This window comes from Periplaneta americana, chromosome 8, assembly GCF_040183065.1.
Source record: "Periplaneta americana isolate PAMFEO1 chromosome 8, P.americana_PAMFEO1_priV1, whole genome shotgun sequence".
NCBI classification, from domain to species: Eukaryota; Metazoa; Arthropoda; class Insecta; order Blattodea; family Blattidae; genus Periplaneta; species Periplaneta americana.
This window is the reverse complement of record NC_091124.1, coordinates 62,839,304-62,911,392: the sequence shown is the minus strand read 5'-3', so window position 1 is coordinate 62,911,392 and position 72,089 is coordinate 62,839,304. Positions and strand designations below refer to the sequence as shown.

The 72,089-nt window shown below is 35.4% G+C and overlaps 2 protein-coding genes and 1 non-coding gene across 3 annotated transcripts; 2 read left to right on the top strand and 1 right to left on the bottom strand.

Annotated features, from left to right (window-relative positions):
- The first annotated feature begins 5,178 nt into the window (after positions 1–5,178).
- LOC138704763 (NPC intracellular cholesterol transporter 2-like) lies at positions 5,179–17,547 on the top strand. The gene is made up of 4 exons (XM_069832975.1): positions 5,179–5,352; positions 9,694–9,804; positions 12,407–12,585; positions 17,392–17,547. The coding sequence occupies exons 1-4, from the start codon at positions 5,217–5,219 to the stop codon at positions 17,476–17,478; spliced, it is 513 nt and encodes a 170-aa protein (XP_069689076.1). The 5' UTR covers positions 5,179–5,216; the 3' UTR covers positions 17,479–17,547.
- A 19,522-nt stretch (positions 17,548–37,069) lies between these two features.
- On the bottom strand, positions 37,070–71,421 carry LOC138704762 (legumain-like). Its single transcript, XM_069832974.1, has 12 exons — positions 71,282–71,421; positions 66,262–66,399; positions 59,580–59,677; positions 55,044–55,125; positions 54,878–54,963; positions 51,771–51,909; positions 50,277–50,346; positions 48,366–48,484; positions 45,934–46,119; positions 40,825–40,938; positions 37,929–38,102; positions 37,070–37,783 (listed from the first exon to the last, which is right to left on the bottom strand). Exons 1-12 carry the CDS (start codon positions 71,285–71,287, stop codon positions 37,652–37,654), a joined length of 1,344 nt encoding a protein of 447 aa, XP_069689075.1. The 5' UTR covers positions 71,288–71,421; the 3' UTR covers positions 37,070–37,651.
- Positions 44,460–44,531, top strand: TRNAN-GUU (transfer RNA asparagine (anticodon GUU)). The gene has a single exon. It is a non-coding gene; the product is annotated as a tRNA-Asn (tRNA).
- Positions 71,422–72,089: the final 668 nt, after the last annotated feature.

Below are 72,089 nucleotides of genomic sequence, written 5' to 3'. Positions count from 1 at the left end.
TATCGGCTTTCCTCCTTGCTTCAGTTCTGTAATATGTATTCACTACAAAGAATAACCAAGTATACTATTAAATAACTGTGTAATAACTAAAGCCCAGATGTTTAGGCATTTATTTTGGTTAAAATAGGCAGGCATATAGGCATTAAAATAGTAGAAATAGGCAGGGAAATAGGCATTTATTATTCATGGAAACAGAAAAAATATATACAAATACTTAATAAACTATCCCATACGGTATTCACTTTCCTTGGTTACATGTCACAACGAGATGCATTTTTAAGTTGTCAACTGTCGTAATAAGCCGCCTGTCAGAGAGAACGTTTCTCATGGTGGAAAAAGATCTTTCTACTTCTACTGAAGTGATTGGAGCAAACTTAAAATAACTTATTTCAGAAGAGCTGTCTCTACTTTCTTTCAGAGATCGGAAAAAACCGACTGTGTATTGTCTCAAAAAGAGGGGTATGAGAAGGGATCAGAGATTTCAAAGTACCCGTAACTTGTGCGTGCATGCGACAACAGTAACGGGATCTGGAGACTTGCTTTTAATACTTACCTCATCCCCTTTCTTTCGCTGGTAAACCCCGAAGTGACCTCAGCACTGAGGGTTATACTGTTCAAACATCTTTGTGAAGTGGCATTCAAGATGGAATCGATAGGGGAGAAAAGTTTACGACTTCTTGGAAACATATTATGTATTGCTGGAGAATAAGATTCTCAGCAAATATTTGTGTGAGGTGAATATATATTTTTAATTTGTACAACCGCTCTTTTTTTTATATAATTTATGTGCGGTTCATTTTAAATGCATTAAAAATATATAAAATGTAAAATAACGACGTAAAAAGGCTAAAAAAAAAGGCATTTAACCTTAAAATAGACAACGGGAGCTAAAATAGGCAAAAAAGGCAAAATAAAAATTGGGCCTATAGTCCTCAAATGTGTGGAAACGTGTTTATCTCTAAAGGTCTTTCATACATACATTCAGTTTTAAAAAGGCATTTTGCCTAACATCCGGGCTCCAGTAATAACTATGTGATGTTACATAAAATAGTAACTGTATTTAGTCTAGACAAGTAGACTTTGGGATATTGGTATTACAGCGCCTGAGAAGGAAGGAAGCTTGTTTCCTCTACGATAAGAAAGATGGGAAACGCACTTAAGCACGAGACAAATGTCTTGTTAACTTAACAAAGATTACCCTCAGTCAGAGAGCATATTATCACGAGTAAATATCCCCTTTCATCCCGTGACCATGAGGGGGACGTAATTAATGCACCCTCAAGTCACGTGACCGGAGGGGAGTAAACGCCACACCTAGATAGATCTATTAAAAAGGGCAGACACCCAAAATCCCAGAGATACTCAACATTCTACACTCGTTATATTGTACTCGACACTACGTCACTTTCACTATTCTGTCATCTGTTCTGTCATCCGTTATTGGACTTAGAGAAAATCTGACAATAAAGACTATATACTTGTGTTTGAAAATTAAATGACTTAGCTCATTTACGAACTCAACACTCCAAGAAATCACGCAACCCTTCATCATTTCAACTACATTATCACTTGGTAGTGGTGGTGACATTCATCACGCGGAAGCATTGGTGAATCAGCAACTACCTGGTGGCAGCGAAACTACCTGAAGGAACCAGCAAATCTACATATTACAGTTCTAACAGTTTCTAAAACAAGTTTGTATTCACTCAATGGAGGAAGATTATATGGAAAAGTTTTCATTTGTAACACTTCACTCACAAACTGATTTACAGCATTCTCCATCTGTAAGTCCATCTTCAATGGCTAAATGTATAGTAACGACGGTGTATCGTTTTAGTCCGCCTTAGGCAAAAATATTACTTACGTAAAAGCAATTATTGAAACTAATGTTTCGATATACAGAGTGTAACTGCCAAAATTATATAGAATGTACACAGCAGTCTATACTCTATAAAACAAAATGTCTAGCGTAATTTAATTCTTTCTTATAATTTTATTTTTAATTTGTGAAATACTATATTTTTAAGATTGATGGTCTAATATTTGCTTACATTTCGAATGCATGTGAAGTCCATTGCCAATGACTCTGCGTCCAACACATACCAATACACAGCAGAGTATTTACCCTGCTTTGGGAAGGAGATTATCACAATTCGCTACAGCAATGACCTTCAAATACAAAATGACTTGGCTTGGCTTTTAAGGTTGGTCCACAATAAACCGGGAACGAGAACCAAAACGAAAACGGGAAGCGAAGAACGTGAAGATTTTTTATTCACAATAAACCTAAAACGGAAACGGCCATGCATATCGATGTGCCAATAACGATATGTAAAGTCGATATTACGCATTCTAATATTATTTGTGCATACTTGACCAATGACATTCTCTTAAGAGTACAAGCCAGCCAACATACACACAAGTTAAACAACTTCGAAATCTAAGACACGGAATATTTCTGCAGTGCTTGGGAAAAGTGGCATAAGTCAGTTTCCACGAACATTTTTTATTAATTTATTGACAACTTACGGAACATCTGCTCGCTTGGGAAAGAGACATAAGTATTTCTCCCTTCACAATAATTCATACAGAAGAAAATCAAATCGACATAAACCAGAGTGAATACAATTTTTTTCCTTCTTTTGTAAAATTAACATTTTTGACCTGTGACACTTTTCCCGAGCACTACAGATTTAAGAATTCAATTCGCGTGGCAGTCTGGTCACATATAGGCCTACATGTAGCATACATTTAAAGTGATTCTACTGAATTTCTGCGTTAGTAACAAATATTATGTCACGGCCTCCTTGATACAAAATATAAGACGACCTAATAGCTTTTTGGTGACAACAGAATGAATCTAGTAGGCTGTGATCGTAAACGAGATCGGCAAAGTTAAAACTTGGCTAACTATTCGTTCCCTTTCCCGGGCTCCGGTAAGCTTCTCGTTAATTGTGAATGCTCACATTTAAATATATTTATTGTAACAATTTTTCCGTTATCATTTTCATTGTCGTTTCCGTTCCCGGTTTATTGTGAACCAGCCTTTACTTGGGCTGGACTCGGGACGGGCACGTATACTTAGGCATAGTTTGGTCCATTGTGCGCCTATAGTCTATGCGATGATTGTCCAAGTCCGACAGGTGGCCTGGGTGGTATTCGTGAATCCGTCGCTGACAGGTGGGTCATCCTGCCTCAGCCCTTGCTAGACCCAGGTCTCGCTTCGCGAACGAGTAGTCTGATAAGCCCCAGGAGCCCTGAGTCCCAAGCCCTTCCTGATCAGCCGACGCTGAAAGGAGAGCCATCCCTGATGGAGCCAGGTCCCGTCCGCATGCGATTAGTCTGATGAGTCTTAGGGGCCCGGAACCTCAAGTCCTTTCTATATCAGCATCGGAAACCCGTACTACCCCCAAGACTTCATCCCAGCCTATTTTTACTATTGCGGATGATAGATGAAATGGCGGGGGGAGTGGAGAGAGTTGATAGAATAATAAAGAGAAACGAGAGTATCCACAGAAAACGCCTCTATAAGGTTTGCTTTGTCCACCATAAGTTTTATCACGACCTGGCCAGGAAACGAACCAGGGTCGCTTGGACGAAAGGCCAGAGCGCTAGCATTGTAGCCACAGACGCGGCATACAAAACTACTTCAACACACGTAGCGGGCGAAGTACATAATGACTATCTTGTATTGTATTATATTGTATTGTATTGTATTGTATTTATTAACATTCCATGGTATTAATACATTGCTTCACAACTAGAATATGGAACAAGTCAAAAAACTTAATACTATTATAAAGTCTTAATTTATAGTCACAGTCTAGATGAAATATATACAGACGAAATTTACAATATAGTCTACTAGTACAACACAAAGTTTTAGTATCAATTTCATGAAGCGTTATTGAATGTCATGAATTCACCTACAGAATAGAAGGCGTGAGAAATTAGGTACTTCTTTAATTTGGCCCTAAATAACCTTATGTTTTGAGTTTCATTTTTTATATCGATAGGGAGGTTATTAAAAATTGTTACTGCCATATAACGCACTCATTTTTGATAGCACGATAGACTTTCCGATGGAGAATGAACGTCATTTTTTGACGTGTATTTATGCTATGAACTGTTGAATTAGTTACAAAGTTTTCACGATTACATACGAGGAAGATTATTAATGAAAAAATATACTGACAAGCCATGGGCATTATTTATAGTTTTTTGAAAATAGTCCTACACGATTCCCTAGACTTGGCACCTACTATTATTCTAATACTCTTTTTTGTAATAGGAATATACTGTTACTATCTGTGGAATTTCCCCAGAATATTATTCCAAAACTCATTGCCGAGTGGAAGTATGCGAAGTATATTGTTTTTAAGGTATTGATATTTACTATCTTTTGCATAGCTCTAATAACAAAACATGCTGAATTTAGTTTGGGGGTAATTTCTTTAATATGATTTTTCCAATTTAACACATAGGCCTAATCGATTTTTAAGCCAAGAAATTTGGTTGTTGTCGTTTCTAATAGGGATCTATCTGTTGTTTCTGATAGGGATCTGTCTATTCATTTTTTTTTTCAGAGAAAACCTTAACAGTTACAGAAAAACGTTATTTTTTTTCTTCAGTTATTTATTTTCTACCGCAGTATTTTTGGCAGTTTATATCAAATACATCCTATATAAATAGAGCTAGGATTTATGCATACGCATACAATTACCAACCTTAGATGTGTCTTATAAGAAATACGAATCCTTATATGGACACCCTTAAAGGTTTTTTAAACCCTAAAGATAAATTGTCCTCAGACTAGTAGCCTGACAAGCCAAGGGTCCGGAGCCCTAAACCTTCCTATATACGGAAATCCGTACTATCTCCCCTCCCCCAAGACTTCACTCCAGCCTGATTTTAACTAATGCAGATTATAGGCCTATATGAAATAAGGGGAAGATGGAGAGTGTTGATGGAATGATAGAGGGAAAATGGAGTTATCCCGAGGAAAGCTCTCTGCTTCATCCACCACGAATTCCACCAAGACCTCACCGCCTGGATGGAAGACCAGAGCGCTATCGCTTGAGCTACAGACGTGGCTTCACACACAAATCGGTGGATAAAAATACGGTATCATATCCTACAAAAAAATAGGAACAGGTGGCCAGTTGGGATTAGGTTTTTCTATCTGTGTCGGCACTTGACAGATAAGTTTATCAGTAATGATGCTGACTTGGCTGCTCTTGTTTCTTTATAAAGCACCCACTCAGCATTCCAGATGTACTAGCTACAAGATGCTTCGACTCCTGGTCCTCACCGTACTGGCTGCAGCCGCCCTCGCCACGGACTTCGATCAGTGTAAGTATGATATGCAAGAATATTCAACTGTTGGATGGCTTGAGATAGGATAGAACGACTTCCTTGGGGGAGCACATAGGACGATAAAAGCTAATTCATAAATACGTATTCTTATCATGAACCTACGAAAGAGCCCACATGCATAAAAAAGAAAAGTAGGGCCTATATACCTTTTTTGAGGGAGGAGGTTCCCGAAGACTTGCACCATAACCCAAAGCTTATTGTGCTCAGCACTCCTGTTCTGTGAATATTTGCCGCCGAACGGTCGCACTCTTGTACGTATAATAGATACAGCACGCTGCACCGTGAACTTAACCGGGGGCTATGATGATGATGTCAGTGACATTTAAACAAATGATTGCGAAATGAGTCAAAAGTCCAACGTCGAAAGTTACTCAGCAATTCTGCTTCAATTAGTCGAGGAAGTTAAACGCCTAAGTAAGAAAAAAAAGTTATTTTACACCCGTTGCTTCAGTTTCAGATACAGATGTTAAATTTTAAATTTTAGTACTTGCAATTAGTGCTTGGTAGGTTTCCATTGTCGTAATTTTTAATATGTATTGAGGAAACTCAAAATTATGACAACATACACCACGCCGCGCGCCGTCTTGGTGCAACCCTTATGTCAAGACTGTAATAGACTGGTTTGAATGATATCAATTTGACCCCTCCTCTGCATCTCACCAAGGAAGACATAATAGTAATAATGCAAATATGACAATTCTTTGAAGTGGTTTATATCTGATAATATTTTACTGAATAACTTTACTCCTAAAATCACTAGAACTGCTGAAATTTTGTTATTTAAGCAAGTTCACTGTGCACAACTGTAGACTAATAAATGCAAGTTTAATATTTCTTTTGGGCTAAATTCCTCCATAAATGAAATTAAGAGAATCTTGATTTTATGAAAAATGGGGACTTAGTAAAACGACATCTTTCAGTAATTCATAAATTCAGGCAGTATTTTCTGCAGTTCCTTGATTGGAGAAGTAACGAAAGAAACACGCCGTCCTCAAATTAAATTCTCAATTTCTGTATCAAGACTTTGTTCTGTTTTCAGTCCTAGCCATTGCGTTGTTATGCAGTCAATTTCAGAGCACATTAATAGCCTTCTAGTATTGCAAGACAACTATTTTGAAAAGCTCGTGAAGTCACGGCCATCATTGATAGCTTCTTTAATGTTCATATGCAATCTACCTTACAGACGAGTTTTAGAATAAAAAAAAACAATTTCCACTAATAAAAATATTAGGCCTAAAATTCGATTTTCCATTGACCACCGTTCAATAAATTTTAACCACCGATGTAGGGTCAAAAAAACTAGTGGGTAAACCACCGTGTTGGCTATATTGATGAACGGTATTGTATGAAATAAATATAAAAAAAATCTTGCAGGGAGGGTGCAAAACAATTCTATTCTACGATTTTCACTTTTTAACTTTTTCACTTTTATTTATTTATTTATTTATTCATTTATTCATTCATTCATTCATTTATTTATTTACTTATTTATTTATTTACTTATTTATTTATTTATTTATTTATTTATTTATTTATTTATTTATTTATTTATTTATTTATTTATTTATTTATTTATTTATTTATTTATTTATTTATTTATTTATTTATTTATTTATTTATTTATTTATTTATTTATTTATTTATTTATTTATTTATGTATTTATTTATTTATTTATTTATTTATTTATTTATTTATTTATTTATTTATTTATTTATTTATTTATTTATTTATTTATTTATTTATTTCATCAATCTTTCTTCACGTCATGGCGGATTAGATGTGTTTCACTCTCTATATAAATATTACAAAAACTAATACATATTGTACCTATAAGTATCCTCTATTCACCATAATAATATTCTACGATATGCCCAATCTCCGCCCGTGTGAATATGCGAGTAATTAGGTATTAGTAGAAGTAACAGTTTGTGGTATATTTACAGCTACTTAAAAAAATTACACTTCATTTAGATATTCAGTAACATAACCTTTATACCAATACGTGAGTAGTAGTAAATATCAGTTCAGCCGTTAATGTCCAGGGAAGAAAATCCGATATACATTCGTTTGATTAGGAGGTTGAATATTTCCTACAAGCATTCTGAAAGAAAGTCAATGGAGTAAACCCCTTGCTATGGTTCAGACTCGAAACACAGCCTTTGTTCAGACAGGATGGATCACCTCGATTCTTGAGATCATGCATAAATAGCATGACTACATTTATTCATGTGTATGTTTTTACGTAGTAAAGCAATAAAGCTGATAGGAAGAAGCAGTTACTTACTTACTTACTTACTTACTAACTTACTCACAAATGGCTTTTAAGGAACCCGCAGGTTTAATGCCGCCCTTACATAAGCCCGTCATCAATCCCTATCCTGTTCAAGATTAATCCAGTCTTTATCATCATATCCCACCTCCCTCAAATCCATTTTAATATCATCCTCTCATCTACGTCTCGGTCTCCCCAAAGGTCTCCCAACTATATGCATTTCTGGATTCACCCATACGTGATACATTCCCTGTCCATCTCATACGTCTGGATTTAATGTTCCTAATTATGTCAGGTGAAGAATACAATGCGTGCAGTTCTACATTGTGTAACTTTCTCCATTACTCTGTAACTTCATCCCTCTTAGCCCCAAATATTTTCCCAAGAACCTTATTCTCAAACACGCTTAATCCCTGTTCCTCTCTCAAATTGAGAGTCCAAGTTTCACAACAATCATACACAACAACCGGTAATATCATTGTTTTATAAATTCTAACTTTCAGATTTTTTGACAGCAGACTAGATGACAAAAGCTTTTCAACCGAATAATAACATGCATTTCCCATATTTATTCTGCGTTTAATTTCCTCCTGAGTGTCATTTATATTTCTTACCGTTGCTCCAAGATATTTGAATTTTTCTACCTCTTCGAAGGATAAATCTCCAATTTTTATGTTTCATTTCGTAGAATATTCTGGTCACGAGACATAATCATATACTTTGTCTTTTCGGGATTTACTTCCAAACATATCGCTTTACTTGCTTCAAGTAAAATTTCCGTGTTTTCCCTAATCGTTTGTGGATTTTCTCCTAACATATTCACATCATCCGCATAGATGAGAAGCTGATGTAACCCGTTCAATTCCAAACCCTCTCTGTTATCCTGAATTTTCCTAATGGCATATTGTAGAGCGAAGTTCTATATGGACTCTGGTGTTTCACTGAGACACATTTTAATTAATCGAACTAGTTTCTTGGGAGTACCAAATTCAATAAGAATATTATATAAAACTTCTCTCTTAACCGAGTCATATACCTTTTTGAAATCTATGGATAGGCCTAATTGATGTACTGTACACTTACATTCCCATTTTTTCTCCAATATCTGTCGAATACAAAAAATCTGATCAATAGTCGATCTATTACGCCTAAAATCGCACTGTGATCCCCAATAATTTCATCTACGTACTGAGTTAATCTTCTCAAAAGAATATTGGGCAAAATTTTGTACAACGTCAACAAAAGTGATGTTCCTCGAAAGTTACTACAATTAGTCTCGTCCCCCTTCTTAAAAATAGGTACAATTATGGACTCCTTTCATTGTTCTGGTACAATTTCCTTTCCCCAAATAGCAAGTACAAGATTATAAACTTCGCTAGATAATGCACTTCCGCCCTCTTGTATTAATTCTGCTGGAATTTGATCGATACCTGGAGACTTGTACTTTTTCAGATTTTCTATCGCAATTTACACTTCTGAAAGTGTGGGTTCGGATATAAATGGCTCAGCAGTTTGTATTTCAATTTCGTCCAGATCATTTCTATTTGGCCTGTGTACATTTAGTAGTTGCCCAAAATAGTTTTTCCATCTATTCAGGATTGAATGAGAGTCAGTAGTAATATAAATTCATTCATAGTTTTCTGTACAAGGGAAGGTCTTTTACTGCAAACTCAGCATTCTCCATTATTTCCTATTTTCCACCTTCCTCTCAGCCTCCGCATATGATCCAAATTTCTTAATGTTGTCTACTATTTTACATAACTTATTTTTCCGACCCGAACTTTTCTCCCGTTCACCATTCCTGCTAGTGCATCCTTCAGTATTCAGGTCCTTCTCAGTCAATTTCTTTTCCTCTTCCTAATCAGTTTCAACATTATTCTGGAAGAAGTCTGGTAAAAATCTTCACGCCAGTTCTTTTTCACCATAAGACCGGGAATCGAACCCGAGACTTTCCTCCAGCACATAATAGGATCGTCACATCTGTTCAGTCAGTTCACCTGAACACAAACTGCAATTATTCATTGTTCCATTGTATCTCACTTAGGCGACTCTGGTGCACCCGTGCCGGTTGCACTGAGGGTGGTGAACTGCGAGAAGCAGCCGTGCGACTTTCCGCGCGGAGAGGACATCTCGGCCCAGGCAGATTTTCTTGCGGGTGAGTGCTTTCAAAACTGATAGAAACGGTTAGAAAGAAGCCACAAACTTAAAAAAAAATGTACAGTCACTCCTGTTATCAACAACAAATAAGAATATCCGTTAGTGTCTAGTTGAAAGTCCTGCGCCGTGGCGTCGTGGTCTAAGGCATCCTGCCTAGGACTCGCGTTACGGAATGCGCGCTGGTTCCAGTCCTCATGGGGGAAGGAATTTTCTCATGACATTTCGGCCAGTGTATGGGACCGGTGCCCTCCCAGCATCGTGATGCACTTGGGGAGCTGCGATAGGTAGCTAAATCCGGTTACGCAAACCAGCTATAACGGCTGGGGGGGGGGGGCTCATCGTGCTAACCACACGATACCTCCATTCTGGTTGGATGATCGTCCACCTCTGCTTCGGCATGTGGCCGTGAGGCCAGTAGCCGGCTGGTAGGTCTTGGCCCTTCATGGGCTGTAGCGCCACGGATTACTTATTATTATTTATTTCTAGTTGAAAATGAGTCGTAACTGGAGCTCTTGACAGAGATAAAATGGTACCTCGGATGCCCAAGTGTCACTTTACAGTACAAAACTATGTTTACTTTTATGCAGAACTAGTTGAAATGAATTACAAAATAATAAACAAAAGAGCTGACAATTCTGGGGAAAATGAAACCAACCTATCACTACAAAATTATAATTTCTTTGTGATACAACCTTAAAATACAAAATCTCAATTGGCTTATATTGCTCACTATCAAGTGACTTTTGCGGCACCCAGTATTTAATGTATTTATTTCATCTTTCTTTTTTTTTTTTTTAGGGTTGTATTTCATTTACAGACTATGTACCGTATACATTTATCTTTCATTAAAAATGTAATTACATTAATATAAACATTATAATATATTATTTTAATTCATTGTTGACTTCCATTAATTTCTTCTAATTCTACAGCAAATTAATGGCTTTCTTCAGATGTACTTACCAGCACATGAGTACACATTTTCCGATTTGCATAACAAAAAATTTACAAGTCTTGTTCTCTACCTTTTTGAGGAGTGTAGGTGCTACTTCAGTTCCAGCACATACAAAGTGAATAAATTTGCTTTCTGCGCATGCTCTTCTCTCATACTCTTACTCTTGGCTCTCCCCAAAACTTTTTATTTCTCTTCGGAGGAGGGCCCGCAGGTAAGCACCGCAACCTTAGGCTTATTGTGCAACCCCCTTATGTTGGAATGATTGTTGAAGCCCATTTAGGATCGCTCTTCAAGCGCATGATTCACTGCATGGTGCCATCGTATCGATTCAGCCACACCATCCAGTTCTGACTGGGGACCATTCCTCCGCCTGCCTATGATGTTATTCTGCAGCCTCCTCAGATCGATGGCATCTGTTCGCAATTCATGTGCCTGAATCTGTTGCATCCTCAACTGTAAGTCCATGCCGCCGTCGATTCCACGACTCAGCAAGGCGCCATCTATCCGAGGGAGCTACACTTCCCCGGTCACCCACAGTCCGCTTATTAAAGCCCCTGCGGCTTCTCTGGACATGTGCAACTCCAGCAGATAGGTGCCATCTGTAGACGGATTCTGAAATCACGTACGCCATGTCCTCCTGGTCAACCTGTAACTATTAAGATGATTAATGAAATGATACTAATGAAGGCGAAATGAGTCCGAGGTCCAACGTCGAAAGTTACCCAACAATTCTGTTTCGAGTGGTTGATGGAAAACCTCGGAAAAATCCCAACCAGGTAACTTGTCCCGACCAGGATTTGAACACGGACCTGCTCATTTCACGGTTGGGAAGGCTAAACATTTAATGTGCTGTAAGATTTGTAGTCGAGAATAGATGGACTGATATTAGACCCTATACTATGATTTTGTTATGTGGTTACTATACGTCTCTAAGACATAGTTCATTTCCATAGTAGGATCGTCGCCAACATGAAAAAAGTAACTATTAACTGTAAATAATTGTTGCCACTTTCAAAAAACATAGAATCAGATTAACTTAAAAAATGTGCAAAGTACATTTTAATTGTAAGCCTAATATTCTTTATTTTAATCGCCCCTATAACAGAGTAAACTTACCGGTACTGTCCAAATTTCACAAGAGGATCCCTGCGAGGGAAGTATGCCCCTTGGGGTGTAAGATGAGAAGGTAAGCTAGTAACTCAGTGTCTTTGAAGGAGCAGGTGGATGGGGATGGTGTCATTGACCGACTGGGATAAACAAGACCCAGTCAATGGCTGCCTGGTACCAACAAGGCTCAGTTCAGTTATTAGCCGGCTGGTTTCGTCGTGGGGATTGGTTGTAAATAAGAGAGGGGGAGGGGGGAAAATCGCATTCCTTGCTCAGATCTTCTCCTGAAATGCGAACAGTACTTGTGATTATAGCCATATGATTAATGATTGGAACTGATGTTGCTAAAAGTAGTCTATATGTTTACAATAAATTGTTTGTAAGTCGGAAAAATGTAATGATAGCAGTCCGTAAATCATGAGTATGGGGAAATATAATTTACTGTATAAGAGGGGTTAATACCTTCCTAACGATTGACTTCTCGGAAAAGCAAGATGCTACTAAAAAGTAACTGAAGGTGGCAGTATTTGTTGCACAGATCACAATGTCGCTAACATGAAGGCCCAGTCCATAGTAGAGATTTTGGGCGGCGTAGTGGAGTACCCCCTGCCGCAGCCCGACGGGTGCCAATCATTGGTGAACTCTGCTTGCCCTCTGGAAGAAGGGGACGGTGCCACTTACCAGCTCACCCTGCCCGTCCTCAGCGAGTACCCCAAGGTAAGCACATGCGTTGTACAGCGAAGTAACGATTTCACAACAAATAAGTTATCTTTAGTTGAACAATCATCTATGAAGTGATAACAAATACATTATCTCTTGTTGTACATACAAGAATAACAAGACACTGATAACAAATATACCTTTTTACATGTCACAACGATGTAAACAACTTAGTAACAAGCAAATTTAATTATGTACCCCGATAGGTCATCCCTAGACAGGGTCAGGTATTTAGGGCCTCAAGAAGCAGCTGTATTTCGAAGTCCTTGAAATGACGTATTGGTTTACCTCTAGACTGCGATGGATAACCCAGGAGAAAATATGTCACATTTTAAACTAATGTAGGTACGAGCACAATTTCCATCAAGAGTGGGAAGAGGAATATTTTTGTTTACTGATTGGGGAAAATACCGAATGCCTTTTATTACAGAAAGTATTTATGGGGGGTTCATAAAAAAAATTAACATAGACATTCTCAACAAGCTCACAAAGGTCACCGCGAAACTATGGTTTATGAATATGAAACTATCGAATTATTATTATTATTATTATTATTATTATTATTATTATTATTATTATTATTTCAAGTGCTAGGATTTAAATAAAATAAACAAAATAGATAGACAAATTAAATTGACGCACATTCATCCTTCTCTTTAAGTCTTTAGGTCTCAACAGGACAAAACACGCTAACAAGTGCTGAAAAGTAAATTATACTGAAGTGCATCAATAAAAGAGAGTAACAACATGTTTCTTACAATTTATCTTATAGCACAGGAGGTAGCTCGAAGCGAATTTACCAGAATTTTCATTAGGAAGGTTCCTGAAAAAATCTGTCCTGAATTCCCAAAAAAATTTAAACGCTTGAAATACAGACATTGATGATCAGGTATTATTGCAATTCAAAGAGTTTTCGTGGTTTTCCCTTACCATTGGTGGCATAGATGAGAGCGCAGACGTAACTATGTAATATAGCACAACTAGCTCTCTTTACTCGTGGAGTAGACAAAATATTATCAGTTCATAAGTTTCTACTTGATTTGATACCTATGAAAGATTGTGCAATGGAGGATGAAATCTTCTAACATGTATTCAATTCAATAGAAGCCAAGCAGCTAGTGAAAAAACTACAGATGGTGCAAGCATCGGCCATGATAGGCGCAAAAGAGTGATTTTCTGGGAGACTTCGAAACTAGATTTTTTGTCTCTATCTATAATATTGGACGTGTTGCATCGAAAACAGCTTCAGGGTTGCCCTTCGCTACCTTATTATACAGAATTAAAACTGACTCGAGTTCAACAAGAGAAGAAATTTTCTCGCCAGTGTATAGGACTAGTCCCACCCAGCATCGTGATGAATTTGGGGAGCCACAGTGAGTAGCAAAATCCGGTTTTATAAGCCAAATGGCTGAAATGATCATCGTACTGAACATTATCCTCGTTCTGGTTGGATGATCGTTCATCTTTCCTGAGGCATGTCGGCCTTGGTAATTCGTGGTTATTATTATTATTATTATTATTATTATTATTATTATTATTATTATTATTATTATTATTATTACTACTACTACTACTATTACTTGCCTCTCTCAGGAAACCTGTAAAACAATCATATAGTATTGTCACAAATCATTAGTTTTCATGAGTGCAATAACCACAACTGTTGTCTGGAATGAAAGTGTGTAGGCCTATGCTGAAAACGTGCTATTTATAATTACTAATGTCAACATATGAGGGGCTCAGAGCACAAATGGTGTAATTACACTTTTCATGAAAATGGAGCTACATACATACATACATACATACATACATACATACATACATACATACATACATACATACATATATACATACGTGTTCTGCCCATGGGCAGGTCTTTCACTGCAAACCTAGCATTCTGCAATATTTCCTATTTTCTGCCTTTCTCTTAGTCTCCGCATAATATGATCCACATATCTTAATGTCGTCTATCATCTGATATCTCCTTCTGCCCCGAACTCTTCTCCCGTTCACCATTCCTTCCAGTGCATCCTTCAGTAGGTAGTTTCTTCTCAGCTAGTAACCCAACCAATTCCTTTTTCCCTTTCTGATCAGTTTCAGCATCATTCTTTCTTATCCGCTCTTTCCAATACTTCATTTCTTATTCTGTCTTTCCACTCCACATTTCAAATGTTTCTATTCGTTTCTCTTGACTTCGTCGTAATGTCCATGTTTCTGCCCCATACAATGCCACACTCCACACAAAGCACTTCACTAGTCTCTTCCTTAGTTCTTTTTCCAGAGGTCCGCAGAAGACGTTCCTTTTTCTATTAAAAGCTTCCTTTTGCCATTGATATCCTCCTTTTGACTTCCTGGGTGCAGCTCATGTTAGTGCTTATAGTACATCCGAAGTACAGGGACATCATTTTATTTTTACTTCAATTTTTATTGTACCTGAGTATTTGAATGTACTTCACTCCCACCCCTTCTACTAGTAAACTTCCAACCGTTCACGACACAGAGCCGAGGGCGCGTAAGCAGTACTGAGTTAGTGAGTAAAGTACGTTCCAGAAATATGTTCGCGTTTTCTAGTGACGAAAGAGCTTTCAATATTGAATCATATTTTCGTACAGGTGCTGTCGTCCGTTTGCCTACGTCGCATCCCGGTTTCCCCCGCCTGCTTCTGTTCGCCCCTCTGTTAAGTCTAGTAGCTGGGCTATCTTAGCTCTTTTCTGAAAACATTAATTTCTGTTAGGAATTGGACGTCTACGTAATATTATACAAGTGTTTAAAATAAATTAAATAGAAGGGCCTCGTTAAGTAATTAACTGTCACGTGATCCCCCCCTTTCTACGACCCTGCGACAAAACCACTTGAACGGACAGTAGATAGCATTTCTGAGTAATTTTATCTTTTTGGATCGGGCAGAAGGGAAGATTGAATTTACAGTACGTAAGGTACTCTTTTATAGAGTAGGTATAGAATTATTTCAACATGAGTTACTCGCACGAAGGACGAAACTGGTAATTGGAATTAGTATAATAGTCTACAGTGCGATAATATGCACAAAAGAACTGAAGCCTGTATCGAAATGAACGGCCACCATTTTCAAAAATGTGTTTAAATATCCATATTATGATTATTTTTTAATTTAACTTCATTCCCTATATTGTACGCTAATGTGCTGTAACAGTACAATATACACTGCATAATTAATACGACCGAATGGATAGCTCAATTCGTGAGTAAAAACACTATGTGTTAATACAGTACCATATTTTGATTAAACAAAAACCTTATGAAAATTATCAAACTCAAAATTGCGATATTTCCTAGTTTACGTAAATGGATGAACTACTTTTCTTCCCTCCTATATCTAGTAGAGTGATTTGTTTGTGTTTTACGCCAGTATCATCGAACTACAGTAGTGGAAGGGAATAGCAAACTGTGTTTCCGGTTTTCTAAATATATAGACAGGTTAATATTAAAAATGCTGGTAAAAATAAAATGATGTCCCTGTATTTGAAGCTGTTCACTTGCTCTAGTATTATTTATTCACTTTTGTTTCGTTTGGTCTCTTGTTGCTGTGAGAAACGTATTGCCGTGTCTATGATTGTTAAACGTGTAACCAGATATATTCTTCATTTTGTTAACTGTAAATAGCAGTAGACTTATCAAGTAAGTTATTAAATTTCATGGATGCGACTTACCATTAATTCTGTGAAAGTACTTGCTTTAGTGAAATTTAATGTAAGACATTGTCCGGGGTTCGATCCCAGGTGGTGACAGGATTTTGTCTCGTTGCCAAATTTTCAGAACGGCCCCGAGGTTCACTCAGGGGGTAAAAGGCGGTCAGAGCCTGGTGCCGACCACACCACCTCATTCTAATGGCGAGGTCACGGAAAGCATAGGGCTCTATCTCCATGCCCCCCAAGTGCCTTCATGGCATGTTACGGGGATACCTTTACCCTTTTTTTTTACGTATGTTTGACTATTTGTATAGTAACAAGGAATTGTTAAAGAAAATTAGGTCTAGTGATAAATATGCAGAAGCCGCAGTTGACGAAGTTGGTACAAGGAGTTCGTTGGTGAGAGGAGTGTGTAAGCATTTTCAGATTTCAGAATATGGTAAATCTAAATACCGCAAATTTGTTTATTAGAACGGACGTTTTCAGCGCGCACTTCGGAAGACTTGGCAGGCCAACTTTATTCCCTGAAATTTCAGAACACGTTAAAACAAAGGTTTAACAGAAATTTTAATCCTGACGTACAATATGTGACAATTTTCAGTGATTGTGCGTGCGAGTGTGGGGACAAAAAAGCAAATCTTTGTTTTATTTGTTGCTCGCAAGGAACAGGAAAGACGTGCAGATTTTCTCTACAAACAAGTAGTGAGTTATTGTGATTTTTAAAAGTACATTGCAATACTGATCTGTTACATTCTTTCAAATATTTTCTCGTTTTAAGAATGATTTGATTTTGCCTTTTCCTGAGCGAAGAGGTAAGTTCCAAAGATAAGTCAAATTTCAATGTTTTGAGAAAAATGCAAATAACTGTTTGCTTTAAAAACAAGCATACAACACATATGCCTAGTGTTATTTACAGTTGTTATTATATCATTCTATTTAATATCTGAGACCTTTATCAACACCATATTTTTCATAAAAACTACGAGAATTTCTGCACCCTAGCTGAACGGAACAGTTAGTAGATACGGTATAGGCTAGTTCGCATTTTTTTCAAACAGCACATTTATTCAATCGGAAAAAAATTTCAAATAGAAGAGAAAACAGTCATTTAATATTTGGTATGTGCCTGTTGCAGGTTCCATTGACTACAGAGATATCGCTCATTGACACGGATTCTGGCTCTGTCGTGATGTGCTTCAGGATCTCCGGCCAAGTGGTGTAACAAAATACTTACCAACTGAGTATAATGTAAACATTTTCATTAATAAAGTTTTTCGGATTCGTAATTCAATTTTTTAGAGTTTTCCTTTCAACTGACCTATTGTGAACTTTAGATTCCAATTAAGGGAAGCAATTACATGCAGTATATTTCAGTACTTACAAATGGCTTTTAAAAAACCCAGAGGTTCATTGCCGCCCTCACATAAGCCCGCCATTGGTCCCTATCCTGTGCAAGGTTAATCCAGTCTCTACCATCATATCCCATCTCCCTCAAATCCATTTTAATATTATCCTCCTATTTTCGTCACGGCTTCCCCAAAGGTCCTTTTCCCTCCGGCCTCCCAACTAACATTCTATAACCACTTCTGGATTCGCCCATACGTGCTACATGCCCTGACCATCTCATACGTCTAGATTTAATGTTCCTAATTATGTCAGGTGAAGAATACAATGCGTGCAGTTCTGCGTTGTGTAACTTTCTCCATTCTTCTGTAACTTCATCCCTCTTAACCCCAAAATATTTTCCTAAGAACTTTATTCTGAAACACCCTTAATCTCTGTTCCTCTCTCAAAGTGAGAGTCCAAGTTTCACAACCATACAGAACAACTGGTAATATAACTGCTTTATAAATTCTAACTTTCAGATTTTTTGACAGCAAATTAGATGAAAAAAGCTTCTCAACCAAATAATAACAATCATTTCCCATATTTACTCTGCGTTTAATTTCCTCACGAGCATCATTTATATTTGTTACTGTTGCTCCAAGATATTTGAATTTTTCCACCTCTTCGAAGGATAAATCTCCAATTTTTATATTCCATTTCGTACGATATTCTGGTCACGAGACACGATCATATACTTTGTCTTTTCGGGATTTACTTCCAAACCTATCGCTTTACTTGCTTCAAGTAAAATTTCCGTGTTTTCCCTAATCGTTTGTGGATTTTCTCCTAACATATTGACGTCATCCGCATAGAGAAGAAGCTGATGTAACCCATCCAATTCCAAATCCTCCCTGTTGTCCTGAGCTTTCGTAATGGCATATTCTAGAGCGAAGTTAAAAAGTAAAGGTGATAGCGCATCTCCTTGCTTTAGCCCGCAGTGAATTGGAAAAGTATCAGAAACTGCCCTATACGGACTCTGCTGCAAGTTTCACTGAGACACATTTTAATTAATCGAACTAGTTTCTTGGGAGTACCAAATTCAATAAGAATATTATATAAAACTTCTCTCTTAACCGAGTCATATGCGTTTTTTAAATCTATGAATAACTGATGTAGCGTGCCCTCTTTTAAGGAACCTGGAGGTTCATTGCCGCCCTCACACAAGCCTGCCATTGGTCCCTATCCTGAGCAAGATTAATCCATTCTCTATCATCATATCCCACCTCCCTCAAATCCATACTCCCATTTTTTTCTCCAATATCTGTCGAATACAAAAAATCTGATCAATAATCGATCTATTACGCCTAAAACCGCACTGATGATCCCCAATAATTTCATCTACATATGGAGTTAATCTTCTCAAAAGAATATTGGACAATAGTAATATACGTTACAAGAGCGGTATGTTGACGTTTTCATGGTCGAGGAAAAGATTGAAAAAGCGAAACGTAGTTGAGCTTTTTTAATTTCCGAGAACATGAAAACAAAAATACCGCTCGTGTATCGTACATTATTTTGTGCGAAGATCGTTTATTACATACCTGAAAGACGAATTTCTAATTAGTTGCAATGAAATCTCCATGTTGGTTTCTGTTTAATGACGGCAAATTTGCAAAACAAAAATATCTTTCTTCAACATTGTTGCTATAAAATGTTTTCTGTGTTTACTATACTCCAGCAGGCCGTGATATACGTCTGTCTTTTTTTTCCCCCAGTCTATAAATGCGAACTTAAAACAAACGGTAAGGTTATGTAATGATTTATTTTTCATTTTAATATTTTAACAATATTATTTATATAACATATTGCAGTAATAACATCCGCATCTGGAATCTTGTTGATTTTTTCATGGCTTCCTTAATGTTACTTGTATCAGGAATGCAATAAGTTTCGTGGAGTAGTAGACTTCACTTAATTTTTGCAAATATTTAAAAACAATAATTAACATTGTAATTTAGGTGAAATTTCAGTGGTAAGTTTCCAATTTATAATTATTACTATGTTAAACGTCTCTAAAAATAATATGTTAAAAGCCTAAAGCAGTAAAATGAATGTCGCGCTTAAGCGGTAAGAAGAGGGAAATTGTTATGTGTGTTACGTTGGGAATACTGAATGTGGTATTTCGCACTTACCGCGTATTGGTTCTGTGCGGAATACAAGCAAATACGCACGATCTCGCACAAAAAAATTTAGGCTACAATTATGGACTCCTTCCATTGTTCTGGTACAATTTCCTTTTCCCAAATAGCAAGTATAAGTTTATGAAGTTCGCTAGATAATGCGCTTCCACCCTCTTGTATTAATTTTGCTGGAATTTGATCGATATCTGGAGACTCGTACTTTTTCAGATTTTCTATCGCAATTTCGACTTCAGAAAGTGTGGATTCGGTATAAATGGTTCAGCAGTTTGCATTTGAATTTCGTCCTGATCATTTCTATTTGGCCTATGTACAGTTTCCCTGGAAAAGGATGAGACGATTGAATATTCCTAAGTCTCAGATGTAAGACACTGCGCATGATCGGAGACCAGAGCACTGATACACAAGATAACGAATATTGAGTTACTTAAATTCAGGCTATTTGGTTTGTTACTAGCATCGTTCCGAAATTCACTTCAAAAACTGCAAAAAATATGATAATATTACGTAAATAAAAGATAAATATATACATAAATCGTGTAGTTAAATCGACAATGGACCTTCATGACTAGATCGACACACCGCACAGAAAGGAACGCTTTCATGTCGTTTCAATAGCTCAGACGGTAAGACTTCTGCGTGTTGTGTAGAAGAGTGCGAGTTCGATCCTTAGTCTACACAACTATTTTTTTGGTCTAAATAACGTTGAAATAGCTAAGTAACGTTGAAATAGAGTTTTACAAAGTCCTGAGATTAAGTGTTAATGATCGCAAACAATACAAAATTACAAGTTATAATATTATAAACGTTAATCTAATGAATGCATTTATACACACATATACAATGTAAATGCATATATATTAAAAACTAACAATTAAAATGAAATTAAAAATATATGTAATAATGGACAAACTTTTACAAAGGTTTAGAGTTCTTAGGTTAAGTCATTTGTTAAGTAATTATTACAATATTTTATTAACAGCTGTAGCAATGTGGTGTCATAACTTGGGGTTTGTTTACTTAATATAATTAGATTTAATTTGATTAATTTCGCAACAATTGGACTTCCTGTTATATCCTGTTATTTAGATATTTAATTTAGGGTTGATTTATTAACTCTTACTATGCAAGATGCCTGTTATTTCAATAATTCTATATCACGTTAAATAGTCATTGTCTACACTAAAGTATTATCGTCATCCCTCATTTCTCATCGTAATGGCGAACCGACGTGACATGAGACAGCGAGTTATTAGCTCTAGTTGAGGCTGGATATGGGGCTAGATATGCTGGCCGTTTGGTCGGTGTTCCTGGAAGTACAGCCGCGAGGTGGGTTCATCGTTACCAAAATTTAGGGGAGGTCGAAAATCGCCCTATTCCTGGGTGTTCGCGGATATCTTCATTGGAAAAGGATGCTCTCTTATTCGAGACAGTTCGACAGGACCCCTTTCTGACTGCTAACGAAATAAGAGCAGCATCTAACTTTCCCGGCTCTTCACAGACTGTGATCAGCAGGTTGAGGAACCGCGGTATTAGGAGCCGGAGGGCTGCGCAAATGGAAATATTGGGGGAAGCACAAGCTGTCGACCATCTTGCCTTCGCTACCAATCGAGTGGATTTCGATTGGAGAAATGTAATTTTCTCCGACGAAACAACCATCTCGAGTGATTACGAAAGTCCTGTCCGTGTCTATCGTGAGGATGGTCTCCAACATGATCAGCGCTATGTGCACCGACGTGAAAGATCGGGGCGCTTTAGCATATCGTGTTAGGGGTGGATGTCTTACGATGGACCTGGCGTTATAGAACGCATCGATGGCCGGTTTAATGTGGGAACTTACGAGCACATTCTGGAAAATATATTCCTTCCCTCCGCCCGAGAAGTTTTCCCGAAGGAACATTGCTGTTCCAGCAAGATAACCATCCCGTGCACTATGCTGCAAGCATTCAAAGATGGTTTCAAAGGAGACCCGAGATCGAAATCATTAATTGGCCTCCGAAGTCACCTGATTTGAATGTCATCGAAAATTTATGGGCGGAATTGAAAAAGAGAGGGATAGCCACCTATGCCCACCGACGCCCTCGAAATCGAGACGAATTGGGGGATCAAGTTGTTGACACCTGGGAAGATCTCGCCGGGGATCAGAACTTATTCCACAATCTCGTGACATCCATGCCGGATCGACTTAGAGCTGTAATAGAAGCTAATGGCATGTGGACAAGATTTTAAGTTAACATGTCTCTTTTTGTTTCTTATGATTTTTTTGAGGAAGAATACTTTTAACTTCCAAGTAAGATTTATTTATTTTTTGACGAGGTTCAGTCCACTTGTAAGACCCAGAAATTGGGCATAAATTATTCCATATTTTTCGACAAATTAGACAGTCGAGGAACTCTGAACAAATTAATTACACCTCAATAAAAAAAAGTTTTACCCGGGATCGAACACGAGATGTTTCGGTCATACAGTGGAACCGACACGCTACTATATGAGCTAACGAGACAAGACAGTGACAGCAGCAGTCCAGAATGTAGATCCCTTAGCAGGCGTTTGCCATTCGGTACAGTGAAGCAATGATATTTTGTGACTCGAGCTATATTGTGAAATCCTGGCCTTAAATGGCTGTCTACTTCGTGATCCTTATTCTGGTCCTTGTCCTTGTTGTGGTCCTTGTAACAATTCTTGTACTATTTGTCATGTTATGTATCGTGACGTCGAATCGAGTGAACCGCGCTGTAGAACTTTAACTTCCGACGACCAAGAATCGTCTAATTCTTTTTCAGGATAATTGTACATTTAGTAGTTGCCCAAAATAGTTTTTCCATCTGTTTAGGATTGATGAAGTGTCTGCAAGCAAGTCACCATTCTCATCCTTGATCACGTTTACCCTTGGCTGATATCCGTTCTTAAATTCCTTTATACCTTTATATAAATCTCGAATGTTTTTATTCTTACTATTTGTTTCTACCTCATTCAGTTTTTCCTTCAAGTAACCTCTCTTTTTATTCCTAAGTGTACGACTTGCTTCCCGTCTTTCATTGAAATAATTATCTCTCTTCTCCTCAACTGGATCCTGTAAGAATTTCAATTTTGTCTGTTTCCTTCTTTCTACTACCATGCAACAATCTTCATCAAACCACGGTTTCTTTTTCTTAGTTTCATAATAACCTATGCTCTGCTCAGCTGCAATTTTGATACTATCTCTGATATTTTTCTACACGCTATTAACATCTAATTCTTTCTCAACTTCGTCGGAACTTTCTAAAGTGGCAAACCTATTCGAAATTTCGACCTGATAATTTTGCTTAGCTTCCTTGTCCTTTAATTTCAAAATATTGAATGTAGTGATATTAACTTGTTGCTCTACTCGCTTGGCTACTGATAATCTTTCTCTTAATTCTCCAATCACTAAATAATGGTCAGAATTACAGTCTGCACCCCTGAAAGTTCGAATATCTACTATACTAGTACGTCTCCGTTTATATATCAAGATGTGATCTATTTGGTTGTGTGTCAATCCATCTGGAGAAGTCCAAGTATATTTTTGTATATCCTTATGGGGGAATGTTGTACTTTTGACAATTAAATTTTTCGATGTGGCAAAGTTGACTAATCTAACTCTATTGTCACTACTAATTGCGTATAGGCTCTCTTTTCCAATAGTTGGTCTAAAAATATCCTCCCGTCCTACTTTAGCGTTGAAATACCCCAATAAAATTTTCATGTGATATCTAGGGAACTGATCAAAAGTATGTTCCAATTCCTCATAGAAGCTATCCTTTATATGGTGGTCTTTCTCTTCTGTAGGGGCGTGAGCATTTATAACTATGATGTCGCACCATCTACCCTTAAGTACTAAATATGATAACCTGTCACTGATAAATTCGACCTTTTTTACTGCAGATTTTATTCTTTTATGAACAAAGAATCCTGTTCCTAATTGGTGATTATTGTTTCCTTCCCCATAATACAACAAGTAATCTCCTATTTGTGATATGCCATTCCCATCTAACCTAACCTTTTGTACTCCCACGAAGTCTATTCTATATCTAGCTAGTTCTTTCGCTACTAATTTTATCCCTCCTGTTCTATAAAGACTAGTTACGTTCCAAGTGACAAATCTCAAAACCTCATTCCTTTGCTGTGGTCGTGCCAGAGAATCAGTCCTGTTCCGAGGCTTATTGTAGGGATTCGTAACAGGCTGTTTTTTACGGTGATGGGTTGTTAGCCCTTCGCCCAACCCCCAAGCTGGAGGACCACCCCTTATCGGCTGTCCACGACTGCTAATTCAATATATTCGCAGCTACCCTCCATATCTGGAGGCCGTATCCTCTATCCGCAACCTGAGGACGCGCCATGCCGTGGTGATAGGGACCCACAAAACATGGAGTTTATTTCAGTAGTATACTATAAATTCCTATTCAACGCGAAATGTATAAAATTAAGTTAGAAATATTACATCAATGCTTAAAAGTATATGGTCTTATGATTTTTACTTTCTCATACGAATGTGAAAGTATTATGATGCCGCAAAGAACTTATTTACAGATCTTCTCGGAAATAGGTAGGCCTACATGTTTAGCATCCCCAATATCACAAAAAAAAAATGTTTTGAGCATGTCATTTATTTATGTACAGTGATTTTTCATTAAGTTAAATAATGGATTTTGTCCATAACTACTAGTTAATTTATTCCATAATGGTGAACATAAAATAATGTACAATGCTAGTAAAAAATTAACAAGCCTAGGCCTAGATCTTTATGTGGAATAAAAAAGCACACAATGGCTATCCAGTATAAACCAAATCAGACGATTCTTTCGTGATTTTTTGTGACATAGAATGAAGTGACAAAAGAAATGGTATAATTCAAGTCGAAAGAGAAATTAATCATTTGTGCAGAATGAGGAACACGCATAGAGGTAATGTTTGAATGCACGGCACTCATTTATTTGTTGGTTATTGCCTGCTCGTTAGTTATTATTTATACCGACAGACGAGCAACAGGAATATTTATACTTACCGCCAAGCGCGCAAAAAGAATCACTATTGTCAAACGAGTAAATTTGTATTTTTTGGTCCAGGGAAACACTCGTCTCTTACGAAACCACTTTTCTTATTTTTAGAAGAGTATTTTCTTTGAGCCAAAACTACAATATAAATGGAATGAAAATTAATCAACATTTAAATAAATGACAAAATAATTACTTTAAAAAACTTTGCTAATTCAACTCTGGTGGACGCTTCTTGTGTTCCTGGCAGTGAAAAGCATCAAAATGTTCCTTGCGTTCCTGATGGTAGGAATCAATCAATCTTCTTAATGTATCCAGCTGTTTGCTGACAACATAAAGTCCACTATAGTCCACTGTAGTCTATTCAGTTGTTGTTTTTCACGAGAAATGAGGGGTATTTTGAGAAAGAGAAATACTGAAATGCGAAATGAGAATAAAGTACCATGTATTCAAATATTACCAGTATCAATTTTATTTTCCTCTGAAAGTTAGTTCGGCAATTTGGTAGAAAACGTTGGTCGATATATGTCGTTTTTCCACTAACTCAACTGTCTTACGGGATAATAAAACTATACCTACTGTATTTATTGTCTTTTATCTCTCCTTTCTACTTCTCTCCTTTCCTCATTTTATTTCATATATTATGTATCTTGCTTGTATTACTCCTTACTGAGTTTTTGTCTTACATTTAATTCAAGAACATATATTTAATTTTAAATTACCTACCAGGATAAATTAGCACACAGTTCTGGTGATTTTAGAAGGGAAAATCGTGGAATTTGTACGGGATTGTTTGTGGAGATGGAGTTGAATATGGATCCTATGTGCAGTCCCTAGGATTCGATCCTACAACCTTTCCATTTGTAGTTAGACGCCTTACCACTGAGCTACAGTACTGAGTTATGAAGCGATTTAGCAGACTCACTTCAAAATATTTCACTTAATATTAATATTCTTGTTTATACTAGTGTCGTGCAATATTCGAACATGAGAGAGGCAAACAAGACATTAAAAACTTCGTTTTATTTCATATAAAAAGTAATCGCAAGATATGTACTGTACTAAAATTCTTGAGGAGTTAAAACATGAGTAAGGGACAGCGAATATACTTATAACAAGGTGGAACAAACACAACAAACCTTCTTCTGGAAGTTCTGCAGAGCCAACATCGGAGAATATCGAACTTCATCCGACTTCATCATACTCGATAAACTTGAATCGAACATAGCGCCTATACACCAAGAGGACTATAATGTCATCTTGCTATACACGACGCTACTCTACTTTATACATAGTACATATCAATAGATGGCGCCAACAAACCAAATCTAAGCTACAGAGACTGTTTCTATACCTAATTGTATAGACAAGGCAAATACACTAATTTGTAGTAAGATTACACATAATTCGAAATGTAATTTTGTTTGATGGGGAGAGCTCTCCACACTCCCACATCCTCACTTGTAAGCTGCCGCTCCCAAATCTCCACTGATGTATGACAAAATAGCGTCAATACCAATTAAATACACAGACAAATAATGAACTTACTTCCCCTGAGGGTTTAATATTATTACAAATAAATATTTAAGTAAAACTCGTTACCAATCCAATAATCATAATCAATTATTCGAAAAGAAGCTGCTTACCTTGTGGCCTTGGCTTCTCGAATTTAGGCGGACATGAAGCAGTATTTCTCTCGTACAAATTTACTCGTACCGTAGTAGATTATGAGGTAAAATTCAGTTTTCGTAAAAACAAAACACCGTTTTGCACAATTTATGCTAATCATTATAAACTGTAACATACTGTAGGCTTTTTTTCACAGCAATTTTCGACCTCTTAACTATTCCACTTCACTTAATATCGCCAATTAAAATATACTATTCACAATTGTTTCGAAACAAATGCGATCGATTTCCGCTCTTCACATCTATATGCTTTTCGTCATTTGTTTTTTGTTTTAATCAGTATACTAAAGACGAATTAAAACTGCTTTGAGCATTACCATTCCACACTTCATTCCTATTCTTTCTACACGCGTAATAGGTCTTCGTAGGTCATCATTTTTCTACATTTAACAATGATTCTAGACTACTGTTTCATAAAAAAGTATCGGCTGTTTTTTATGTAATAGCATTATTTTATAACTGACTTCGTCTTCCTTTGTAAGGATTTAGGTTGCTACCCCTGAAGCATGTAACAAGAGAACATCAGGCTTTCACTGAGTAACTTAGCAACCATAAGATTATGTTAGGTTAATTTTAAAAATTTGTCAAAACTTCGTAATTTATAAATAACTAAATATGGCCCACTGATTAAGTTATTTCTTCTTTATTTTTATACATAGGTTTCTTATGGCAATGTTAAATCCTATACCCAGAAAAACACGTTATAATGCGTATTTCTTTATTTTTCATAATAAGGTAGCCTACATGCTGTTTTTTTTTTCTTAACGTGACACGGTATTAGACCTATTACGTAGAATTGGGTAGCAAATTAAGTTGCTTTCGGTTGGTTTAGACAATATGGGATAAAGGTTGGCTTGGCTCATCGAGGGCTGAGTCTGCAACAGATCGTTACACTTAGGCATGCTTCGGTCCATTGTGTGCCCTATAATATATGAAGAGCACAGGAAAAGAACGTGCTTTGTCCACTTTATCAAATTTTTCAGGAGAGCAATTTCAAAGTTTGAAACCGAATTCCATGGATACTAACGGAGATATTAATGAACACGTCAGTGAGTATGAAAGAACAGGTTATCTGAATGAATTTGAATTTAAGTTTTCGTTCTTATTTTTGAAAATTGTAGTTTTATTGACATTTACGTAAAGTAATGTCATAAGTTACAGGGAAAAAACGTGCTTCTTATGTACGGAGGAATTAATTTTAGATTAAATATTACAAGTAAAGCTGTTTTCTTCCGGAAACGTGTTTGTATGTCTGTTTGTGCGTATTGTGTGTATAGAAATTTTGAATTAACATTCAGAATTTCAAAATCACGGGATTGACAAACCTTTAAATGATAACATAACTTTAAACATTTTCCCTTTCCTTTTTTAACTTTTTCTGTAATGAAGTGGAGTGGGGCATAATAATAATAATAATAATAATAATAATAATAATAATAATAATCACTTTTGGCTCAAAATACACATGAACTAATAATAATAAAAATCACTTTTGTCCCAAAATGCACAAAGCCTAATAATAATAATAATAATAATAATAATAATAATAATAATAATAATAAAGATCACTTTTGTGCAATTTTGTCCCAAAATGCACGGGACATAATAATAATAATAATAATAATAATAATAATAATAATAATAATGCTAACTTTTGTCTTAAAATGCACAGAGCCTAATAATAATAATAATAATAATAATAATAATAATAATAACAATGATCATTTTTGTTCCAAACTGCACAGGACCTAATAACCATAAAAATCACTTTTGACCCAAAATGTACAGCCCAGTCTAATGTGGAAGGTTTGTGTAAAACACTATCTTCGTGTCCACGAAATTCCTTCAAAATCTGCAGGTCCTAATACTTTTCCTTCGAGATTACCAGAGAAGTTTCTTTGTTAGAAATAATGTTACCGATATTTAAATTATTAGCGGATATAAAATAAATTATTCAAAATAATTTGTATTTTGCCTCTGTAAGCAGGACATGGGTATTCTTCAGATTGCTGCTCTCGAAATCGCAGTGAAGCTCTCACCACCGATGAAATCCTAGTTCCATTACACATATCACGATGTAGAATGAGGTGAGGGTGTTCTTTTGTGATGATTACCCCTCTGATGGGCCTTGTAAGAAATGAATATTTCCTCAAATATTTCTTCTGCAGAAATGACTCCCAACTTCCCATCATATCAGCTCTTGATTGAACACCACAACATCAAAAGGCGTAGGTTTACTTCGAGCTTGTACCATGATCTGCACCCAACCCATTGGAAGTTCTGCTACTGCTTTTGTATTAGTTAGTCCTATATTTTATTACATTCCATGAACGAATGTTTCATTCTGTTCATAAGTTTCAATTCGTTCACAAGATAATTAAGATACTTCAGAACAGTATAATTCTTGCTCTGGCCTGAACATGAATCACAAAAATTTTCAAGATATCCGCTTTGTTGTCCATTATTCCTGTCACAAAGTGATTTAAAAAGGATACGACTTCATTGGCTCCTTTTCTACCATTATCTTCAGTACAACTAAAAAACACTGAAGTTTCATCTGAAATTTGATGAATATTGAAAGAGTAAACAGATAATTGCCTTCTGTAATACTAATACACATCATTGATACTAATGTACGGTAAGCATACATTTTTTCGTAGTCCATGAAAATTGCTTCTGTTTCTTCAAACTTCCGACTTCTTAAACGAGCATTCCTCTTTCTGGTATAAAATATTTCAACTTTGAGTTTATGGACCTTGTTGTTACTGGTGATCTTATTAATTTATTCCAAAACTTGTTTCTTCATCTAAATTATTTTCAGTCAGTCTTGCATTCAGCACTTCCATCTCAGCTGTGTACTTATCATATGCATGTATCACTCCTTGGATATCCAAATGCTATATTGAATTTGGTATTGAACATTATTCTGTATGTTTCATATGAAATTATTAAATTTTGGTATTTTTTCTTGAACATTTCATACATCTTTTTCACTGATAGTTCTTCTGGGAGATGCAATTTATTGGTCCTTCCATTGCTGTAATGACTGATCACTTTCGATAAACTGGAATTATTGTAATGAGCCCAGTCATATGTAATGATTGTTGATTCCAGTTTTCTAAATCATTAAATTGCCTTATAATACTTGATCTTTCTTCAGCACTTACTTACTCGAAACACTTTAACTAACAGTTGCAGTCTTCTCCTACTTGATGTGATTGAACCCTTAATTTCTTCATGACTGCAGTCATTCTCCCTCGTACTTTCTTTTTCTTAACACTGTTAGAAGTCGAAGGTCTCTGAGTTCCATCCTCAGATGAAGTACTCAACATTCAATAATATAATAATATTAAAATTTAAGTGACAAATTTACAACACTTATACTTCTAAACTGAATTTCTCAAACTAAAAAGATTTATACTTGTACATAAAGTTTATGCAGCAAGAACGAATTTTCTCATTATAACAATAATGAAAAACAATGGAATATTATTTTTACTCCAATTCCCTTCTTCCTGCTATAACATGCATGCCAATCCGTAAGGAAACTAAAAATTAAATCACAGAAACAGAGGACAGAGCACATTATTTCCCTGTAGTGAGAGGACTTAGCACGTTCTTTCCCTGTACGCCAAATCTAAAATCTCTTGTAGCACTTCGACTATTCACATTATCACATTGGTCGATTAATAACTTTAAACTACATGGAATCCTGCATCTCATAGCATGCATAACTCATTTTTTAAAAAAAGTGGACAAAGCACGTTCTTTTCCTGTGCTCTTCATATGCGATCATTGTCCAAATCTAACAGGTGATCCCACTTCAGATAGATATAATTCAATCAGAAATAGACCTCCTAGAACAAATCATCAAAAATCAACACAGTAAAGAAAATTTAAAACAATTGGCCCTTGAAACCATTAACATTAGATATCCACCGATGGCTCAAAAACAGACCTTCAAGGAAATGTAGGAGCTGGTATTTTTAGTACCGGTAATCTATTTTGCTTCTACCTCCCAGTTGGTTATAATCTATCTGCCTATGATGGAGAAATTGAAGCTATACATGTTGCCTTAAATCAACTTTTATTCCATATGGATAAATTCACAAACGCCTTCATACTCTCGGACTCAAAAGCAGCCATTTTGTCCATAAATAAAACTGACCACCCCTACACAGAACAAATCAATAATTGTCAAAAAACACTTGCAACTTTAAAAGAAAGTGGCAAAACAGTTGTGTTACAATGGATCCCAGGACATTGTAATCTACATGGGAATGAACAGGCTGACACATTAGCTAAGAAGGGTGCCAATCTCAAAATAAACCCACGGAAACCTTTGTCATTTAGCTCAGTAAAACAATATATCAAGCAACTACAAAAAATTAACCACCAACAAGAATTGGATATAAACATTTCGCAACAACGTAGGAAATTACTGAAGGATATACCTCCTGAACCCAGAAGACTAGCAGTTGCAAGCTTTCACCTTAACACTGAACATGACATCCTGGGTAAACACCTCATTCGTCTTGGCATTCTTCCATCAGCATCCTGCATTTTGTGCCATCAACAGGAAGACATGGATAGACAACATCTTGCAAAATGCCCTGCTCTGAAATCCTCCAAGGAAGTCGACCACTACTGGGAAGCCAGAGCCCGAATGTTTTTAATTACTTAATTACTTGTTCACCACTTTCTTGTTTTTCGCTCAGTCAATGATAGTAAATATCATGTACTAGCCATTACACAAATACATAAATCTAACAGGTGATCTGGGTGGCATTCGTGAATCCGACGCTGATAGGTAGACCATCCTGCTCCAGCCCCTGAAAAGAGCCAGGTCCCATCCAAAGACGAGTGGTCAGACAAGCTCCAAGCTCTTCCTGTATCAGCATTGATAATCTGTACCATCCCCAACATATTTTTACTATTGCAGATAATATAATTAAATGAGACTGAGATGGAAAATGTTGGTGAATGGGTACAGGGAAATGAAAGTAGGCCTACCCTGAGAAAACTCCTCTGCAACGTCATTGTCTGCCACAAATTCCATCACGACCTGACTGGGGAAGGAAGGCCAGCGTTATCATTTGAGCCACAGGTAGAATATGGTTTACAGGACGTCACTTGGTATTTTTTAATGTACGGTAGTGAGAGGTTTTTAATCGGTTATTTAACATTATCAACTTCGCGAATATCTAGTATCAGTGATAGTGAAATGGTATATCGAGAGTTCAATCCAAGGATTTACCATAAGATTGCCTGAGATGCACTTTACAGTTGAGGAGAACTTAGACAAAATTGCCATCAGGTTATTGACTCAAGGCGCATTCGAATACATGCCAGAGTGCTAACTCAGACCATAAATTATGTTTGTTACCTCGATACTGTGCCAGTGACTATAGCATGAGATAGGACATACATTAGTTTAAATAGACGAAGTCTGATACTGGTATATTTGTACACGTAGATGTGTTATTTATTTATTTTTTTTTAGGTTTATTTCGTTAAGTTAAACAGGTTAACTTACATTATACAGCTTATATCAGCTAAGGTGAGGTAGAATAGGGTAGGTTACATAGGTAGGTACCGCTACTGTAGGTTAGGTTTAGGAGGGTAGGTACGTCATGTTGGGTATGTTAGATTAGATAGAATGTTGCTTAAATTAAATTAATAGTATAGTTAAGATAATCTAGTTTTGGTAGTGTCAATCTCCTCCATGGACTTAGTCACTTCCACTTCAAAACTTTGGCAAGACATTTCAAGTAAATTTCTTAATTATAGGCAGGCTACTTCCAACTGCAGACTATATGCTCTCAAGACTATGCATACAGACCCTTTTTCTAACTGTCTTTGGTCCCGTATTTGTTTTTTAGAAGAGTTATATGCCTATTAAGGTTAACACGTCGTGCAATCCTTACCCTAACCATTTCCCTTTACACAATAATATGCACCTGCAGCACCTTTATTTCCGAACATTAAGAACACACTATTCATACTACCATATTGTGACAATCCAATAATACAATGCTTAACGTCAGTGGCTGCTACTGAAAGAGGACTATAGGGTAACGCCCTCCCTGTAAAAATTAGCGAACACATTCTATTTACACTTGCTCAACACCTGTAATATGATAATTTCAGTATCCAAGTTATTTTTCTCCAAGTTCATGACACTAGAGGTAATTAGGCAGTAATGCAGTAATACATAACTCAGGGACTCATTTTTCAACCCGTAACATCATGTTACTATGGCGAGTGCAAGGCTACCCTCTCAACCAATCTGTGTCCACACTAGCAAATACACTCAACTTAAGTGAGTCCGTCATGACGAATATTTTGGTGTGATAGTATAAAATTACAGCTTCTTTCTTTAAGGTTGTTGTTAGAGCATATTTGTTCAAATTCATTTCGATCAGAGAATAAAATATTGAATGTTCTCTACATCTGAAAGAGAGAAAAATTATCCCATTCATTTTATGTAGAATTGGATGAAACCCAGTTCCCATGGTGCATGTTTTCTTGCTTGTATTCTTGCTGGCCAGCAAGCCTGGTGTTGCTCTAGATGCTCTGCTGGCTTCTGTGTTTGTTTTGGTAATGGTTCCTGTTCATAAGCAGCGGGCTGTCTTGCATGCTGGGGGACGTGAAAATTTGTAACCATCAAACGTGGAAATTGTGGTAGAAGCTCTATGAAAGGGACGTTTAGTAGCCTTTTCTGTTCTGCTGGCTTTGGATGCTGAGAAGGATATCACGTTCAGGAAAAAAAAATATGGAGCCGAAAATGGGTTAGAAACACAGGCCTAGATGTCTTTTTCAGTGCTATTGGGTTTCAATGCACATTGCAAAACAAACACATTTCAGTACTGTACCTTCGCACAGATTCGTTTATTATGGTAATTCTGACCCTGAATAGCAATAGGCAAGTTTCTTCTCTTTAAGCCTCAATTGAGTCCTAACTTGACTATTGGCCCATCTGTAACTCATTTTGAATACAAACTCTTCAGCTGCTCTCTTCAGTTAAAATTGTAACATCATCTGCTGTTCATCTGCTCCATCTGTTGCCAACACGCATGATGAATAATAAACTTAAACCATTCGTCAAAAACAACTGAAGTCCTACATTAACATTAGTATTACGTTGTAATAAAGTAACTAAACCAGAAGAATAAAACAACTGAAGTTCTATCTTCAATTACTAAACAGATTTAGTTACGAAACAACTAATTTGGTAACGGTATTCCAACATGCAAGCAAACGCGAAAAATAGCAAGAAACCTTATCTGGAAATCCAGCACAGTAGTTATTAAAGCAGCCAGTGGTGGGCAGGATTGCTAGCAAACAAACATGCTGAACTGCCATCAGTGCTCCCCATATGCGATCTAACGAGCAGTGGCGGCTCGTGCCTTTCTTGGATGGGTGTTCACAAAAAAAAAAATATATTGTTAATGAACACACTGATATATTCTCGTACAGTTGAGTCACACGTCAGAGATAAGAGTTCTAATATGCATGTACCAAATCTACGCATATAAACCAAAATTAAAACCATTAAACAAGAGTAGAGTAAAATTAATTCATAGGACTCACCTTCACTGCTGTTGTTGAAGATCTAGATTTATTTATTACTCCATGCGCCTAGTTTTGAGAGATTCAAACTCATCAATAACTCTAATGTTGTTCACAAGTTTTTTTTTTCCACTGCCAACCTAGCCAATGTACTTAATCGGTCTTCTGTCATTGTGTTATGGAGGAATATTTTAATCCTCTTTTATTTAACACCCCCACAATTTCACACACGTCCGTCTCCAAACTTCAAGTGTTACTCTTTCAACTTTCAATACGCACCAATGCAGCTTGTATTTTGTTTACTTTACTGAACAAAAGACAACAGAATCAGCATATCGGTATTTTGAAAAGAAAGAGTAAAGAGAGAAAACGAGGAAAGAGGGAGAAAGGAACAGGATGTCTGACCCAAGAGAGATGGAACTTCTCTCTTTCTCTGTCATTAGCATGTTAAGACCTGTGCGAGCTACAGCTATTGTAACCATTGTAACAAACCAGAAAATATTCTCGCCTTAGGCTATTCCACCCTGCTAGAGAAAAATTGTGCGAGCTGCTGTCAACCTGTCCAATGGAGATTTAAAGACACATGACACATGACACATGAACGGGACATTCTCTCGAGACGAAAAATATAGGAACGTCATTGCACATTGGAAGGTAATAGATGTAATAATATTAATACAGTAATATGTATGATTATTGTTGGTTTTTAAGGTGTTCACATGCTCCTGTGCTCATATAGAGGAACCGCCGCTGCTAACGAGAAACACGCACTGTGGGAAAAAGGTTTAAATGTAGTTGTTTTTTAGATGTTGACTATCATCTTTACAGAAATAGGGTGCTTTCCTTTTGTCACTTTGTACAACAATGCACTATCACACACTTTGACCCGATTAAATGAGGTGCCAGCTAACAATGTGTAACAGTTGATTACACATAATGCACCAAAATTACATTTTAACCACCATTACATTTTAACCATGGTTTCATAACTACGGTTTTAACTGAGGTTTATGTACACTGCCATTATATTTCTGTTTCGATGATACCACAAGTGACATCAGAGTTTACAGAACAACTTTTCATGTCAAAACATTACAATTTTTCTCCCATTATAGACCGAGTAGAGATCTTTGACATCAAAATTCTGTTGCTCTCTTTATTTTTCTTTTCCTTTAAGTTTCCTCAAACAAAAATAAAAGATATTTCACTCATTTTCAAGCTCCTTTCCATTCACATACTTAATATTTAAACAATTCAAGAGTCAACAACTCAGTGGCGTAGACAGGAGAGGATCACCAGGCTGAAATCCCTTCATTCCCCCCATTTTTTCAAGAAATATTTTAAAATTAAATTAGATTTAAAGTATGAAGAAACAATACAAGTGCGACAATGAAAGAAAATTATTCGAACTATTTCTACCATGAGTGCCCAATTTTTAAAATAACAAATCCTTCATCAGTGATTTTCAAAGGAATTATGAAGCTACCATTCTCAACACAGTAACTAAATAAAGTAATTTATTTAGGGTCGGTATCTGTTGATTTACTCTGAAAAAACGGAGAATGTATTTTGTTTTATAAAACTGTTTAAGGAGTCTAAATTGATTTTAAATTTCATAGAATTAAACAATAATCATTACTGTCTTTTAAACATGTTGCATGTAAGTTATGGGTAAATTTATCAGTTCCCAATTCATTATTTTGTTACTTTTTTGTATGCAGTAACCCAGTTCATATCAATATCCATTTACTATTTTCCATGTTTGGGTTTCTTGAATTATTTTTCTCAATGAGGCAGCATGAAAGCAACATTTATTCAGAAATGACTGCATCAGTTTCTCAAACAAACTCCCTGCCATAATTTCGTTCAACTCTAAATAACTTACTGTTGGCAAATAATAATATACTCTGTAGAATTAAATCACTTAAGTAATGTGCTGTCATGTGAAGGATTTCTAACATTATTATAGTGTGGAGCAAGGAAATATATTGAAATAATTTCAGCCAAACTTTTTTTAAAATAAATGTATTAATAATATCAAATATCAAAGACAAAACAAGGTGCACTATAATACAAAGGCAATACTCAGAATGTTGTTACTGCTAGGAATTGCAAGACTATTCTCAATTTAAGTACTCTTACTAGTATCATGTACAGCAATAACTAGACAGATAATGTACAGCTCGCACGAAAGATCTGAAAGCCCAGCAACCATTTAGATTTAAACGGCAGGTACCAGTTACTAATCAGGTGTAAGTCCACATGCAAAATATTTCTCTCTGTTACGTTCACTCTCTATTAGGTGCTTGTAGTGAATTGCTTACGGAAGTTTTAAAAATATTCAGTAGCATTTATAAGTATGGTATGTGTGTATTTAAATTGTATATATTTGTAGAGTTAGTTTAAGTGTTCATAAATTGCAATTCTTAAGAAAATGGCTCCAGTTATTTCAAAATCAAACGGAAAGAAGCTTCATATTCAAACCAAAGAAATTATAAACAATGTATTGGTGTTTATGTCCAAAGAAACTTCTCAAGTGATTAAAATTCCTCTACACAAAGTTCAAGAGTGGCAATGGCTACAGGCTTGTCCCATAGTAGTGTGATACAAACGAGGAATATAGTGTGTGACAATGGTATACTTTTTTTAATGTCGGATAAAAAGAAAACAAATAAAACGATATCTTGAAACTAGACGCATTTGATTAAAGTGTAGTGCAAAGGATAGTGTATGATTTTTACATGTCCAAAAAACACGTTGCAACAGTCACTGCATTAAGAATTAAACTGAAACACGCAATTCACTTTACTGGGGACAATGCTAATGTTAGAACAATGCTAAAAACTGGGAATTTCTCGAAATAAAACGAAAACAAGTAGGTTGTTATTAGTTGAAAAATACGATATTAGGCAAAAGAGGATAAACTACCAGAGGCGAATTTCTAAAGAACGAGATGAGAGAAGTGTTGTGTATCCAGGGAGTTATACATTGTCATATCACGTGCACAGAAAGTCTTGCAGTGATGACTCAGCATCAATATCAAAGAAACAGCTCCTAATAACCATAACATACACATTGCAGGTGAGCAAAGGTTTCTCTTAAATTCCCTACAAATTTGGAAAGTTCTGCAGTTATCTAGGGATTAATATTCTCAAATGAATAAAATTGGCGTCATCTTTGTAAAATGTTAAACAGAAATTGAAAATGAATATATGAAACACGAGTTATTTTCTGATGGAAGTTATAGACCCCATTATCATAAACCTCCGTGATATCACTGATGGTAATGGTAATTTCAGTTGTAACAATTAAATGGATGGGATAGCAGAGCTTAAGGACTCCGACTAGCGGCATATAGTAAGAGGTCAATATTTTTAGTTAGATGTTTAGCACATATATTTTGTCGGTTTCATTCAGTTCTCCCTACTTCCAGATTTTCTGTGCGAGCTGTACAAACACTCCAGAACACACAGTAAGCAGAGTTGACAAATCTCAACAATCTTGAGGCAGTGGTACTCTTTGCAACCAACTTAATATTTCTTGCAACAGAAATAGCATATACAAGAGAAGTACTTTTACCATGTCATAATATAAATCTGCTATACAATGTTTTGCATATAAGGATGTGTAGAGCACACCTTAATTATGGCTTTCAGTACAGAATCTTCGTTCACTTTATCATGGCCACACACACTGGCAAGCTTATGCAGCTGTCTGTATCCATATGGGTTCTGTAAACAAAAACAACAATAATTTTATTAACATCTCTCTATGTAGTACACGAGATGAGATTGTAATTAACAAATAAGGCACAATGGAGACAGGGTAAATATACTGATGCAAAGGTCGAATTTAATAGTTCCTAGATCAACTTACATCAGACAGCTTGAAGCAATTCTCAGAGTATGACTTAACCAACTTTTTGTAGCAATCAAAGTCTTCCAGTTTCAGGCTGTACTTGTTTGTTTTCAACTCTTGCACCCTCCTCCTGTTCTTGCCAGTTGCCACAAGCAAGATATCATCCGTAACATTCTCCATATGCTGACGCAACTGTAAAAATGGAATTAATGTAGTAAACATCAAAGACGTCATCAGTGGTGTATTTCTAAGCAAACAAGTTTCCTGGCTCTGTGATTTCGGTACTACAGGTAGCAGTTTTATTCGTCTTCGTCGCCATCATCACCATCACCAACGTCATTCCGAAGGAACACTTATGGAATGTCAGACGAAAACACATGAATACGTGGGTTCGAATCTAGATGTAGAGTTGCTAGGTTCGCAGAGTAGACCTCACTATGAAATTGTTTAAATATGAATAAAATATGACTTTTCACAGACGCAAAATTTGACGATAGTAATGAAATTTGAGTACCAATTAATACACTATCTACCAAAAAGTAATTGGGCACTGTGCCTCTTTAGAATCTCGTGGTACCACCTCTTGTTGCTATAACAGGAGCCATCCTGTCAGGCATGCTCTCCACTAGTTTGTGTAGGATATCCACTGGAATGTATCGCCATTCCTCTTGCAACATGGCACTCAGTTGGACAATGGAAGTTGGCCCCATGTTTCGGCGGCTACTATGCAGTGGTATGCAGCCAATAATGTTCACCGGTTGGACTGGCCTGCACAGAGTCCTGATCTCAATCCCACTGAGCACCTTTGGGACGAATTGGACCGGCGATTGAGGTCTTAAGAGATGCGGCCAACTTCCATTGTCCAACTGAGTACCGTGTTGCAAGAGGAATGGCGATGCATTCCAGTGGATATCCTACACAAACTGGTGGAAAGCACACCTGACAGGGTGGCTGCTTTATAGCTACAAGAGGTGATACCACGAGGTTCTAAAGGGGCAAAAACAGTGTCCAATTACTTTTTGGTAGATAGTGTAGTTTTAATAATACGTAATTTAAATATGGTCGTGTAATACCTAATAATATTAATAATAAATGTCAGGCAACAAAAAGTACTGACACTTTTATATTTTAACAACTCTTAAAGTGATTGCACCAGCAGCGGATTTTCAGGGGAGCCAAGGGAGGCCGAGCCTCCCCTAATATTTTACCAGAACACAATATGGCAGTAATAATTTCAGCTGAATTAAGATCACAGACAAGTTACAGCAAATGACGAACTTTTTTTCTTTTATATTAATTTTATTATTCACTACGACTAAGATGTAAGTTACGTAAAGTCGACCACATTCAGTTGGTGATGCCCGCTCTCTATACTGTAGATAGTACAAATAATTCGTACTGAAAAATAATAGATAGCGCTGTAATGTGTATAGTCGACATCTAGCAGCCTGCAGTGTCTATGCGAGAGCGGGAGAGAGGAGTCGGCTACATGATGCTACTCCCCGGTAACAATGACAACAGCAGTTCAACCAATAAGATAGCTGGTTAGAAGAGTGTTTAAACTTGACTAGAACGCGCGAGGGGAGCCGATTTGGAGACGTCCTACCCACCGCTGACAACTGTACTGCTTATAGTAGCGGCTGGTTTCGGCTGTATTGGGAAGCTCTCTCTCTTTCTCTCTTCTTGGTTTTAGAAAATTGAGTCACGTATTGTTACTTTTCTCTCCCTGCGTAAAAGTTTTCATTTACGTTGTTAGATTTTCTCTTGTTTGCGGGTGTTCTTGTTATTTTATTCTTTTGTGTTATGAGATGTATTTACTTATACATTATTTTAAATATATCGAGAGTTTAGAAACAAATGCAGATTTGTCTCTAGCTTCTTCTAGTAGCAGTTATTCAGTATGTTGTGACCTATTTGATCGGTTTGCGAAGAAAGAGGAACATCGAGTTAATTTGCTGTAAAATTACACTATGTAATAGTAATGAGCAAGCCCCGGATTTTTAGGTTCAAATCAATTTTGTTGCAATCTCGTTACTCTCGAAATATTGCTTTTCTTATTCGTTTTATGTACAAAGATTAACATTCTTAAATTCAGTATGATCTAAAAGACCTAATTCGTAGGTTAGGACTTAGAGTGTCCTAAAGAGAGGCAATCTTTACCAAGCTGTTGTAATATATTAACAGTATGTTGTTTATTTTTATTATTTTCCCGTAAAATCATATAAATTCCTAAACATAAGATTTAAAATCCTAAAACATAAATTGGAAAACCTAATTTTATTTTCTTAAAATCTATAAATTCTGCGCTTGATAATGGGGTACGTCACAGGCCGTATATTTTTATATTCTCATCATTTGCGTCTTGGCCTTCTCAACTTTCAAACCCACCATCCGCTACTGGATTACACGATATTTAATAAAGTTACATGGAAATACTCACAAAGCACTGGAGATTCAGTACACAAATTATTTCCAAATTTTCATTACTCCCTTTCTGACTTCATCTCTTTCCCTTCCTACATATACATTTCTCTCCATCTCTCCCTCTTCCATCCATTTCCTTTAATTTATTTCTCCTTCTCCGTAACAAAACAAAACTAGTAAATATTTCGCGCATGTTTTCTATAATGATTTGATTACACCAGCAGTGCTTTCCAACCTATAGATTCAGTTATAAAACTTCTTGTACTTAACACAATTTCAGTGGCGTGTGGTAGTGTGATGTGAAGGGAAGCGTTGTCTGTATGTATGCCATTGCTCGACTGGGCTCCAATGCCTGTTGCCTACATACAGTGTTTCCATGGAATTGCTTCCCCAAAAACGTCATCACTGCACGCTGCTGCACAATTTTACTTTCTACAGAATCAAAGCAAAGTATTTCACTGAAGATATTACAGGTCTCTACCAAATTTACCTTCAACATGATGTGTAGCTGGTGCTCAAGATTTCTCTTCTCTTTGGGATCATCTGTAGCTTCTATCTTTCGCTCCAAAACAGCAACAGGCACATGTTGACTGGGAACTGCATCCTGCACAAAATATTACAATTGCAAATTAAACATTAATACTGTCTCTGTTTTCCCTTGAGCATCAAGTTTATTCACTGAAACGAACAGTATGTAATGGAATGTAAGAACATGTTTACTCGTGAGTGAATATTTTTTCCTTAAATGCAATGATTGATTCTATATCATTCATCCAAGCAGAGTGACAAGCAGAAGGTGTAGTCATTTTTTGTCACTGTACGCATTGCCTTTGGTCCACCATGGGAGAATTTCATTGCACAGCATGGTAATAAAGATGATGGAGCAATAGTGTAATGCCAGCAGGGGAAACGGGAGTAACTCTCAAAAATCATCAAGCCTCTATCCACCACAAATTCTGTTTGAACCATTAAAATTCGAATCCAGGTTACAGCATGGAAATTCGACAGTCTAGATCATACATGGGCATCGTGCCTCACTTGAGAATTTGTGCCTCACTGACCTTCACAGAGCTTATCACTCTGAGTGCCATCATCTTCACAGTCCCCGTTCCTCCCTCACGTAGCTCCTGGGCGTGGGCAGATTCTATATCAGTTTCATAAGCAATATCAGTGGTGGCATAATGGCATTATCAAAGCAGTGTGTACGTGTTAGAAAACGATTATTTCATGAGAAATGGGAGGAAGAGTTTTTTTGCTGTTTAGAAGGGGAGAACATACGATGTATGTTATGCTGGAAAATCCTATTAGGCATTAATAAATTTAATATACAACGATATTACTCTTTATGTCATAAAGAACATGCTGAATTAGAAGGTAAGACAAATTAAATGTTATTTTTCGTACTATTCCGAAGAAAATTTATGATCTTAACATTTGCATAGTATACTAAATACGACATTATACCTTAAACACGCTGCATTAAAAGGTACGAGGAATTAAATGTTGTTTGTACGTATTATTTCCAAAATAAATTTATAAAAAAAATATCAAATGTGCGTAGAAAACGAAATATGATTTTCTGAAATTATTTTAGGTCGAGAACGTGCAAATCTATTAAGTAATCTTGAGAAACGCCAGAATATTCAAGAAAATAAACGTAGACAACGTGATGGAATATTATTGGCTAGTTACGCAATTTCTCGCCTGTGATTTAAATCAATTCAATGATGGAGAAATAGTAAAGAGGTTTATGATTAAAGCTGCCGAATTAATTTGCAAAATTGAATAAAAGTTTTCGAGTCTCTCACGTTAACCAAGCGCTTTCCTAATAATTCGCCACTGACTGCCTTAGCGATTACAATAAGGTGACGCAGGTCACAGCAGTTTATATTTCCCATCCTACTCTGCAGTCTTCTCTCCTAGTAAACAAACTATTTCAAATCAAGTGCCTCACTTAACCGAAAATTGTGCCCATGTATGGTCTAGATATTCGGTCAATGTTGCGCCTGTCATAAGTGATTATTTGCCCAAAGATGTAACAGTCAAGTATTTGTATAATATGAAAATTAAATAACAATGCTGTAAGATTTGCAGGAGAACTGAAGTCATCAGTTGAAACCTGTCAAACTCTTCTATTAAATCAACAAATTTATTTCGATCATCCGCACATTTAATTCTCTCTGTGAACACTTTTGATGCAAATAGATTAAATAAATTTAACAAACTATAATATTTCACAATTTTGATCCACTGAGCAATTCAATAATGTACCGCCATCTCTGCAGTACTGTCAGCTTTACTTTCAACTGTTCATTTCCTTCTCCACAAGATAAATCAGAAATCATAGTGACCTTTAAATACTTATCTTCTATATTGAAGTGATTGACAACAGAAAATAACTCAGCTACATAATATTAAACTCTTATGGAAGTGATATTTTTCAAGGAATGTGAAATTTGTTGAGGATTAAACCAAAGTCAAGCCACTTATTTAAATATTTTAGACACGTCGTATACAGAATGAAAGTGAAATAATCCTGCAGCTTGAAAGAGACGATATGATATACTTAAATGAATAGAAAACCTGTATTACATTTTGTGATTAAATGCACGGTTAATTAGAAAATTATGTTGGAAGTTTCAGCACTCTGGCAACATCGCCCCTAACACAGCGGTCTTTCTTCTCGTAAGAAGTCAACACACTAAAGTCTGTCTCCCTAAGTCAGACATGTCAAAGTAAACCATAAATGCCATTTGCCATAGTCGTGATTCGACTTTTCTACAGTGGCCCAATGATTGACAGCTCAGCCAAGAGTTCGACTGCTCGAAAATTATTTGATAGTCTCTTGTCATAGTAAACATACTAAAAGCATTGGTTGTAGTCTGTTTCAGAAAATACAAAGTTGTTTCATTTTTGTTTTACTGTTGAGTTTACTTTTTTTAAAGTGTATCATTATTACAATATTATAATACAGTTTTCTAGTGAAACCAAGAAGTAAAACATTGATTATATGTGAATATCGACAGTTTTTTTTTTTTTTTTGAAATTCAATTGCTGTACAATACTTATGATCGAAGTAGATATTTTCTTGTGCAATATTTGAGCCGTTGAGAGCAGAAGTGTTGTAAGTCAAATATAGGTAATGAGGGTTAAAGTAAAATTCTGTAAAATACAGCTCAAAGTAGCAATTAATATTCAATTTATTTAAACTATTAGTAGTCAGTGGAGAGCACGAAGGACATATTAATTGCTACTTTGCGCTGTATTTTACAGAATTTTTACTTTAAACTTCATTACCCAATTTTGACTTACACCACTTATGCTCTGAACGGCTCATTTGAAGTGTTAGATAATGTACTTTCAGTGATTTTAAAAATCAAATGATTATAAACTTGTTTTCAATAGAATAATTTTGAGGGAAAAATTGTTCCGGGGCCGGGTATAGAACCTGGGACCTTTGGTTAAACGTACCAACGCTCTCCCACTGAGCTACCCGGGAACTCTACCCGACACCGATCCAATTTTTCCCTTTATACTCGGTGTCGGGTAGAGTTCCAGGGTAGCTCAGTAGGAGAGCGTTTGTACGTTTAACCGAAGGTCCCGGGTTCGATACCCGGCCCCAGAACAATTTTTCCCTCGAAATTATTCAAATTAACTTTACAGGGAGTTATTCCTGAAAGCTTAATTTGCATAATACACGTCACTGTACGTAACAGAAAACCACAATTTAAAGTCACACAGAGTTACTGTGCACTCAAATGTTGGTTGCTTGACTGTTGTCAGCCCACTTTGAGGTCTGTGGATATAGAGGGAAAAATTGGATCGGTGTCGGGTAGAGTTCCCGGGTAGCTCAGTGGGAGAGCGTTGGTACGTTTAACCAAAGGTCCCGGGTTCGATACCCGGCCCCAGAACAATTTTTCCCTCGAAATTATTCAAATTAACTTTACAGGGAGTTATTCCTGAAAGCTTAATTTGCATAATACACGTCACTGTACGTAACAGAAAACCACAATTTAAAGTCACACAGAGTTAGTGTGCACTCAAATGTTGGTTGCTTGACTGTTGTCAGCCCACTTTGAGGTCTGTGGATATAGAGGGAAAAATTGGATCGGTGTCTGGTAGAGTTCCCGGGTAGCTCAGTGGGAGAGCGTTGGTTCGTTTAACCAAAGGTCCCGGGTTCGATACCCGGCCCAGGAACAATTTTTCCCTCGAAATTATTCAAATTAACTTTACAGGGAGTTATTCCTGAAAGCTTAATTTGCTTTTTTTCAATACTTCAAAATATTAAAAATATCAATAGCTTAGAATGCATTATTCATTACGTGAGGGGAGGAAAATAATAGTTGACCAAACAACAATATATGTATCTACATTCTTTCAATTGTGTTATTTTTCATCTGGATAGAGATTGTCCAATTTGTCTAACTACTGCTGTACCTTAAAACCAAAAGACTTGTCAATTACCCTACGCTTAATCAGGGATGGGCAAATGCGAGACATTCACGGAAGCACATTGATACTAGGGGTTGTATTACGCATATACTATTGTACTGAGTGAATATCGTGAAGCACGCTTATTTGAGTCACGTTTGCCAATGTCTGCTCTAAGTCTTCATGCTTCATATACAAAATCGAAACATTTGGCATAAGGTTAAAGTTTTGCATTCTACACAGGACGAAACTGAAAAATTCTACACTGTTCTAGATAAAACAGTACATCTGGAAATCCTATCCACAACTCATCAACTACCGGTATACAATTAGAATATTGGGAGCTGTTTGTAGTTCATAGTGTAAGTATGAAGCTGGTGGAAATACCGTAACAGATACTCGCCTTTCTTCCATCAATAATCAAATATTACTTACCCTATATGAGTAATCTGAATATATTTATAATTCAAAATTCCGCGGTATATAATTTTACCCAATCAATCAAATTATATTTTGATGAATAACAAATATTGTAATTCTCCTAACACGAATCGGCACACGGTCTACAATAAATTTCCTCTTATGTAATAAAGAAAATTTTCCAAATAACTCAGCCATACATAGTATAAATACCCACAGAAGGAATGATTTTCATACGCCATCATCAAATTTATCATGTTTTCAAAGGGGAGTACATTACATGGCGATAAAAATGTTCAATAGTCTTCCTGAAGACATTAAGAATCATAGCCAAAACCCTGCATTATTTAAGGTAAAACTAAAAAATTACTTAATCTCACACTTTCTACTCTGTAGATGAATTCTTGACATTTCACAGTACTGTGTAAATATTGTAATACTATTAAATGGTAAACATATTACATTGTATAAAATATTATTGTTATTAAGGTATTAATTCTGTACATGTTTCATATTTGCATTTTATATGTATTGCATTTTATTGTTAAACGTAAGAATTGGACATGTTCTTTATTCTATGCTATAAAGCAAATGTAAGAATATTATGGAACGAATAAATCTGTCTGTCTGTCTATTTATCCATCTAAAAATAAATTTTTGTAACATTATCGTAGTGTCTCATAATGATCAAATATATTTAAGGATTCGAGTAAATTCAGTACTGGTATAAGTTATTTGTACTACTTACCATACCAGGAGAACTTTTTTCAGTGTAAAATCGTGCACTTTTTGGTTCAGATGGCCGGGAACCCAAAAATTCAGAGACATGCATTGGCCCCATATCCAGTTCACCATACTCTTGCACATGACTTGTATTGGTTCGCTCTCGCACCAGTTCAAACTGCTGTTGCAGAGTTTCAATAGTTAGAATTTCCTGTAGAACACAAATGAAGGTCCAAAAGTTTAACTAGGCAGAACTATACTGTAAATTCTCATAATGTGTTAGTACTAAAATATCACAGCTATAAACAATAGGAAAAAAATGCATAATATGCTAAATATATTTTATGTTTGAGCAGTGCACATCCCGGACAATGGCCATCATTCACATCTCTAAATGCTGGTAACACTACACCAGTTTTTTCTAAAGATGGGACATGACAGTTAAGGAGACATGGCACTAAGAATAATAAAAAAAAAATGAATTTTTTGTTTTTAACGGAAATAAATTCTCTGAATCTTCCTGATCAAGAATATATATAGTTTGATAATGATGCGATGTGTCTAATCTATGAAAAACAGTTTTTAATTGAAGCAAGTGTCTCATTAAATCAGTGCCACAACCCTTCACTGAAATGTGAATTCCTCTGCTTGCTATGGCAGAATTTTCGGGAAAGTTCGTTTCTTTGTAGCACAGTTATTGCAAAGCCTACTGCTCTACTTGAAATGAACGTAATGGCTTCTTGTGTTTACATTTTGAAGTAAATAACAGTTTATTTAGTGTTCGAGTTAGTTCTTCAGTGTTACATGTATTGTGTTATATAATTCGTGTTTTTGATCACAATAAGCGTTTAAAATGGGTACACTAAAAAGAACAATGAACATAATCTCCAAACTCCATGTGCTAATCCACATGGAAAGAAAGAACTCTGTCCTTCAGTGTCCAGTTCCTCCAAGAGAAAACTCTCCTAACTACATGAAAATGAAAACGTTGTGCAGAATGTAAATACCAGTGTTGTAAATAACAGTAATGATGTAGGCCTAAACAGTAGTGGTAACATAATTAGTGTAAGTTTGTAAGTGGTCTAAATCAGAAATTGATGTTAATTTTTAAACGCGGTTTTCTTAAAACAACTTTTTTATGTATATATGAACCTATATCTCTGTGGTGTTAAGCCAAAAGTTGTTATGTACAAAAATAAAACTTTTCAGGAAACCAAATTTAAAATTCAACAAAATGTAGTTAATTTATTAGTGAACTTATTACCTTCAAACTATAGTATATTTTAGAATAGAGTTTATCTGTCAATATAAAAGAATCAACCCTGATATATGGGACATGCCATGTGTACAAACATTCATATGCGTAAAATGATGTATCAGTATAATAAATTTAATTACATCCTGTGGAAGTATACTTATCTACAAATTCTTAATCACTAAACTTCTTGCCTTATGTAGAGTCTAATATTTTATCTACTATATGACTGTAAAGCATGTTCAGTAGGTGTAGGTTTAAAATTACAAATGCTTCTAACTCTCGTTGTATTAGATTCCAATTGGAAATCATATATAGCAATCTGTAGCAATTTATGAAAAATTCCACACTGTGATGCTGGTGTAGTGTGTATTAACAGAATGCACAAATATGGTGATGTGGACACCTGAACAAAATTTTCAGTCACCATAAATGAATGGCAAACCTGGTGTCTGTGGTACAGAAACTCATACATTTTGTGCTACAATAAAATAACTTCGATATCTACAATGACAAATGTCCAACCTGTACTACTCCACCTTCAACCAGGTATTTAGAAAATTTGCAGTGGCACTGTCAATAGCCTGACTAATTTTGCATTGCAAATTGTTCAAGTTCTTCAAAGATTCGATACACTCTTGGTTCTTCATTTTCACAAAATCCCACAGAAAAAAGTCCAGATGGGTACAATCTGGAGAGCGTGGAGGCCAAGGAAGTGGTTCAGTTTGAATTGATTTCCTTGGACTTCTTGCGAAGATCGTATAATTCCATTTTATATTTTCAAGGACACCTTCCACTTAACATGCATAGAAACAACACTGTATTTTTCTCGTAACTCCTTGTCCCAATTAAAGATGCTCATGTATGCAGGCAGGAACATCACTGTGACGTCTAAATGCACTCCAAATATGCATGTTGCTTATGCTTCACAGATTCCATTTCCACTCATGAAAGAAAGCAGAATACTTTCTGTTGAGGTGTCCACATCGCCATCTTTGCACATTCTGATAATGTGCAACACACCAACATCACAATTTAGTATTTTTCATAAATTGCCACAGATAACATCACAGATACAATTTCCAACTGGAAAGAAAGTTTCAAGTGTTTGTAATGATAAACCTACAAGCCGAACACAGTGTATATAAAATTTTTAAAAGAAAAATGACACAACAGTTGCACTATTGTAGTTCAAAGCTTACCTCATCAGAATCCTCCATCCACACTACACTGAAAACATCTCCCAGGTAAGCTCTACGTTCATCATCATAGTAACAAGCGTATGAAGACTCAGATGGATTAGCAGCAGTAACTGCAAATACTGCAACAAAAGATAATGTAATCTACAATAATTAGCAGCACAAATACCTACTTCAAAAGTACTGGAGATCAAGAGCACTAATGGCTTCATTGCCAGATGCCAGGCATTAAACAACAACAACATAATTAGCATTAACATTCATCAAGTGCAACTGCAAACTAGACTTTCTCAATATTCTCCTTCCATTACAATGACTCCTCATAATCTTTCCCCATTTGCTGCTAATTCATACACAATTAACAACGGTTTATCAAGTGTGTACTTATCTAGCATCGATAGAACTCGTAACAGCAAGATGGTATTTTTTAACTAGAAGAGTCCCAGGACTCGCCATGAAATTACCTGACATTTGCTTTGCAGTTTGGGAGAGCCTCGAATAAAACCCAACCAGAAAGTCAACCCAAGTGAAATTCCAAACCACACTCAAATGCAACCTTAGACTAGTAAGTGACCTATAGCTTTTTCATATCATACACATGTATCAAAAGTAGGAACCGATTAAAGGTTAAAAATGACAACTGAAGATACTTGGGTGTTGTGATGGTGTTGTGATGTAGGTTAGAACAGTTTTGAGCCCATGTTCACAACACTCTGATATCTAACAAAGAAGAGTTGGGTCATAAAGACTGGAGAAGAAATCTAGATTAGCATACTTGCTAATTTGTAAATAACAATTGTGATTGTTCATTTAAACTTGCGTTTGAAAAGCGAACTCACCTAGTGAAGCCAACCACAAATCTACGTGAGTGGAAGTTTTATTCAATTATAAGGGATGGCGTGAACTTCGTTAAATAAACAGCCAACACAGAGATGAGTCATTTGCTACAACTGGCTACCATTTTCAAACCTGTATAATTATTTATACCAGAGTGAGAGTATTGCTTGCACGTTTATGACTACAGTTGAAATATATTAGCTTTCAGTACCTTAAAAGTCTGTCCCTAATGATAAGAAATAGCATCACCAAGCTCTTACTCTGCAACACAAGTTCTTGTATTTGCTCATATAAATATACCTGTTACGTCAGGAAAGGAAGAAAAATAAATGAATATCAAAACTGAATAAGTTACAGAAATTGAATCATTTTTACAGTACTCAAAATGATGTTCACAAATATTTAAATATTTATAAATTAAAAGAATACAAAGTTTCACTAAAACATGTTCAATGGGAGTTGAATTATTTTACAACCTGAATTTACTGGTACCTACTGACAGAGATGGACAGAAAGACATGATTACTACATATGGTAACTTTATGAAAATGCACCCAAAATAACGTGAACCAAACAATCATACTCAAATCTGAAGCCAAACGCATTACTGTGTTGCACATTTTTCTGAAAATAAAAAATGAACCCGATAAGCAGAGTTTTACATTCTACACCTAACTTACCTTGTTTTCTTCTACATTTTCATCCGAATTTTCGAAACATGCAAACTTACTTAAATATGACTTGGTATTACAACAATTTTGAATGTTTTATATCATGAAATAACATGAAATCTAAATTTATCACATATTCTAATTTACTGATTTCTGCCACCAAATATGGCGAGTCTATGCATATATTGCAGAATAAATGGAAACCTCCACACTACATATATAAGCTGTGACAGAATTGCATAGTTGAAAGAAAAAAATTCTCGACTCAATAAGGCTATCTCAGAAAAATCTGGTGTAACACAATTGACAAATCAGCTGGTAATTTGGGAGAAGACGATTTCTAATGCAACATCTATAATGCATAATAGTTAACAATTTATGTTACAATAAATTATATTTTACTTACTTTCCAAGTCCTCTGGTAAGATCTTGTCGAACATAGAGCCAGATTCACACGCCTCCACATAAAACACCAGCTAAGCAGAGAAAAAACAGTGTCAAACATTTAGATTATAAATGATAAATAATTATTATTTGATCAGCAATGCTTTTCTCAAGTAAACACAGTAGTATCTGTCTTACGTGGAAAGTGGCCTATTACACCAAAAAAAATATATTCTGTTTAAGTGTCCTCATTTGGACAATACATGTGCAGAAAATTCAAAGATAAGTTTACTCCGTACCTTCTAGAACACATATACAAGCTATACTAGTAGAACAAGCTAGCAGTGCATCCTGTTAACTAGAAACCAATACCTTATAAGATAATGCAGGTTCAACAGTAAAATATTGAGGAATATAGAGTATTTATACATGGCCCCCAGGCCGAAACTAGTCAACTAAGGTAACTTTAAACCTAGTTCATTAACATGAGAAAATAATATATATACTTTATATTCCTCAGTGATATAGTTTAAGAAGTTGTGTAATCAAGATGTATTAAAATATTAATACATACACTGCATTCTTGTTAAATAATGCTTCCTGCAAAATTTCTTATTCTTTTGAGTTAAGGAGGACAAGTTCAGCTAAATGAAATCATTCTATCTAAGACCAGTTACAGAGCCATCATGGTTCAAACCTGTCTTTGGACAACTGATTAAACAACAACAACAACATTTTACCTGGACTCACTTTCAGTCACACAGTTCCACAGCCAAGTAGAAAGTACCCATCTACAAAGGGGTAATGATAAATAAGGAATGTAAAGTCAGCTACAAACAAGGCAAGACAGTCGAGAAGGGTAATATGCTGTTGTTCAGTTCTTTTGGGTTGTGAGTGCGTGAGTCATGGTGCAGAAATTTACTGGTAGTACAGAAAAAAAAGGTTTTTTTTTACTGTGATTTTATAAAAAAAAAAAGAATTATATGCTCAATGTCATAAAGCATTTCGGGAAAGCATCCTGGGGCTGATTTGCCTAACAAACGTATAGTTCATAAAATAGTCAACAAATTCAAAATTTCAGGAAAGGTATTGGATAAGAAAAAAAAAATCGAAGATGTTATGTGTTAAAACAGGAAAAGTTTGATGATATCAGTGCTCGATTAGAACGTTTATCATGAAAGTCTCTAAGTTAATTATGGGTCAGCACACAAAGCGACAAGATTACTGAAATTTCATTCATAAAAAAGACAGATTAAAGTATACTCTTATTTCCTGCCATTAGGACATCTGACAATTCTACTGTAGTGACCCAGAGAGAGACTAATATGCAGGGGATGGAATGCTGAATGCTGATATCTAGAAGAAATGGGTATGTTGTTTGTGGTAAGTCTCTCTCTCTCTTTCTCTCTCCCTCTCTCTCGCCCTCTGTTTCCCACACCCGCACACGCACACGCACACGCACACACACACACACACAAAATTTTTTGTACTTTCTTAAAGTTATTGTAATCTTTACCCTTCCAAACTTCCTACTGTGAGCCATTTGCATCAATGCCTTTTCCAGATCTTTAGCATACAGTTCTTCTTGAGGAAATGCCAATATTCCTGGTGCTCCGTGATCAACAAAATTCACAAAAACGTGATCTTTTGGCCCACTGCAAAGGAAGAAAGTGTTATAAATTATTTACACCACGCAAACTCAGTTGCACTTGTACAAATGTCTCAAAAATCAATCAGAAAGAATATACATTGTTTCAATAGACTAGGTTAACAGATTATAGAAAAACTGCAACGTGGTGGCCCAGGTCTAGCAGACCCTTATTAGGCAGACAGCTTGCTATTGGTGGCACACAGCACAGTATCAATAATTCAACACATCATAAACTATCAATGTAAAATACTACTGAATAACTTTACAGTATCTTTACTGTGTTACTGAATATAAGCAGTTACTCATGCTTACTTGTTTCAAACATTTGTCATACCTGTTAAAGAAGTGATGCCTCATTGCTGCAGTTCTAGTTTAGAAATAGAAGCATTGTTTTCCCAGATGCTATTTTTCATTTCTTCATAGTACGTGGATTATTTTTCTACATTTAGCCTTTTACAGTTCCCCAGAGATAAAATTCACATGGGCTAGGTCAAGAAATTGAGGGAGGGGGCAACACATCCTACTGATAATTTTATCCTCGAATACTCTATGACAGTGTTCCTCAATCTTTTGGTGATCAGCCCCTCTCCTCTTTTTCCTTCTATTACTTCAGTGTGATCCGCTAGCTTAAGATGTAGATTAGAATGTAGAACGGAGTAATGTGAAATTTTTGTATGCGTCATACATAAAAATCCTGGATAATACATTTTATTACATGGTGAATGAAATCGTCATGAATTGCATTACACGTTTCCCTTACTTGCTGGGAAATCTATAACAAACCGACATCTTCACAGTTACATTCATTTCTAATGTATGAAATTGTTTTTATCGAAACATCTCAGCATTTCACTGCTCTGATAATAATCAGATTAGTTATGGAATATTGTGATATTTCTATGCAGATTCCTCATTACAACTTTCGTAATTTATGCAATTAAATTTCTTCCGTCACTATGAATTGTCTTACCCTGCGTTCTTTTTTGTCAACATTATGAATAATATAAGATAGTAGAACCCCGCTAGTCCGAACTCTGCTAATCCAAAAGTTCGATAATCCAAACAGGACCCGATCCTAATTAGTTAAAATTAGCTGGATTCTACTTTAAATCTACAAACATACCTAACAGCAGTACAAAAATAATTATGGGAGCGCATAGTAGAGTCATGGTTAAGGCACTGTGCTGCAAGCCAGATGGTCGCGAGTTTGATTCCCGACGGGTTCATGAATTTTCTTCATTGACCTAGTCCTTCTGACTACACTATGGCCCTGAGGCTCACTCAACCTCTAACGGAAATGAGTATCAGGATTATTTCTTTGGTGGTAAAGATGGCAAGCACATAAGACTTACATCCCTACTGTTATTAATGTTGAGTGTCTGTAAAATTGGGAGCATTAACCTTCAATTATCTTGTGGGTTTCATGGTCTATAACAGGGATAACTTTACTCCATCTTACAATAAATTAGAGTCCATTATCTGTTACACTACCATATCATACATAAACATATAAACAAAAATACGTGGAACAGCAATGCACAACGCACTGTAGGTCGAATGTTTTTTGTTTAGGAGTGTGAAAATAGTGTGTATGCTCACATACCGTATTTTCTCGCGTAATTTGCGAACTTTTTAATTAACTTTGGCCACTGAAAAATTGGGGTGCGTAAAATATGCGGATTTTTCAAATAAGAGGTCCTGTTCTGAGTTATCTCAATTAGTATATGTATATGTAAGTACAGTACAGCTAATTTTCTATACCAGTAACTTGTCTCTACCAAGGACAAGCATTGTTAAAGTAGCGGGACTTTGGGGTTTCTTTCTGAAGCAGGTACTTCAGTTGCTGGTGAATGACCTACGATGGACTGTAGGAAAGGAAAATCCCTACTACACTGAAAAAAATATGTACGTAAAATGTGTGCGCAAAATACACGGAGCAAAAATAAAGTTCAAAATAATCCCTTAAAAATTAGGGTGCGCAAAATACGCGGGGGCGCAAATTACGCGAGCAAATATGGTAATGAGTTGTTCCTATTCCTCACACAAGTTGCTGCGACTTCTCCTGATATAACTGTAGTAGAGTTACAGCCGACTATTCTATGAACGAATTTCAGAGTATTCGATAATAGAATTATCAACAGGAATGTGTGGCCCGCTCAATCTCCTGACTAATCTTTTGTGACTTACCTCTAAACTCTTAAATACAAAAAATAATCCACATACCCTGGAATAACTGAAAACATTGTCTTCATTTCTCAATGGGAACTACAGCAAGTCATGGTCCATTTATTAAACAGATGTAACAAATGCTTGGAACAAGACAGTTTGAGGATCTCCTTTCTAAATTTGAGTGAGTAAATTTTATTTTAATTTAAGATTTGGTAAATTTGTTATACAACTTTCTTGTGTTAATTTGAGACTATGTTGGTAATTTACTTTACATAACAACTAGTTTCGGCTTGATATTAGCCATCTTCGGATTACCAGTGAGGTCCTGGCTTGTTTCCGGTTTTTTTCTTATTGTGCCTTGGTGGTGGGTATGTTTATGGATAATTCAAAATTGCTAATTGACATCAGTTCCAGGGCATGTTGGTAAAATAGCAAGTGAAAAAGTTAGCAGTGTTACAGGTACTGAAAAAAAATCCAGCATATGGACAAGTAGGCCTACTTTAAATTGCAGACATTTAGCAGGCAAACATGTTGAGTAGCCACATCAAAAAACATAAACACCAGAACAAGTTGTAGCATTTGAGTATGCTCCTTTAAGTTCATGTGAAGTGGAGATAAGCTTTTGTCGATAAAAGACATCACTTCTCTATGGCCAACACCTAAATCTCTTAAGGCCTACAGTAAATGGAGGAAGTAAAGAAGAAGAAGAAAATAAGTACCATAACAAATTCAAGAACTAGAGTTACACACTTAATTTTTCTGGAGTTAAAATCATAAAGTAAGTAAGTTAACTATATTCAAACCTCTTGAGTACACGTCCCGATCCAATTCCTTTCATTGCTTTTGCGTTACCCGTCAGAACATTTAAGAAATTTTTGGGGTTCACATCCTAGAAATAACAAAAGAAAGAGTTAAAGATACACCATTAATGCAATTCACTAAAATTAATTGAACATTGTATATGCTTACGTCTCCAGTGTAATCCTTTAGTACTCCTTTGTAAACGTCTGAGCCATTTGGGTGGTTGATTATTATGCCAGGTGTTGGATTCCTGTAAAAATGAAACAAATGACGAATTCATTAACAAGGTTAGATAGGGGAAAATTTAGAAATAGTAAAAAATAGAAGGACTCAAGGGGAAAATGATTGACCTCTCTAATAATCAATTAATCAATCAATCAATCAATCAATCAATCAATCAAAGGACATTATGGAACATGTCGACTCCATGTCAATTTAAAAAAATGCTTCCACTCTGTTCTGTCTTTTGCTAGTTCCTCCCAGTTGGTAATTCCCATTTCCATGGATTCCTTCTGAATTTCATCTTTTCATCTACTTCGAGGTCTTCCCAGTGGCCTTCTGTTGTTAAAGGTGTGCATATATATATATATATATATATATATATATATATATATATGTTTTACGCTGCTGCAGTCATCCATACATATAACATGTCCTGCCCAATTTAATCTTCTGGTCCATTACATCTAAAATTGACGGCTGATTATAAAGTTTGTGAATATTATTATTATGTCGAATTTTCCACTCGTTTTCAAATGGATAAAAAATTGGACCATAATCACTACTCTGGCATTCATCTTACGTATCCATACCATTCTAATTGTTTGTATTTTACAAAATATAATAAAGAATTCTAAACATCATTTTTCTTGTCTAATTATTTCATATTTTCAAATAATGTAATTCTTCTGGTGAGTCTGAAATATTTTGGAATCATACACCACAGGGAATTTAAAAACACTTTTATATATAGTTATGCCTATTTCCAATAAATTACTATCTCATTATTTTCACATATGCCAATTCTTTCCGGTAAAAATATTATACCTAACAATACTAATCATTAAAAGACTATATATATACCAGATGACCCGATCTTAACAGGATTGGCCCTTTTGCTAATTTTCTTTAAAAAAAAAGTCTGTTTTATGTTTTTGTAAATACCGCGATTTGTTCTAAAATTAATTCTCGAGTAGTGTAAAAACTATTGAGAGGTGGAGTGAAACATTCAAACTGATGAAAAATGAAAACATTAGTTTTAAGAACATTATCCAGATTGTAAGTTTTGTATTAACAATCCCTGGTATCAAGGCATATTCAGCAAAGGTGTTTTCGTTAACGAACCTCTTCGAAAAGTTGAGAGAAATTAGCATTCTGTTAAAACTGTAAAAGCAATATTGATTGCAAAATGTCATTTTGAGGATATTTCTTGCATCGAGTTCTACAGTTTTCTAAAGGAAAGACCACAAATTTTATAGGAAATCTAGTCATCACACGTCACTCGTGGTGCAGATAATTGTTCTGAGCTTGAAGTATGTTAAAAGGTTTGTAAGACTAACTGTTAATTACTATAATAAATTGCGGGTTTGCATGAAAAAAGTCTCTGTAATGAACGCAAGTAGATAAAATGTCAGCATGCAATGAGTGTCCGGCTTTTTTTATTTTGGAAATCTGATCACCTTAATTATATTATGATGCCGAATATGAATAAAATTCCTTCTAAGAAAAAGATAGTAAACTGATCAACAAAGAAACAGTCTGCCAAAAACCATTTTGTTATTAGTTAATAACGTGTTAATGCCAAACTGTCATCTACCATTATGTTTTAGTAAAAATGATTATACTTCAAGTACATTTACACCAGCACTTCCCAACCAAAGGTTGGAGCACTCAAGGGTACGCCAAAGTTAAGACATTACATCTTGTTGCCTCATGCCATGCAATACCCTATTGTCTACACCATGTGGAGGAAGTTAGAGGTACAGTTTCAATAGTCTACACCGTGTGGAGGGAGTTAGAGGTACAGTTTCAATAAAAGCCTAATTAAGGGGTACAAAAATAAGAAGAATCACTGAATCTACACGATAAACCAATGGTTCTGAACATGTGATCCGCGAGTAATTTTCTAATCTTCAGAGTCCAATTTTAATTGTGTTAACCATTCAGGATAAGAATGAAGCAATAGTAAAGAACTTAAACTTGTGGTCTCGCTGAGTTATCAATTGAGAATTCGAATAATTTCTCACTCTCAGTGACTCTGAAACAACATGATGATGAACTCTCATCTGATATCTTTGGAAATATTGAAAAACATCTCCATTGACCGAAATTAAAATTAAGGGAATATTATCCTTTCTGTAATCTTTTCTTGGTTACAAATAATACATGTTGAATCTTTCGTACAATACTTTTAATACTTGAATATAAATAATTGATTAAATGGCGATCTTACTCGTGTTAATTATGTAAGCATGTGTGGCTGGCTTACAGCTGTTTCGGTGTTGCTTGACACCATCCTCAGAGCCTACTAGATCTCAGTGCTATCTTAACTTTGCTGCCTGTTGTGTGGGTGCATTCGTGTGATGAAGAGTTGACACTATTGACACAACTCTTCATCATAAGAACGCACCCACACAACAGGCAGCAAAGTTAAGATAGCACTGAGATCTAGTAGGCTCTGAGGATGGTGTCAAGCTACACCGAAACAGCTGTAAGCCAGCCACACATAATTAACACGAGTAAGATCGCCATTTAATCAATTATTGACAAATAATAGTTTGCCCATCAAAAAAGAAGAAGGGCAGTTAACATTACTGGACTTATCTTCTGATTCGAGCTTAAAATCGTGTTTCCTATAACGTCCCTATTACAATTTTGGTTGCAAGCACCACCCATATGTACTGTACCAGTGTTTCCCGAATTGCCACACGACATTTAATGTCATTTGCATCAGCATATTCGTATGAGAGTAGGCCTATATGTTTTGCTCTGTTCTACTTGAATAAATATAAAAGTAAATTTAATGTTATGGTAGACTTGTGACTTTCAGTATTACAGTTGTGCCACACTTCTTTACAAAGCAATATCAATCATGCCACTGATAACCCGATAGTTAATCTCAAAACTAGTTTCATTTTTCACAGCAAAGACATTGCATAATTTAAAATAACTTTGTATTTATGTATTTTCCGATTATATTTAGAAGCTAAAACTGAAATTTAATATTACAGTCAATATACACTACCGGTCAAAAGTTTTCGATCACCTATCACAGCTATGGATTTGTGGATAAAACAGAGATTTCGTTTTGAATATTCTATCATATCATAATGCTAGAGAGAGAAATGGTCTATTTAGCTTTTCTGATGTGTTTTTACATTGAAATAAAGTATTTATAGTTGTTCTCTTAGATGATCGAAAACTTTTGACCGTTAGTGTACATATTAAGAATGTTTTAATTCACTAAATAATGAAAATGTTTAGTGAGTAGAACGTGATTAACAACCTACATTATTAAAAAAAAAAAAAAAACTTTGGGAGTCCACCAAAAGGAAATGTGAGACTCAAGGGGCCTGCAACTCTCAAAAGGCTGGGAACAACTGCGATAAACTGATTAGTAGATACCTGACATGAATAAAATGTGTTCAAAGAAGGAAAGATTGTTTAGTCAGCTGGCATACCAAAAGCTTTTTTTAGTACTGTATCGAAGATGCTAAAAATGTGTAGGCATATTCAGTGAAAATCTCGAAATCGATTTTTGCCTCATTAAATGCCCTTTTCATACTTCATATAATGAAAAAATAAAAATAAAAATATGGCTTACAAACTGAACTTTCAAACTGAAGACATTATAAAAATTAGAATGCAGTATAATATATCAAAAATATGCAATGATGACATATTTATTAAGTACTTCCTCATTGTTCTAAGTATTATGAAGCTGCAAAGAGTCCATTTCGATATTTCTGTTGATATAAAGTTACAAGCATTCCTGATACCAGAGGAGTAGCTGATGGCATGCTGTCTACTTATCTGTTTATATACAATTTCTTCTAAATTACTGAATAAATTTATTTTTAGCTATTTATGAGTGAAGCGCGCAAATATTCTCATAAAACGTTAGAATTTTATTCGAAAATTAACAGTACAGTAAAATCTCGATTAACTGTTCTGCAGATTATCCATCACCTAAAAGAGAACGTGAATTTTAAGTGCTGCACAGTAATGAACTAATTACTTACAACTGTTCTTGTCTACTTTCTGAATTGTGCCTAACACGATCAAGCAACTTAGCTGCATACATAATTTTCGTCTGGTTCTGTCAAGATTAAATAAATTCTTTCACCCCCTTTGGACTATCAACAAAATGGGTAAAATGATCCCAAACGTGGCCATTGGAAATCAACTAATCTATTTGAAGTACCTTAAATGGCATCACACAGATCTAGATTCATAAAAATTCATAACACAGATTATTCATCTTTTTTATTAGCCGTTCACTATGTCCAGTCATTAAAATACATAATCGAAGTTGTAGGTAAGCTTACTGTACTATATTCAAAATCTAAGACAGAACAGAAAAAAGAAAGAAAAAAAAAGTGATTTACTCGAGAATATATTCAGTAAGTCACTGTATTCCTTACAAAATAAACCATCCAAAGATACCACATAAGAACAAGTCAAAGTTCTGCACCTCATACTTACATTGAATTATTTGCTATATCATCGTACATCATAACAATAATATTTTCATCTGGAATACCATTTTTGTGAAGGATCTGATAAGCATGGCAGACATCGGCCTGGAAAAAATAGTGAAGCATGAATGTAATTCAGAACAACATATGTAGTCTATTCTCCATATATTTCTGTAGATGTGGAGTCTTTCGTGCCAGTTTGTCTTCAAGTGCAATAATAACAAACAAGAGTGATTTATATTATTTTTATAAATTCTAGGACTTTATGAAAGAAGCTGCTATCTTGCCCCAAACTCTTGCCAATTTCATCTTGAGGAAAGAAAAAGACAAATGCATCACACACATTCAGTCATTGATCCTCTTTAAATTTTATTGCATTTAATATCTTTTCCCTTATGAAATTTATATCAGATTTGAATATGCATATCATACTTTATCTCATGCCTCTATTCTACAGAGAGCCACTACACTGAATTGCGAACCAGAATGTTCCTTTGTGCTGTCATCGAGCATTCTTATTCAGATAAGAAATTGGTAGTGATACAACTATACATGTATAGTTTCTTCAATCATTTATGGAATAAAAGCATTAAAAAGCTTTTTACTTGCCAATTTTATAAAAGAAGATGCTGAAACTGTCTGTCTTCATTGTCCACACATTCTTGGCACCTCTTTAAGAAACTATCTATCACTTGCTGTAGTTCTCTTTCATAAATAGCAATCTCCGGATGGATATTAAGGTTCAGTTCTTCTAGGATGTGTGGGTCATGGGCGGAGTTATTTTGGGGGGGGGGGGGGAGACGGGGTCTCAACTCTTTTTTTTTATTAACGTTAGAAAATATTGAATTCAAAATATCATATTTGCTTTTGTTTATGTTTCTGTGCTTAAATTGACGAATTAATGTCTTCAGATCATGTGTCTGGACTATAATATTTATTTTAAATTTTTGAATGTATAAGAATTTCTATACCTTATTTGAGGATTGGAAGCACTGTAATGTTTCTTTTGTAACAGTCTGTACTCATGTGTTAGAAGTCTGCAGGTATTCAGGCCGCCACTTGGAGAAATATGAACAACATATTGCACAATAATGCAGAAAAAAGAAAAGTGACCCCGGTATAATGTGTAAACTTAAAGACGAGATTAAATAAAATAATTAGAGTTTAAATTTCACATGATATCTTCAGGAAAGCTTCATATAAAAAAAGTTTCTGTTACCACTTACGTAGTTATGTGTTTCTGTACAAGAGAGAAAAAGAGATGGATTATTTTAAATTATGCCCTATTATAATTTGTAGTAGATCTATAGTTCAAACCCTATATAATTCGGTCCGAAACATTACGGATATGGATGTAACACTGTAAGAAAATGCCCCACGAAAATATCTTTATTAAATTATCATATTCTGATATACTGTACTGTACTACGGTCAAGCTATAATGGGGGGAGGAGGTAAATAATGTCCCCCATAACCCCATTATATGAGGATTCTATGGTTTTGCTTTGCCCCCCCCCCCCCAAGGAAACGGTTCTCTCTCCGCCTGTGGTGTGGGTTTGTCTTGTATAAAACATCTTGTAATATAATTTATTCCAGAGACGAAAGTTGCAGAGGATAAGCATGGGGGACTTAAGGAAGCCACAAATCCCTACTAATAACTTTGTCCTGGTTACATACTCTTTTAATATCTGCTAACGAAACACTGGCACTTTCACAACAAACGGACTTTTTATGGCTCTGTGCAAAGAGCTACAAAATTGTTAAAATTAAAACCATAAATAACTATGGCACATAAACTACAACTGGGTGATCCTGTATATAAGCGCTCATTTTGTTAGTGGATTCTGAATAATGTAGTTACCTAAAGAAATACTGATCTGTTGGAATATTCAAAGTTCCAGATACAAGATAGCACATGATAACGTGTAACTGAATTATTTAAATTCACTCTTATTTGGTTTGTTGTTGGAACCCGTTCCGAAACTCACTTGAAAGCTGCAAGAAAATGTTAGTGTGTTATAAATAACAGACAAGCAATATAGAAATATATTCTTATTAGATGTGAATCTAATTTTCTTTTATGAGTTTCGAAACGATACAGTTAGCAAAGAGGTAGATAGGAAGCTAAATGAAAGAAACTCTTTAGTTTTTTACTTTGTTTTTAACAAAGGAAATGAATTGACTAGAGGTGATTTGTTTCCCTTTCAATTTTAATCCCTTATTGGTGTCACTTGTGAGATTCAAATCTGTCTTCGGGCAGTTGACTAAACAACAACAACAAATCGTAGATGAAATGTAGAAAATTTTAGTTTATAGCTTTATTTTAAAAGAGGTATTGTAAAAGAGGTAATTTTTCTTTTTAACAATAACATTAAAATTCCAAATGTTTTATCAAGCATTAAGGAACTGATTTTAAAGTAACAACTAAATACTAACCGTATGAGTCACAGAGATGAGATTGAAAGACCAGCATTTATCCAGGAATCGCGCTATAGATCAAAGACTTCCCACCACCAAGGGTTAGCCCATTCTTTCTTTGGGGAAGAGTGCATTCCAGAGAAATACAGCCAGATTTAATATCTTATCGGACCAGGCTTGGATCCACCTCCATGAATATGTGTACTTGCAAAAATAACTGTTATTGATACTATGAAAAACCTAATATCTTTCATGAAGTGCTCTTCCAAGATAAGAAAACTGATGTATGGTGAGCTGTGAGTGGCGAATACAATCATAAGAGCATTTTTTACGAGACAACAGCTGATGCCCACACATACATGGATATGACTTTGCCACCCCATTTTTATAAAATTGCCTCTTTCTCTTCTTTTCTTAGCAGGATTCTGTCATCGCTCATACAAGCAATATTTCGAAGGCAGAAATTGAGTGTCCACCAGGATAGAGCTATTAGTAAGGATGAGGCCCCCACGTTCCCCAGATTTAACCCCTGAGACTTTTATCTCTGGAATAAATTAAATTAAAAAATACAAGAAAAACCCCGGAAGAAACTAACCTTTATATCAATCACGAGATTGACACTATTTCTCATCGAGAACTACAGTAAGTGAATCTGTGGACAATGAAGGAGGCCAGTTTCAGCATCTCCTTCCATAAAATTAGTAAGTAGGTAATTTTTCAATTGCTTTTCTTCCATAAACTGTGAAGAAAATTGTATATGTTGGTTGTATCACTGCCACCCTACGATACCCGCACATGGCAATGAGTATAGCACTCTAAGTTGGCACAAATTCCATTCGTTGGTTGACACTTCAATGACTCTCTGTATTAGAAATGAGTACTGATTTCTTACTTATATTTTGTGTTATATATATTTTAAATAATGCTTCTTTTATTTTCTTCTTTATCATCACAAATCTACATAGAATTAACAACGTTTTTTTCTTTCTTCGACAATGTTTGTTCCATGTCAATGGATATGCTAATAGACGTAAGTCTACTCTTTCATTCAGAAAGAGCCTGAGTATGGTGAGAGGTATCATGTTATTGAATTACTGGACCCACCCATCTTCTTTTAGACAAGTGAAATAACCCAGGACATCACCAAACGACATATTTCTTTGCAGATGGTTAATGAACGTGAATGTTGGTAACAAACAGGTGGTACTACATGTAACACATCACATGAAACATTACAATTCCTGCAGGGCACTATTGTTAATTGGCTCATTTCTAAGAGATTATGTCTACATGTTGCTGGTAGACATTTATTTCAGGGTTTATCTGGGTCTATCTATCAAAACAAATCTCGATCAATTTATGACGTTAAAGAAAGTTGCTATGGCAATATTTCCAACATTAATTTTATTCAAAGGTGCTATGCAAATTAGCAAAAAAGCTGAAAAAATAATTCCGTGCCTGTACACTGCAAATGGAAGATATTAAGAATACATGTTTAAAAAATATGGGCTGAGTAGATTTTATAAAAAAATGAATATTGTGAACATTATTTTCAAACGACTTTTGTGAGCTACACTTCTTAAAATACAAATATAAAAATAGTTTACTTGATGTGCTTGACTTTTCGATCCCTCTGTACTTTTTATACAATTAGGATACTCTTTAAAGATAAAAGAAATTTGGTTGCAAATTGATTAATTAAAAACTACACCAATTTTATTTACCTCTGACTGAGGTTCTGGGTGATATGTACAGTACATCTATTATCAGGCAGTACATCTCACTTGACGGTATGTGTCAGAGGAAGAACAATTTTTGTAAACATCTGAAGTCTGATTAGTATTACAGCAGTACTATTAGTTAGTCAGCGATGTATGCAATGGAGAGGGAAAGGAACTGGCCACCCTACCCCCCATTATCTCCTGGCCTAGTTACCTCATAAGTGATGCCTTATTGGTATCACTTGTGAGGTTCAGACCTGTCTTTACATAGTTGACTAAACAACAACCAATTTTCTTATATCAATTCAAATACAGAAGATTAACTGTATATTTCATTCTTATCACCTAGGGGAAATACTGAAGACACATTAAGCCTGATAAGAAGAAGATAAGTTTTAATACATACTTTAAATCTATTTTTGTATGATAAAATTCTATACCGGGTACATATAAAAATGATCACATATTATCCTATATAGGGACACTTATTTTCAAATGGAAACAAATTACTAAACTAATTCGAAGGATAGTCTCTTGACGCCAAACTCTTCAGTCTGATTTTGAATTTGTTGTGGAATAGATTACTTAGGAGTTACATGCAACTAGTGTGTATGTGTGCGTGTATGTTCACAAGAGTAGCCCATGTGTAATTCTGAGTTGTAGAATGTAATAATTTAAATTTACTTTTATTTTAATTATTATTCATTGTCATTCAAGATATTTACCGGTAGTACTAATACAGGATGACCCAACGAAAAGTGGAGTCTGCCATCAGCTGCCAATTTTGTCTCATATAATACATTAAAATATTCTATTAAATTAATAAATAAAATAATGGATAATAAATTAAATTGCTGTTGTTGTTGTTTAGTCAAATGTCCGAAGACAGGTATAAACCTCGCAAGTGATGCCAACATGGCACCACTTATGAGGCAACTGCAGTGGCGGTTCCTCGGGGGAGGGAAGGGAGGAACGTCCTCCTCACATTTTTCTTCTTTTGAAAGTAAATACCAAATAAAATATGTGCCTTCAAATTCAAGGAAGATTCGATAATTTTTAAGTTCACTGCTATAAGAAAACCTTGGTTGATCGAGTTTTAAACAATGCGCGCTCATGTGCTGCTAGAAAACTGTTAAAAAGATGCGAGATTGTTTGTGTGGAGGAATGCCAATCCATTCCTTCTTTACTGCAGTTAGCACACATAGACAACAGCGCACTAGCGGCCAGAGAAAGAAGCAGAGTTTTAAAGCAAGCGAATGAACGGAGAGGGAGGAGATCCTCCTCTGAATTAGCGCATGGGCGGGAAATAAAAATCGACTGGTCGTGCGGCAAGCTCGCTACTGCTGCCATCTAACGATCTTGCATTCAACCAGACTATAACACATCTAGGAGGAGGCATAATAAAAACAGTTTTAACGCAACGGTATGAAAGACACCATATAAACTTTTTTTTTGAAATTATAAATCAAATATATTATTCATTGCACTTTATATAAGCTACTATTTAGGGTTTGAAACTTTCAAGGATATTTGAAAGTTAAGTCGGGTTTATATAAAACAAAAAGGAAGTAGTTCTACGTTAGTATCGCAGATCTTTTTGACCCCTAAAATTCACTTCCATTCATTGTGTACTAGACAGGGCAATAGCAAAGTTATCAGTTTTGTACAAATATATTTGAAATTGAAAGTAGTACTCCAAACTTCATTATTTTTAACAAAACATTAATTGGCCACCGGCAACTTTGAACAAAAATGGTAGTATGACTTTACAAGTACTGATATTCTTCAAAAGCATGTGATACTGAACTTTTAAAATATACAGTACATTTGGTAACACAGACCACGTGGGTGGGTGCAGTGTTCTCTCTTTCCTCACATTATTTCCCATTCCCATTTCCGCGGTTCCGATTATGTGTTAGTAGCTATACGTAGTCTCTTCCAACATGTGTGATGCTGTAGTGTGCTCGAAAAATCCTGGGAGGTGAATTTCCTTGTAATTGTTAATTTGTGCAATTATTCAACAATCAATGGAAGTGAAAACATAGTATATTTTGGAAAATTTAGGAAACTCAGTTTACAAGAACAGATTATTGCTATACAGAAGGGAAGGCCAACCCCAACACTACCTGGTCTTACATGTATGCATGTAGGCTAATTTGTAGCATGTTTCATTCAAGAAGGTGTCATTTCGTGCTGTTACCTTCTTTCCTCCTCTTAAGAAATACGCAGGAGCCGCCACTGGGCAACTAGGCAGGAGATAATGGGGTAGGGTGGCCAGTTCCTTTCCCCCTCCACTGCATACATCGCCGATTAGCTACATATTGCACTAGTCAGGCTTCAGATGCATACAAACAGTTTTTCTTCCTCTGACACATATCGTGAAGTGATATGTACTATCTGATAATAGATTGTTGACTAAACAACAACAACAAAATTAACTCTGCATGTTAGAGCCTTCTTCGAACAGTTTTCATAACTTAGTGATAATGAATTCTATTACTGTACAACGTCAATTAAAAAAATGAGCCTTGAATTAGCCTACATGTTTACCTGATGTCTGTAGTTATCATATCCGTTGGATCCTGCCACTAGTAAAGCCCATTTTTTTCCTCCATTTTCAAGCTGAAACTTACTGCTGATGCATACAGCAACCATCAGTAATGACACTACTTGTAACAAACCTCTAACCTGTGAAGGAAACAATATTAATCAAACAAACTGAGAGATTTATTCTGAAGACAATTTAACTGTTTCATCTCGGAGCCATCTCAATGCTCCTGTGCCTGTGTTGAAGGCACTCAAATATCTACATAATATTCTACTGTAATACTGTAATATTACTTCCATCAACTCCGCAACTCATGCTGACTATTGGCATCACGTCCATATGGCTCAATAGAATTGAATGGACATCCAACCAGTACGAGGGTAATGTGTGGTCAGCATAATGATCCTTCCAGCCATTAAATTAGTTTAATTAAATTGGATAACTTATTCACCATACATTTTCATACAGAAATAATACTGATTTCGTTACACTAACTGGCATACAAAAGCAGACTTTTTTTACTTAGTATAGTTCTCAAATTCTTCATAATGGGTTGGCAGTTGTTTTAATAGCCGAAATTTCAAGCGCAAAAATATCCTTCTCTCATGAGGACTCGAATCAATACTGTGCATTAAAGTACTTTATGTTTAAGTTGTATCTGAATCAGTGGTGTTGGCACTATAACAGGCTTTCACTGTATATAATTTCGCTTTTGTGTGTAACATTTTCTAGTTTCTTCGCGGTCACTTTCTTCTTCATAAATACAGTAGTAGTCAACTGAATGTCATCCAAACTTTCCAGCTCTCACGGATAACATTCTTGCAGTTTCATTCATATCACTACAATCTGGTAAGTACCGGCACTGTGATTTTTCGGGTAACTGGTAAATTACTTATTAAGGAAATAGAAAGGATCTTGTATTTCAAAGCAGTTACACAAAATGTCCTCCATTACGTTTAACTACACATGAGGTCTTTAAAAGCCAGTGTACTGCAAGCGAAAACATAACAAATTTTGCACTTTATTGTTCACATATTTTTATTGTTATGAATTTACAAGTAATGAACAGCTGTAGTGATCCACGGTAATGTATACTTAAGCTGTTTTACCACAAATTTGGTTCATGGTAAAATACTAATTTTTACGTCATTTATACATAAGTTACTGTTTTTTTTTTTTTTTTTTTTTGGTCCAGGGAAAATATTCGTCTCCTACGAAAACATTAGACTTTTATTTGTTGATCTGTACGACCACCATGGATGACTATAGCTCAACTCAAGTGATTACCTGAATGACTGAAACTTAAGTTTTAAAATTCGAAACAATGAGATACTTAATTACATGAAGTTTAGGACATTTCTCCTAAATATGGATCCCAAAATCCGGAATGTCTGGTACGGTAACTCTAATCTCCTACCTCCCACCAATCCCACTAATCTTAAATTATATCCTGAAATTCTCTGATATTCTGTCGATATTATAATTCCATTCTTTCCTACTGTTAGAAACGAAGTTTTGTCCAGAATCTTTTTTATGTTTTCACAACGATTTCTATCAAATAGCATCATTCCTGCTATTCTGTGGACAATCCTTTCTCCTGTGGTTTGCGCAGTTTTTTTCCCTGCTGTATCATATCCGGTCTCTTATGTAAGTCAATATACATTTTATGACTCATATCTTCTATTTCTAAATGGACCTCTATTTATTAAATCAAATCTACAGTATATTGCTTGCTTACATTAAACATCTACACTGTCCTATCTCCACTGTTATTTCAATAGAGCTGCATGTCAATAACTTGATGTCATTATTTGTTTAACAATCTTATCTTCTGTGGCAAGTTCACATTTCGTAGAGCTCCCGTATAGATCATGCATTTTTCCTTGCACTAATAACCATACTAAATTTGTTTAGTAATATAGAACTTGTATAGCTGATTTTGTAGATGGTCTTCATTATCAGTCAACAGAACCGCAACATTTTTACTGAAAATTTAGATTCCTTTACGTCCTATTCAGTAAGCATATATTTCCAGATTTAATTTTCTTTATTCATACTAATTATACAGAAAAGGTTCAGCTTGCTGCATATCTATATTAAAATAATTTTAAAATATATGGTAAGCTTAATTCAAAATAGATTTTGAATATATGCTCTTTTCAATGTAACATACATAACAAAAACTTAAAAAAAAAAGTTTTTTTGCAAGAAAGAACCATAAGAATTTTAAAATGCTGAACAAAAGTGATAACTTTGTATGTTTAATTAGCGGAATATCATTTAGTATTTTTTTAATTATAAAATGCAACATATGTAACACTTCTCTATTAGGCCTACATGTTTCTCTTTCTGCTGAACTCATACTATAGAAATACTATTCTAGAAACCTATTTATACAACTTTTATTATGATTATGTTCTTAATATGAGAAATAGTACTTTGCTTTTGCATAATATTAATTTTTACATATTATTTTTTAAATTAATTTACCGGTATGTTATTGCAGACAATGTGAGTTCAACAGAAAGAGTAAGAAAATGGAGGGAGAAATTGAAGCAAAATGAAGGATTTCACATGAAAAATACTTGGAGAAAGAAAGAGATAGGAGAAACTTGAAAGGAAAAGATATATTAATGGGTTCTAAATAATTGAAATTGAAGCATCTGCGGACTGCCAATAGAATATGGAAATGGAGGGAAAAGAAGAAACGCTGAGTCACAGAAGAAAGGTGTTACTATTCCTCACAAAACTTCAAGTTATAAGTAGTTTTCAATCCTTAAGCAAAGCTGTAAACAAGTAAGAGGTAATGTCTAACAGCCTCAGTAAAAGGTTAGCAGTAGTGAAGAAGCTAGTGAATGATCTGCTCCCAAAAGTGAAGCTTCTATGCAGTAAACTTCACAAAAAAAATAATTAACACCTAGGATTTCTGCAACTGACATTAATAAAGTAGAGTACAGGTAGATTTACAATCGTGATGATACTGTATAAACCACAACTCTCAGTTATATTTCCAATATAATATTATACCGTCAACAATGCTATTTAATCACTTCCCAGCATGAGTACTATATAATTCGATATGAAAGGTTTATTCTGCAAAGAGTTGGAGTTAATTTTTCAATTTACTTTATACTTCCAACAAAACCAATGCTTAAAAATAAACCACAGTTTGCCTTTCACAAATCAATTTTGTTTCAACAATGAATAAGTTTGAATATATTTCTTTGCATCGAGTCCGATGCGCTTCGTCAGATCGACTTTGATGACATCATCAATGCTTTCTCTGTGAAGAAAGTGCGAAGGAAATCTTTATAATCCACAAGTAAGATGTATGTATTTTGATTCCAGTAATTTATTGTAACATGTCATTTAAAACTAATTTAAACTAAACATGCCTGCCCTGTTTGTGAGAGTTGGGAGGCGGCAAATTTTAGCATTGCCTAGGGGCGGCACTATGCCTAAATCCGGCCCTGCAAGCACCAGGGCTCAGGGACACAAAATTAATGAACTTCAGATATATTATTGGTGACACTATGAGAAAGCATATCAGTGAAGTTAAACTTGTCTCCCTTCCATTTCAATGCAAACTCCTCAACACTATATGGTTTTGACATGGTTCAAAAAAAATTTACAAGCAATGAGTCACAGTACTATAACAAACTGGAAATCTTTAGTTTTTTTATTTAAAAATTCGATTATCATCTATACAGTCATGAATATCTTCAAAACATTTTAATATCCCCCCCCCCCCGGGAATAAGGGTATAAGTACATAGGGAAACAATGAGTCATATACCCTTATTCCGGGGGGGGGGGTATTCATTTGTTTATAATAAAATAAAAATCTTAAAAAAAAAATTGTTGGAAATCCTAAAAGTAAATAAATAAAAATATAAATCTAACAAACAAATTTTAGTTTTTTGTTGAAATTCAAATATTTGAACATCACTTATACTACAATAAACTTCTCGGAAAAAGGTTTCACTAATAATAAAATTATTTCTAACAAAATCACTTTTAGAATAGCCTAACTATTATACAGAAATAAAAATTTAAAAAAATTCGAACTGAAGGTCATGAAACTCATGATAAATATGAATAATGATATAAACAACACAAAATAAAATAATTTGCAAGCAAACAAAGTAAAAAATGTAGAAAATTAAGCTTTTTTTTTTTCCATGTTCTGGAATTTTCATGATACAGACTACCAAGTGGAGTAACAAGATCACCCTAATTCAATAATGCGAATTACTTGTTAAAGTAGATTAATGATTTTTATTTCAAAATATTAGTAGACATATTACGAACAAATCGAGGAAAATGAAAATAATATTGAAAAATAATCAGTGGGGTAATCCTATTACTCCCCTTGGTACCAGGAGGGTTAAATACGTGGACTAGAGCAGCCAAACGTGACCGGCAACTTAGTGATGGTAATATTATGCAATCGCCTGAAAATTGTAAGTTCTTTATTTATAATGGAAACACTTGCTCTGGCTATTACTAACTTACGTCCATAACAATTTGGGAAACTTTATAGGTGTGAGACACATAGAAGGGTTGCCCACTGGAATTCCATTTCAAATTAAAGAGCCGCGAGTCTTGACCGGCAACTTAGTGATGGTAACTAATATTATGCAATAGCTTGCAAATTGTCATTTCGTGAATAAAAGGAATTTATCTATACCTTAGTGATGGAAAAATTAGGAACAGAAGTCAGAATTGTCACAATGTTTTACTGTAGGTTCCCCTAGTTTTTACATAGTCCATAGGCCTACTCCGCTAAATATCCCAAAAAGATGCGAATTTCCTCTATTTTTCTTCATACTGAGTAGATGAATATCTTTCTAAATTCTAATTTTATAATTTGCGTTGTAATTTATTGCTAAATTATTCGATTTTTCATTACCGGTAACCTCTTCGTGAACAAAAATTATTTTTCAACAGGCTATTATAATTTTATATTGTAATTACCAATTGTATAATACTCTATCTATTGTCACATTATATTCGTACTTACCATCATTTTTCCGATTTTCACTTGGACGAACAGTATTCCGTCTTACATACAAACATATAGGCCTATGAACAAGGCAGCTACTTGAATGTTTTCAAGGGACTTCCCCCAAGTCCAACAACAACGTTTTCAAACTACACGCCAACACAAAGAACCAGATTAACACTAGAGAGGAAATGTCATATTTATATATACGCTGTGTATAACTTCCCGATCACATGTTCCTGACTTTAGGCATGTTTGATGACGTTTATCAAGGTCTCTCCATTTTCATTGTACAAGATTACTTCATGTCTAACCAATCATATCTCAAGTTTTAGATGCCATGATTGGTTTACTAAAATGGCGCGATATTTGAATAGCCAAGATTCTTCTGATACTTCGATATCATGTCGCTGCTTAAATGTCATCCATACGAAATTCATGAAAAAAGCACTATTTATATTATTTTGTGGATATGCGAAAATTCCCTTATATGTTATGTCCAGACATCGGATTCTAGGGCAAATGCCTATTTTGTTTCTTTAGGAGAAAAGTAAAAATAATTATTAATATTTGTGTTTCATGGAAATTGAAAGGTATTCAAAGAGTTTTATAGTGCCCTAAAATGCCCCAAAACGGTTATTAGAGCCTAATTTGTTAATATTCGCCTAAAAATGCCTAACTCACTGTAAAGTTTCGCATTTTACTCTTACTTTTTATAATTTATACATGCATTCACTGCGAAATTTAAGGCATTTAAAAAGTGGAAAGTTTGCTTCACACCGGCCATGAAACCATTGATAAAGGAAACAATATGTTTTGAATCTCA

What these genes read in the sequence shown, in the direction of transcription:
- LOC138704763 (XM_069832975.1), top strand. Translation starts at nt 5,217, where the DNA reads ATGATGCTGACTTGGCTGCTCTTGTTTCTTTATAAAGCACCCACTCAG. An exon ending in CCAGGCAGATTTTCTTGCGG is followed by an intron (nt 9,805 to 12,406) that starts GTGAGTGCTTTC and finishes TTTGTTGCACAG; the next exon opens with ATCACAATGTCGCTAACATG. An exon ending in TCCTCAGCGAGTACCCCAAG is followed by an intron (nt 12,586 to 17,391) that starts GTAAGCACATGC and finishes TGCCTGTTGCAG; the next exon opens with GTTCCATTGACTACAGAGAT.
- LOC138704762 (XM_069832974.1), bottom strand. An exon ending in ATGATAACTACAGACATCAG is followed by an intron (nt 59,678 to 66,261) that starts GTAAACATGTAG and finishes TATTTTTTCCAG; the next exon opens with GCCGATGTCTGCCATGCTTA. An exon ending in ACAGTAGGAAGTTTGGAAGG is followed by an intron (nt 50,347 to 51,770) that starts GTAAAGATTACA and finishes TTCTCTGCTTAG; the next exon opens with CTGGTGTTTTATGTGGAGGC.